The following is a 72,089-nucleotide window of genomic DNA, read 5'->3' on the forward strand; positions in this document are numbered from 1 at the left end:
CAAACAAAGAGGTTTGGACACAATACACACTTGTACATATCATGTGTGTAGAATCAGATAAAAATTGATCTTACAAAGATAATAATTGCATTGTATACAAATAAAAATGTTAACACGCATACAGCGGTACTTCAGCTATACAAGCTTATCATAATGGTTTGCAATCTATATGATTATTTGCAAAAATCTATTCAATTGTTTATACCATGCCACACATTTAAGTCCTTATTCGATTTGTATTCTTCAGCAATTAACCTCCCCTTCGCCAACATCAGTGAATATATTTGGCTGCAAAATGCATCACATTATAATCTTGCATCAGTTTGCACATTACCATTGCGTTTTCAATGCTAGAGGTATTATAACATTTTAAAATTGGTTTAAAATATAGGACCCTGAAATCTCTGTAAAAGGGGCAGAGAAGTACAAAATGTTCTAATGTCTCCTCTCTTGCTCCACAGACTGGGCATACTCTGCTCTTTGTTTGGTTCCATGATCGTGTAAACATTGCTAAATTCAAAGTACCCATTCTGAATTTGGTATACAGTGAGCATGCATGTGCGTGTGAGACAATCCAAGCAGTCCTTGTACCTTATTATTATTATTATTATTATTATTATTATTATTATTACCTGCAATCTATTTACATGGAAATATGAGGATCTAGTTGAAATACTTATACAGGATACCTCCATCTTAGTTCTAGACAAAATGAGGGCTGCATATTTAACAGTGCCCTTGGTTTCAGCATTCATGTTTAGGGGGGCTAGCCAAAGGTGGCCCAAATCAAGCGATCTTAGTGTAGATTTAATATGTTTCAGCCGTGACAGTGCTGAACCGCCCTCCTGGATCAATATATCTTGCAGTGCTTCTTTATGTTTTTAAGGACAGCAGCTCCCCATAGTTGAATCCAATACACCACGGACCGTAATGCTATTTCATCAATAATTGGTCTTCAGTCAGTTTCCAGATGTACTAGACCATTTGGACTGCTCAGAGGGAGCCAAAGTAACCTTTTAAGAAAAAGAATTTCTGTTAAGGCTAGTTCATGGGTTTTGGCATACGCCCACATTTCTGCCCCTTATTTGACTGCAGATTTCACCAGGACTTTGTAAATCTCTATAGCCGTTTCTACTGCCTTGACACTGCCCCGCTGTTTCTCTCCAAAACGATGTTAGCTTTGGCTATATGGGCAAACCATTGGCAATTTTCTGAGAACCTGATACCCTAGTCGTTATAGTGTGGGACTTGTTCTAGTTTCCCCCGTCAATACAAATTCAATATATAACGCTTAGTGGAATTAGGATGGAATAGTCTATGATAGTATATTTATATAGCGCCTATACACACTGTGCTTCAAAGCACTTCAATGCAAGGGAGGGAACAAGGGAAAATACAATGACATTCTTACAGGCCATGAACAGTAAGGATGTGAAATTAACTATCGTACTCGGCCTGATGACATTTCAAATAGTGCAAGAGCTAAGACATAGATATGGAAGGGAGGGGGAGAGTGGGAAGGAAATGGAAACAGACAGACGACTACCATACTAGACCTGATAACATGTCTGGTAGAGTAGGAGAAAAACAAAAGGTGAAGGAGAGTGGTGCAGAAAGGGAGGGGAGGAACAAAACAAGCGGCTATCATACTACGCCTGATGACATTTCAGATAGTGATGGGTGGGAGGGGGGAGACAAGTGAGGGCAGGGGGAAGGAGACAGACAAGGTTGCTAGCATACTAAGTCTGGAGACAATTCTGATAGAGTAAGTGCATAGAAGAAAGTAAGGGGAGGAGGGGAGGAGATATGAAAAGGGGTAAAGGGAGAGGAGGAGAGAACAGAGAGTAAGCAGTCAAAAGAGTGGAGAAGCAAGAGGGGAGAGTGAATACAATTGCAGAAGTCAGTAGTAACACATAATGATGCAAGTCAGGATACAAGATGAAGATGGGAAAAGCATGATTCAGGGCCACCAGGAGTACAAGATGCAAAGAAATACCATGGCCCTAGTTTTACCAATGTTTATCTTCAGACCCATGATCTTACATTTTTCATTAAAAGTGGCTAGGGTTCTCCTCAGCCCTGATGGTGTAGTGGCGAGTAGAATTGCATCATCAGCAAAGAAGGGTGCCGGATTCCTATTGCATCCGAGCCTAAGGCGGTCATGCTGTTTGCTGTTAAAAACCTCATTAATGTAAATGCAGAATGGCGTCAGTGCCAATACGCAGCCACGCCTGACACCCTTTTCAACTTTAAAAGGTTTTGTTGTTTCGCCCGCTAGACCCCATCGGACAACTGCTTGGTTGTTGGTGTAAAGCTGTTGAATTATCCCGAGCAGTTGTACCGGTATTCCCCTATCCAATGAAGTCAATCAAGGAAGACAGCATACAGAAAGGGAGATATATTTCTGGAGAATGAGAAATATCTAAAGCCTTTATCGATTGTGCTCCTATCAACTTCAAAGCCCAGCTTGAAACGCTTATAATCTCTTTTGTAGCAACCCATTTCTTCAGTACGGCTTTAGCAAAGGGTGTCCCAGTTGCATCAAGGAGGGATATTGGGTGGTAATTCGCCGGGTTCTTTCTCCCTGTAAATGGGCACAATTTCAGCCTTATTTCATGACTCTGGAACATTCTTTAATGTAATGAAATCATTTAAAAACCTGTGCAGTATGGGGACCCAGATAATGGGTTTGGCCCTAAATATGTCAATTGGAATCTTATCGGGGTCTGGGGCTTCCCCCGCCGCCTTCTGTGAGCTAAGTGCATTGCAGATTTCCGACAAGGTAAATGTAAGAGACTGTTCCACTTCTGGTTTGATTCCTGCCATCAATGTGGCAGAGCAGTGCCTTTGCTACCATGTATAACTGAATTGCTGCGTTCAAGCCTGTCGGTAACCTGCTTCAAAAATGAGGGTGACTCCCTGGACTTCGCTGCAATCAGCAAGTCATCCCATTTGTCATGCAAAATGCTTTATTTTCCTGGCATAGACGTGTATTTTGCCCTGTGTGAGTTCAAGGAATATTTGTTCACTCTGTCCTCACCCTTTCGGCAACGTGGGAATTTCCCTTTCGCTCCCCTGTATTCTTCGTCACACCCCTTTTCCCGCCTGATGGTATTTTTTTTGCTGCAGCACCTGTTCCAGTTACCTACAGGCTGGACGAATCTGATGAGTATGTCAAATTCTTGGAACGCTGCAGGATCAGAAAACGTTTCATCACATGCTCTTTCCATATGCCCCATTATAGCTTGATATATGGCTGAAATACTATTGTTTGATTCAAGGTGAGCCCACTTGATTACACAGCTAGAGTGTCCAGCTAAATATAAAGTCGTGCTCCTGCCTTTATTTTATGGAGGCATGCGTTGCCAGTCAAAATGATTAAATACCAAGCGAAGTTGCCTATGGTCGCTTTCATGGTGATGGATAACCTCAAAGTTCTCAACATATCCCCAGTCACGAGATAGGATTAATATACTAGCAATCCAACAGGAGCAGTTATTGCCAAAGAAAGTATGTTTTGCTGGCTGATGGATTAAGCATCTGCCATTTCATGCCCTTAGTTCTAGCTAGCGGACTATGCGTGCTACTCCTATAGACTGCCCCTGGGTACAACTAAGCTCCTCTGCAACTAAATCTGATATATCCCATGCTGCCTCGTGTTCTCCCCACAGGCCGTCTAGCTCTCTGATAGGCTCGAATTGAGCCTATCAGTTTACATGTGCAAGTTTGTGGTCTTGTGGTGTCCATTTTCCAATGAATCCTTACATAATGTTGAGCACATTTTGTTTAATTTGACTTTTATGTCTGTTGTATATATTACACAGAAAGCTCTGGTGACCTAAGTCAGTACTTATATGTAAATGTTGCAAGTCAGGCGAGCCAGTGTCCTGGCCTAATACTTCCCAGTATAGGTATGTTTACACTCAAGTTGCCAAACCCCCACTTGGCCTCCCTCTCGAACTCTTGCTGCCGGCACGTGTTAGGTTTGATAACCCTGAAGATCATTTTGCTCAATTGCCCAGGTTTCTTGTAGGCAAATAACCCTCTGCTCCCGTATGAAGTTGCACCATCTTTCATCACCAAGGTGCTTCCCTATTCCATGAGACTATGCTTACGCCAGCATCTGGGTGCAATTGGTAAGGGTGTAGGGGCCTGCGAATCCTATTCCGACTGCCCCGATCTGGTTGTTAATTAATGCTCTCGAGTCCCTCTTCCATTATTGTATTGCCTCCAGTGTTCCTTGCTGTTCCACACTCTGCACACTTCGTTCTTGGCACAGTCTAGTTCACAACAGGTCCTGACTCCCTTGGCGAGACATGTCTTGTCATGGTATATCATTCTGGAGCCCTGTGGCGGATACATGCAGAATTCTATGGCTAGGAGCCCAATGCACAATGTCCTCACTAATCACTGAGTGGCAGCCCTTTAGATGTCTAATCCAATTAATAGATGTATTAACCTGGGCCTCTTGGTTCTCAAAACTACCAGTCGGTCGGCTAGGTGCATTGTACATTCAAATAACATTTCTTCTGATGGGGTTCTCTAGCCTCCCTGCATTAAAACTGGTACCTGCTTTGCCATGATGCAGGTGGTGTGTATTGACGCTTACCCTGTTGCTAACGTTATGTCTAGATGGGGATTAGTATTAGTGTGGTTGTTAAGGGCTTCTGTTATGGCCTGAGTGAAATTGGGGTTTATTAGTCTGTTCTCATGAGCTGCAGTTATGGATTTCCCGCTTGCAGCTGCTCTGTTTGCCGTGTGTTTTATCACCCCTTTCATGGTTACCCGATTAGCTCTTTCCCTGCTGGTATCTTGCCAGACTGGATCCTGCTACCTGGCGTAGTCAAGACCCTGACCTGCGTGTCCATGCCTTAGCTGTGCTGCCAGTTACCAATACATTATTTACTCTTTCCACAAGTTTTGTCAATGAAAATACCGAGTCTGACAGTCTTTTAAATTCCACGCTAACCTCCAAGTGATTTCCACAGTTAGGGCAGTTAGTGTCCTTTGGAATTGCGGCACATGGTCTTTTTGATGTTTTTTGATGCTTTGGCAATTCCTTATTTTTCCCAGGCAGACTATTTGCATCACCTCTATCGCTGTCCTTGTATGGATAGGCTGTGTTGATTGTATGTCTATCATTCTTAGCTTAATTGATAGTACCCAAGATTTCAAATCTTTTAGTAATAGGAATTGATGTGGTGAACACGTGCACTTCATCCGTGTTGTGGGTTGAACTAATCACATTGTCTAATTGCACGCAATGAAGCTCTATGACACTACATTCCCTTTGTCCCTTGTTGCCTGGTAGGTTAGCTGGAATGCTGTGATTTCGCCCACCCTCTTGTCCTGCTGCTTTATTTATTGCATACACTTCTAGATGTTCATTGTGTTTGTTCTTGGTGTTGGTCCTGTTCAAAGATGTTTGGGTGCCGTGGGCTGCTGCGCCCCTTACCTGTCCCCCCTACACAGCCTCTACCTCTATGTTGTCTATATCGATCCCTCCTGTCTTGTCATCAAGCACATAGAAAAAAATGCTTTCCTACTGGGACCATGCTTACATCCATCTATATCGTCGAGAAGATCTTTAATATCAGTTATTAAAACATTAACCTCTCTGATAGGTTTGAAAATGTTATAGGAGTTCTTAGGTGCTTTGTTAGGGGAGATACTCAAACTTGTCTTCCTTTCAGACATTGGGCCTCATTACCAGTGCTACCGACGGGTTGCTGCCAACCTCGTAATACTGTTCCTGCCGCCTGATATCCTGGTGCCACCGCGACATTACAAGTCACGACGGCCCAGGATTTCATGCAGCGTGAACTGTAAGTCCCTATTCCCGAGGACTCAATGGAAATGGGGACACAGAAGCACTGACACCGTTGCTAACAAGGCTACAACAGCCTGGAGTAGTATCAGACCTGGCCTTGCTGTTTCAGTGTTCTAGTGTGTTTCGTTCCAACGTGTCGGTAGTCTGGGTCTCTGCATGACCACTACCTAGGTTCGATCATGGTCCACATTGCTGCAGCTCTTTACCTCAATTTCTTAGATGGTCAATCGAATACAATCAATCATTACCAGCCCGCAACCCTGACTGCCCTGCCTGGGCTTTTGCTGCGTATTGCTGCGGTTTCACTTGTCAGGCTTTTAAAGGGCACAGGTGTTGAAAGACCTTATAGTCGCCACCACCACTTTGGAAAGGCTGACAAAGAGCGATCTCTCTTTGGAGTCCTTCCCTCCATGACCCGACTGAGTATTTGCGGCGGCTTCGTCTGCTCTGGCTTTTTCAGGAAAAAGGCGTTGTAAAACGATATAGGCTCCGCCCCATCATGGACAGGCTGACATGCAGCGATCTTTCTGAAGAGTCCTTCCCTCTGTCCTCTGATTGCGCCCTTGCTACACATCAACAATCAATGTAGAGTGATCCTGCCTATTTTAAATACTATCAAACCTGTCAGAGCAGTCACAACACAAAATACAGTGCAGTCCGTTTCTTGCCGAACCAATGAACACAAAGCTAGAATGAGACATATTTTTCCTATTCCAGCCTGTCCACTAACATGCAGCAACAGAGCAGAGGATAATATTGTACACAAGAGCATTGATTGTTGTAATGCTTCAGCACATGCATGAATCAGGCGTTAATCTCATCCTATATTTGTCTCTGTTTTGTGTTCAGATTACATACCAATGTATCTAGCTGAATAGCTACGTCATTTGCTTGTCTTATTGCATGTTCAGCTTCCTCCATGGCAAGCTCCACAGCTGTTTAAACTAAGCGGTCGCCAAGTGCATTTTGACTACCTTGTAGAGAATCCTGACTTCCCTCAGGAGTATCCATTGTAATTTCTGCGGCCACCAGTTAGTCTTCACACAGTCCATCTTCTAACATCTGTACGTATGTATCAAACTTTGTTTTCTTTTCCTCAAAAACTGCTTCAAAGGTATCACAGCTTCCAAGCAGCAGTGCCTCCTTACACAAAGGTAAGAACAACTGCAAAATGCTAAATTAAAATGATGGGCCTCATTACAAGTTTGGAGGTAGCCGTGAATGGGCAATTACCGGGGTATTCCGGCCCCGCCAGACCTGATAATTGCCCTTTCGCGGATGCCAGAATCAACTGATCCCCATTCCCATTTGAGCCCTATAGGGCTCAATGGGAATCCCTGTAGCACCGGCACCAATCATTACGGTGCCTGTGCTACAGGCATGCTGTGCTCGCGGGTGCCTTTCATTCCGCCAGGTCAGACCTGGCGGAATGCAAGGCACTCGTGAGCACAACTCAGAGTTTGCCGGTCCTGATACACAGGTAGGGACAAGCTTACCGGTACCATTGTATCCGGACCGGCAAACGCGTAATGAGGTCCAAATGTCTTTACTCTGTGTCTGGAAAGCCAGTTTCAAGTGGTTGATGAAAGATGGCGTTTCATGTTTCCACGTACTCTGAAACATCCACTTTTTATGCCACCCGTCCACATAACCTATTCACTACTAGACACTTCACTTCCCTGCAAGCAGTACTTTTATCTTTGTATATGCTTCTTCCTGTCCTTGGTCGGAATTTTGAATACATCTACTCAAACATACAGCAAAAAAAGTAGGCCTGTACAATTATTATTTGAAACATGGAAGTACATAAGGTTTTAGAGGCATGTCAGAAAACAATGGTAATTCTGTCGTCCTTTTTTGATAGTTTGTTTCATCCTTTGCCTGTGCTACTTCATGGGTGTTAAATTCAGTATGGAGGTGAGGGGAATGTAAAACAGGACAAGCATAGCACAAGGGGTGTACAACAACGGAGGAGCTGAAAACAGAGCCTTCTACAAAACAATTCAGACTTCATTCCGAACTCCCCCAATGTGCAGTGTTTCTAGCGTTAATGATAACAGTTTGTAATGTTAGACATTTAAAATATTCACTTTCCTTCAAATCAAACATAATAACCTACCAATAATGTCCAATTGTTTTTCACTGCACTTATTGTGAAGGTATCATTTGTGGCATTCCTTCCTCCACAAAGGTGATGACTGGTATACAAGAACACTTCTTATTTACACATTCACAACCAGATTCTCAAAACCTTGGTTATTGTGCAAGTGATGATATTCAGTACAACATCTCAGCACGTCTGCAACAAAAGAACAATTGAATCCACAAACACCATTTAAACATATGCACCTTACATACTAGCTGTGGGGGAGTCAAAGAATGTGTGGGTAGGGCCGTGCCAGAGCCGAGCAAAGGGCACAGGCTAGGCTCTGAGAGCCAAATGTGAGTCGAGCCAGAAAAATAATAAGGTTTTCTAAATCTTTGAAACCAAGACCTCACACCTGGTCCCCTGTCTCTCCACACATACACTACAAAATGCATTCTTAACCTCTTGCCTCTCATCTCTCATAAATACAAAAATAACATTGGCATGCACATTTTGGCAGATATAGTGCCGTGAGGCAAAGTGGTTTGTCCAGAATCACACACTTTTGTTTAGTAACGTCAGGGGTTGGTCCTAGTTTGCAATTTAGATTGTTAACCAAATATCCTCTGAGCTCTAGCTGATGCAAGTAGCATACATGCCAACATGTGCAATTCCATGTTGGAAATGGTAATCCACTTCTAAATTCTTTCTTTGCATTATTAGAAATGATGTCCTGGAATTAAACCCAGGATAAGTCCCAGAAGGCAAAATAAAAACCAGGACTAGACTATATTCTCTCAAACTAAATATAGCATGCATGCAAGTATGGCTGATGGATGGCTTTGACCAGGTTGAAAATTAAGAGAAAACTACATGACACTATCATGATCTTTAGAAAATGGAAGATCAAATAAAACAAAATCCATGTTCTTGTGCTTGTAAAAGCAATGGAAATATAAACACGATTTAAAAGCGGGATTTATTCGGTAACTTCCTTGAAGGCACATATTCATGGGTGTAGGACATGGGGAGGGTGTGTGGACAAATCCCCCCCAAAATCTTAAGTAGGGGGTATGCAATGGCATTTATCCCCCCCAGTTTGTGTGTCCTGTATCTGCTCATGTGCCATCATGTGCGCCACTGATGCGTGCAAACTTCAGACTCTGTGTGAACTTTGCACGCAGCAGGCGCGAGCCGTGGATTCAATTCCATGCATGATCCATAACAGTGGGGTGGGGGAGAGAGACCACGAGCAAGAGTTGTTGACAGCAACTCTTGTTCGTGCCTTCCCCTCCTCCCCCACCCCAACCCCCGGGTAATACGGCACATGCCAGCAGAGACTGGGCTGGTGTGCGCAGTGCACTGCTGTACAGCTTGCCAGCCTCCTCCTCCTCCCCTTCAGAAGCCAGCAGGCAGCGACGTGTGCTGCTAGGCTTCCGACGACGGTGAGAATAGAAGAAGACTGCAGCTCTGACTCAGGTACGTATATATTCTTCCTTTCTGTCCATGCTCACTGAACCGCTTCACGTTGCAACCACTTGCTTCCCTGCTCCCGGTTTAGACGCCCAGTAATCCTGTCTTATTTCCCTTCCTCTCTGCCTTCTCTCTTCCCACTGCCTTCTTCCTTCATGTCATCACGTTTTGGTAAATAAGTCTGGAAGGTTTCTAACAACAGCATCACATCACAAAAACCTGCTTCCCTGCTCTCTTTTTTAGATGCCCAGTGATCCTGGGTCCTTTCCCTTCCTCTCACCTGCCTTCTAGCTTACCGCTGCCTTCTTCCTTCATGTCATCACATTTTGGTAAATAATTCTGGAAGGTTTCTAACAACTCTACTGCGGCCGCCTTGTGCTGCAACCACTCGCTTCCCTGCTCTCTGGTTTAGACGCCAGTGATCCTGGGTCCTTTTGCTTCCTCTCTGCCTTCTCTCTTCCCGCTGCCTTCTTCCTTCATGTCATCGCGTTTTGGTAAATAATTCTGGAAGGTTTCTAACAACAGCCTCACATCGCAACCACTCGCTTCCCTGCTCTCTGTAGATGCCCAGTGGTCCTGGGTCCTTTCTCTTCCTCTCACCTGCCTTCTCTCTTACTGCTGCCTTCTTCCTTCATGTCATCACGTTTTGGTGAATAATTTCTAACAACAGCCTTGTGTTGCAAGCACTCGCTTCCCTGCTCTCTGGTTCAGAGACCAGTGATCCTGTGTCATTTCCCTTCCTCTCATCTGCCTTCTCTTCCTGCTGCCTTCTTCCTTCATGTCATCACGTTGTGGTAAATAATTATGGAAGGTTTCTAACAATTCTACTGTGGCTGACTCGTGTTGCTACCACTTGCTTCCCTGCTCTCTGGTTTGGACACCAGTGATCCTGGGTCCTTTCCCTTCCTCTCATCTGCCTTCTCTTCCTGCTGCCTTCTTCCTTCATGTCATTGCGTTGTGGTAAATAATTATGGAAGGTTTCTAATAACAGCCTTGTGTTTCAACCACTCGCTTCCCTGCTCTCTGGTTTAGACACCAGTGATCCTGGGTCCTTTCCCTTCCTCTCTGCCTTCTCTCTTCCCGCTGCCTTCTTCCTTCATGTCATCGCGTTTTGGTAAATAATTCTGGAAGGTTTATAACAACACCCTCACATCGCAACCACTCGCTTCCCTGCTCTCTGGTTTGGATGCCCAGTGATCCTGGGTCCTTTCCCTTCCCCTCCCTGCCTTCTCTCTTACCGCTGCCTTCTTCCTTCATGTCATCACGTTTTGGTAAATAATTCTGGAAGGTTTCTAACAACTCTCCTGCGGCCGCCTTGTGTTGCAACCACTCGCTTCCCTGCTCTCTGGTTTAGACTCCAGTAATCCTGTGTCCTTTCCCTTCCTCTCACCTGCTTGATCTTCCCACTGCCTTCTTCCTTCATGTCTTCGCGTTTTGGTAAATAATTCTAAAAGGTTTCTAACAACTCTACTGTGGCCACCTCGTGTTGCAACCACTCACTTCCCTGCTCTCTGGTTTAGACACCAGTGATCCTGTGTCCTTTCCCTTTCTCTCACATGCCTTCTCTCTTCCCGCTGCCTTCTTCCTTCATGTCATCGCGTTTTGGTAAATAATTCTGGAAGGTTTCTAACAACTCTACTGCAGCCGCCTCATGTTGCAACCACTCGCTTCCCTGCTCTCTGGTTTAGAAGCCAGTGATCCTGGTTCCTTTCCCTTCCTCTCACCTGCCTTCTCTCTTCCCGCTGCTTTCTTCCTTCATGTCATCATGTTTTGGTAAATCATTCTGGAAAGTTTCTCACAACTCTACTGCGGCCGCCTCGTGTTGCAACCATTCACTTCCCTGCTCTCTGGTTTAGACACCAGTGATCCTGTGTCCTTTCCCTTCCTCTCACCTGCCTTCCCTCTTCCCTCTGCCTTCTTCCTTCATGTCATCGTGTCCTGGTACATAATTCTGGAAGGTTTCTAACAACAGCCTTGTGTTGCAACCACTCGCTTTCCTGCTCTCTGGTTTAGACGCCAGTGATCGTGGGTCCTTTCCCCCCTCTCACCTGCCTTCTCTCTTCCCGCTGCCTTCTTCCTTCATGTCATTGCGTTTTGGCAAATAATTCTGGAAGATTTTTAACAACAGCCTCGTGTTTCAAACACTTGCTTCTCTGCTCTCTGGTTTAGACGCCCAGTGGTCCTGTGTTATTTCCCTTCCTCTCTGCCTTCTCTCTTCCCTCTGCCTTCTTCCTTCATGTCATCGTGTCCTGGTACATAATTCTGGAAGGTTTCTAACAACAGCCTTGTGTTGCAACCACTCGCTTTCCTGCTCTCTGGTTTCGACGCCAGTGATCGTGGGTCCTTTCCCCCCTCTCACCTGCCTTCTCTCTTCCCGCTGCCTTCTTCCTTCATGTCATTGCGTTTTGGCAAATAATTCTGGAAGATTTTTAACAACAGCCTCGTGTTTCAACCACTTGCTTCTCTGCTCTCTGGTTTAGACACCAGTGATCCTGTGTCCTTTCCCTTCCTCTCATCTGCCTTCTCTTCCTGCTGCCTTCTTCCTTCATGTCATTGCGTTGTGGTAAATAATTATGGTAGGTTTCTAACAATTCTACTGCAGCTGCCTCGTGTTGCGACCACTCGCTTACCTGCTCTCTGGTTTAGACACCAGTGATCCTGGGTCCTTTCCCTTCCTCTCACCTACCTTCTCTCTTCCCGCTACTTTCTTCCTTCATTTCATCGCGTTTTGGTAAATAATTCTGGAAGGTTTCTAACAACAGCCTCGTGTTGCAACTACTCGCTTACCTGCGCTCTGGTTTAGACGCCAGTTATCCTGTGTCATTTCCCTTCCTCTCCTGCTTTCTCTTCCCGCTACTTTCTTCCTTCATGTCATCGCGTTTTGGTAAATAATTCTGGAAAGTTTCTAACAACTCTACTGCGGCCGCCTCGTGTTGCAACCACTCACTTCCCTGCTCTCTGGTTTAGACGCCAGTGATCCTGGCTCCTTCACTTTCCTCTCACCTTCCTTCTCTTTTCCCGCTGCCTTCTTCCTTCATGTCATCGCATTTTGGTAAATAATTCTAGGTTTCTAACAACAGCCTTGTGTTGCAACCACTCGCTTCCCTGCTCTCTGGTTTAGATGCCAGTGATCCTGTGTCCTTTCCCTTCCTCTCTGCCTTCTCTCTTCCCGCTGCATTCATATGATGTCATAGAAAGGAAACGCCAGGTGCTTTTAATAAATGGGGGTGCACCTTGCCCTTTGGGATGCCTTCACAGGTTTGCCGCGGGAGCATGCCACTCACTAGTAATCAGACTGGACTGTAACTTTTAGGAAGGAAATGCTGATTTTTACAGGTTATCACTACCACCCACTTTTCTCACACAACACCACTTCTTGATCCCCTAAACTTAAAAAAAAAATGACAACAGCACAAGTAATTAGCTGCATTTCCTGACTTTAAACATAAATAATGTTTCATTTCTGTCCTGCAATGTATTTGTAGCTCAATTTTCCCTTAATGTTAAAGGTCATTATACTGCCACATCCTGTGTGGTCAATGTAGAACTACAAGTACCAGAATTCACACTGGCATGAGCTTAAAAGCTTGGGTTGACTGAACATCTTACGCCTGACAAAGCACAACATGCAAACTTAGGAAACGCTTCTGTTATTTTATAGATTTAAAGACAGAGTCCACAGGAATGAGGGCCTCTGTTTTAAGTTGTTCTCTGACACAGACATACAACTTGCTATTTTGTACAATGAGACTCAATGGGCAGTTGACGGGAACAAATACGTTCTTTAACGTTTTAAAAAAGCCACCATCATGAAAATGGAATAGACAGTTTGTAACAGATTTTTTTTTAATGTAGGCTGTAGGATTTGTTTGTTGAATAAGCAGACTGGCTTTGTGCGTTTTAATCTTTCAGATGCAGATGTGGCGATAGCAGACCTATATCAAAACCTACAGTGACAGGGGAGTGAGTTATTGCAGGCTACCAGGCAGAGGCGTTGCTAGGGGGGGCTTAGGGGACTATAGCCCCGGGTCTTTTGGTTGTAGCCCCGGATAGAATCTCAGGGGCTTCAACCAAAAGGCTACCTAGCCCCGAATCCTGACAGGCCCAACATTAGCATAGCCCCGGATCTTTACCAGACCTAGCAACACCCCTGCCACCAGGATAACCTGTTACAAGGGCACGACTCCAGAGGCCTACCCGTAAATCGGGCGCTGCAGCCTCCTCACTCCTGGCCTAAGAGGGGCGGCAGCCTCTCGCTAAAAATAGTACTAGGAAGCCCCTGTTGTCTTCCTTCATGTCATCGCATTTTGGTAAATAATTCTGAAAGGTTTCCAACAGCCTCATGTTACAACCAGTCACTTCCCTGCTCTCTGGTTTAGACGCCCAGTGATCCTGTGTCCTTTCCCTTCCTCGCAGCCTTTTCTCTTCCCGCTGCCTTCTTCCTTCATTGCATCACGTTTTGGTAAATGATTCTGGAAGGTTTCTAACAACTCTACAGCCACATTATGCATTAGGTTCTGTGCTTTTTGGAAAATCAAATCCTGATGTATTTCTAACACTTCCTGTTGTTAGAAACAGACAAGGCAGGATCAAAACGTATTGAAACGGAAGGAAAAAACAGGTATAAAACACGCCGAAATGCTCAAAATGCATTCAAAAGTCAAAATCCAACCTGTAAACTAGAAGGAAGTATTACCATCTCTTGATAGGCCAAGAGACGAAAACATTTACTCCAACAGACGCATAAGTGCTCAGAATGCATTGAAAAATCTATTATTCAACATACACCCTGTAAACTACTAGTGAGGAACAAAACGCATTGAAACGTATCAAAGACCAACCAAAACAGCTTCAAAATACACCTTTCCCTCGCGTTTTGGTAAATGCGAACTCTGGTGGATTCCCATTTTGTATTGGGTTTCCATGCTTTGTTACTTCGAATCCTGATATATTTAACAACTCTCTTCCCCAAAACAAGGCAGGATCAAAATGCACTGCTGTTTACAGGCTTTTTCACTGATTAAATCTTCAATGCATTTTAAGTTTTTCTGAGTGTTTTGGAGCTTGTATTTACCATCCTTTGATCCATTCGACACGTGTGCATACTCCCTTGGAGTTTTCAGGCTGGATTTTTAATGATGACATTTTCAATGCATTTTGAGCGTCACGTGTATGTGTTTTTCAGAGCTAGTTTGTCCCTCTCTCCTCCTATGCGTCTAAAGACTAGTTTTTCACTGATGACTCTTTGAATGCATTTTGAGCACTAGGTCTTGATCTGGAGCTGCCCCCCCACAACCTCCTACTTCAATACATTTTGATCCTGCCTTGTGTTTAGAGGCTGGATCTTGAATGATGACATTTTCAAAGCATTTGAGCATTTATGTTTGTTTCGGAGCTAGGTTTTCCTCGTTGAACCTCTCAACACAAACTGGTTTTTACTTCAGTTGAAAATGAATACATTTTTATCCTGCCTTTCAACGAAAGAAACAACCTGGATGGGCTGACAAAACTCTGCTACTCCACTACTGAATGACCCCAGTATGCATGCACACCCCATAGACTTTCAGAAACACCTGCATGCACACAATTTTATGGAACACGTGTGGCATGGTGCGTGGCTGCTGCATGAGTGCAGCACTGCTAACAGAACTGTGTTCACGTCATGGTCTGTGTGGAGGATTTGTGAGTGCAAGCATAGGTGAGTGAGCAGACATGGAAGTGTGAGTTAGGCTATGTTATTGGATTTAGTTGGAGTACTGCTGCTATTTGCATGGTCTCTTGATGTTCTGGGATATGTAAGGGAACATGGTTGGCTTTCGTTAGCACTCACAGCATGAAACAGTGCAAGATTGCTTTGATGCTGCATTGATACATGCAGGCTCTAGTATATTTGTGTTTTGTGTCAAGGATACTTGATGTATTTGTATCAAGAGATGCGCTTCATGCTTCGCTCGAGCGAGGGAGGTGGATTTATGCTGTGTTTTACGAGCAAGTGGAAGTAGTGTCGTGTTCAGATAGTGTGTAACGGGAAGGTAGACCAAGCTGGTACTCAATTTCCATGTGTGATCGGTTTGGTGAGTGAATGTAATGTGCTATTCAGTTATATACTACAGCAGTTGCCTATGTAGTATATAACTGAATACTGTGCTTCCACGTGTCCGAAGTGTGGAATATGTTTTCTGTGGCCTGGTTCTCCAGTCTGCAGATTAGTGGGACAGAGAATAGGAGGAGAGGATGGATGGAGAGGGAACAGATTTTTGATAAGCCTGAGAGATGTTCAGTGTTAGGCAAGTGTCCTCTGTTGGAAAGCTAGCAATGTGCATGTTCCAAAACTTCATAAATAAATATGTTGTGCTGTGCGCATCTAACATTGTGCTTCATATGTCCTTGGTTCAAAAAGGATCTTTGAAGACCTGAAGCAGTGAAGCGCATGTGCCAGAGCTGATTTTCGATTACTTGCAGCAGCCGAACCTCACACAGGAAAGCGGACCACGTACACAGCACAATAAGTGAGTAAAGTTGATTACCAGAATGGGATATATGTTGCAATCCTCTTTGTCCAATCCTGTGTGTACTGATATTTTTGGTTGGAAGTATTACTGTTTTTATTTCCCTCGCTGCCCACACCACCTTCTCATGGGAACTGTTTGTGCTCGCTTTATTCAAACCTTACCATCAAACTTTGCACTCAAGTGCCTGTCAGTGTTTTTTTAAAGCAGCTGCAAACCCGCAACTGGTGTAATAAAAATGATGTACCCAGGTCTACCTTCAGCCACTCAATTTAAAAGCACTATGCATGTCCTTCACTGAAGTTCTGTTAAAAACACGCATCAAACAATTTCAGCTTGTTTATCAATATGAGGCATTTACCAAGCATTGCTATTATATGTCCATAATGCCGAGGTACTCTCACCACCTTGCAGCTGCTAGAATCCAGTTAAGACCACTATGACAGTGCCTGACAAATGCCTTTCCCCTACACAAAAGCCAAAACTGTTGGCATTGCCAATGCCCAATTAAGAATGCCTTTCATCTGTGTGCCTGCTGCCCTTTCCTCCCAACATGGGAATAGGATGAAATGGGTTGGGGATGCATGTTTCCCGGGCACCTTGCTTTGTTCGAGAAACTATTTTTATAGTGGTAAGTAATTTATTATTTTTTTATTTTTTTATTTATTGTGATATAACCTCATTTGGGTTTTTTTTCACATTCAAAAAAAGAGAAAAACAGTACATATATACACATATAAAAAACAAAAACATCATATTCATAAAATATATCTAGATAACATTCACAGATTACTTTGTCACAATTTTATAAAATTAGTATATTAAAATTCATCACATCTATGACTAGTTTACCTATAAAAAAAAAAACAGTTTTCCCCCTATTATAACAATAGATCAACAGTATTCTGACGATATAAAACCTGTCTTTTGCAAGACCCTTAGGATATTTAAGGTCAATTTTATTTCATGACCCGCAATCATTCTTTCCCAAAAAGCATCGGAGGATAGTCTATCCAATGACCCAACTAAATTCCCTAAGTATTCCACCCTAATTTTCCAGGTGCCTTTACAGAATCTTAGCAGATGTTCTAACGTTTGTTTACTTAGATCTGAGCATTCCGTGCATAGACTACAAGCCCCTTCAGTGACTCCCCATTTAGTTAACACTGATCCGGTTTTAATCAAGTTTAACCGTACCCTCATAAAATTTTGTCTTCCTTTTGGGTTAGGGAACTTCATCAAGTATCTTGGTACTACACCCTGTTTTTTCCCGTACTTAAAAAACCCTTCGCGAACAGAGGTTGATCTCACCATGTCCCCTGTTGTGATCCAGTCTCTCAAGGATAAGGACTTCTTAACTTTCAGTGGGTTTAAACTCAGTGTTAATTTATCTGTTTCACAATAAGTTAGCAGATTTTCTGCTATCTTTTGGAGTTCTGTCAAAGTGAGTGAGGAATTTAGGTTCATATTTTCTTGGAGATTTTCGTATAGTGTGTTAGTCATTGGCGTAATAATAGACCTATACAAGGACAAGAGTTTCCAATCAACTGCGTATTTTAGAGATTTTAATCCAAGTTCGTATCTGAGAGTTGTCGTATGTAGTCCTTTAGGTAATCCCAATACCTGTTTCCAAATGTAACCTTCTATTTTCTGCCAATCTATTGACCACAGTAAAGGTTTAGATTCAATCCCATACAATAGTACTGGGATTACCTTGGCCACATAAAAATGTATGATGGGCATGATTGTAAATTTGCCATAGAGGCTGGCAATCTTCTTCATCTGAGCTATTAGTTGTGTTCCTTTAGCCAGGATTTCACCGTACTGTTTCCCAACTGTGGGGGTCGCATACACTGTGATGCCCAGGTACATTACTTCTTTTACAACCGGTATCTGGTTATTGCCAATTGTCCACCGATATTTTATTTCTTTGCGACCTTTCTGCTCAAAGATTACGATCTTAGATTTGTCAGGGTTAACCACCAGGTCGTTTAATTTCATGTACTTATCGAGGGCGTTCAACAATCTTTGTAGGCCGATGGGAGACCTATCAAAAAAGACTATATCGTCCGCATACATAAGCCATCTAACGGCCAAGGACCCCACCTTAGGGCTTATTAGTGATGAGGATTCTAGGGCGGCTCCAAAATCGCTCAAGTAAAACTTAAAGAGAAAAGGAGCAACCATACAACCCTGTCTAACCCCCTATCTATGTTTATGTGTTCTGACAAATAGCCATCCATATTTAATCTTACCCTTGCTGTGTTTTTTTCGTGAAGTTTTACTAGTATGTTAATTAAAGTTTTGGGTGCCCCTTGTTGTTCCAATTTACTCCATAATTTATCTCGATTTACCATGTCAAATGCGCTTGACAGATCGATAAATGCTCCATAAAGTCTTCCTTTGTTATTTTTATCTTTCAGATTTGATAATGAAGCTAATATTATACCATTCAAGGAAGTTGAATTGCCTTTTCTGAATCCAGTCTACTGTTTAGGGATTATGTTGTTTTGTTTCGCCCATGCTTCAAGTTCTTTTAATATCAGACTAGTGAACAACTTGCTTTCTACGTCAAGCAGTGTAATTGGCCTGTAGCTAATTGGGTTTTTACGATCCCCCTTCTTGAAGATCGGGATTATAATTGCAGTCTTCCAAGAAGATGGAATTATTCTATTTGCGATTACTTTATTGTACAAGGTATATAAGATTTCGGCCCACAGTGTCTCATTTCCTTTAAGGACTTGATAAATTAGTCCATTTGGGCCCGCAGATCTCGACGCCGAGGATTTTGTGATCAAGTTTGAAATATCCTCTTTGTCAAAATTTAAACCCCAATTTCCATTGTCACTTCTATATTTTTGTCCTCCCACTGGTTCCTGATATTTTGTACCGAAATAGGTTAACCAACTTGCTTCCGACACATTATTCGTCTGAGCAATGGTTTGATGTGTTTGGGTGGCATTTATTAGTGACCAAAAGTTTCGCGAGGAATTATTTTGTAACGCACGCAGCATCTCTTCCCCATCTTTCTGCCATAGTTTTCCTCTATGTTGTCTAGTCCAACTCTTCAAATCATTTTTAATTTTTTTCGATGCTATTTCTAGTTCTAGTACATTCTTGGCCTGTTTCTTAGCAAGTCTTAATTGTTTTTGCGTCTCACGTTTTTTTTCCCAAACTGCTTCGTCAAAAAAGTGTTTGTGTACTCGCTGCAAACCCTTTTGGGAACTTGACGGGGGATCGACTGACCATAAAAATTCGTGAAATCGTGATGGGTCACAATGCTGGTGCAAAATATTTAGTTCTCCCGAGTTGGCAAATACATTCAGGGCTTTATTTAACCGCTCCCCTTCTCTCTTGTATTTTGTCAACCGATTTTTCTGTGCATTAACTTCTACTTTTTGATCCCAGATTTCTATTTTTTCCTCACTGAACCAATTTAAATGAGCGACTAATCGCTTGTGATCACTTGTTCCACCATCGACCACTGAAAAATGTATACAGGTGTTAAAACATTCGGTTGATAAAAGCATATAATCCAGTGTCGATTCCGAGGAACCCCTCTCCCACGTTGTGACAGATGGAACATCACCTTCTATAGAGCCATTTAGGAATTTTAAGTTCCAGTCCTCAAAGAAGTTCGACCATTTTCTTCCATTATTTGTTGCTTCTTTCATTTTCCCTGTATGGGATTTGGATTTGATGCATTGGGAATTTAAATCTCCTGCTACCAATATATGTGCGCTAGAGTGCATTATATTGATGTCACAAAGGATTGTCGCAATTGATTCTAGAAACTCAGAGAGTTTTTCCCTCACGGGGTTCCAGTATAGATTCACAATTATTATCTCCTTACCCGGAGAACCTTTGGGGGAAGTGGTCACTCTCACCACCAATATTCCTTCCTGTTTGCAAGGTAGCATTGTAATTTCTTTGAATGAAATCTTTCTACAGGCGATCAGCAAACCTCCCGTCGGTCTTCCCTTGGCTTTGCAGTTAGCTGGTTGTGCTATCAATGCAAAGCCTTCAAGTTCCGGGGTGTTTACTAACCATGTTTCCTGTAGCAAGATCAAATCATTTCCCCCAAACAACAACGTACTCATTTTATTATTTTTAAATGAACTGGATCCCCGAGAGTTCCAACTAGTGATTCTCAATTTGTCACTATTAAAGAGACCTCTGTGATACACCCAACTTCTGACAGACTTGCATAATTATCTCTGGTAACATTGACCACGATGATATTTGTGACCCACCATTAATAATATTTTCATTTTTTCCCCGGTTGGTTTCATGCAGTAAGGGGATGTTTCCCTTGGTTGACTCATATTCCTCAGTTTCGATCGTTTCTATTACGTGAGATGGCAATTGCTCATATACTTCCAAACCCACCTCCCTTAATCTTTCTTGTAGATTTAAAAAAGCTTTTGCCCCCAATTTAGAAACAAATCCAACTTCAACTAAACTAATACATTCTGGCTCTGGAAACCGAACATATTCAATGTCTTTTGTTGAGAATAAATATAATTCTGGAAGTTTTTTAACCAGTGATAGAATCGAGCTCCTATTCAATGGTTTACCAGACTTACGATTTTCCTCATTAGTAAACCACAGTCTCGGGATTGCATATGGATTCAGATCTTCTTGGGGATATATTGTTCTTTCAGTTACCGTGTCGGAGGATGAGTTTCCCGCTGGGATATTTATAGTCTCTTCTCTTCTTACCTCTTTGGTTTGATCGTGGTCATCCGTGTTCGATATTGATGATTGAATGCATGTTGTATCCTCTGCAAGCCCCATCCTAGAACTTTGGGTGGTTACCAAATCACTAGTCTTTGTTTTTATTTGGTTGAATATTGGAGCAATTCTTAAGCCAGTCTGGGTCTGCATGGGTGCTTTGAAAGCTTTTTTCTGTCTTGGAAGAAATATTGGAGCTGTTTTTAACAATTTCCCTATAATCTCTGATCTAATCAAGTCATGTCTAGGTTGATTTCTATCCAGATCAGCGGTTTTTCCTTCTGTTTGGGTACTCGTTGATTTCTTTACCGGATGTACTTCTCCCTCTACTTCGGGAATTCTATCAGTCTCAAGTCTTTTCCTTTGTTGTTTTCTGGATTTATTTATCCCGGCAATTTTTTCTTGTTGTGGAAAATCGTTACCTTTACTTCTGCCATCTTTATCCAATATATTTTGGTTCTCATTGATTTTCACAGGATCTGAAATCCCCTTGACAAAACTGTTTATCTTTGATTTTTTTGATCCAATATTCTTCACGTTTTTTGTTTTCTTTTCTTGTCGACCTCGTGACTTTGAGTCTGTATTTTTTTGTTTTTGATTCTTCCGCCTTTCTCTCCTCCTTCTCTTGTAAGATTGTTGCGAGCTCTTCTTCCACATGTAGTTGTTTTCTGCCTCATCTTCAAGATTCTCTATAATTTCCCGTCGATCTTCCACCAGCTGTTCCACCGTTGACTCAGCAATCTGTGCTAATCGGCAGAATTCTTCCATTATTGATTCAGATAATGGAGTGTCATCCCCAAAGGTGCTCGTTTCAGGGACTAAATTTATAGTTTTAATTGCTAGATCTTGGTTTCATGAAGAAGGCGGTACTTTTCTTTCGTTCATTTGCAATAACAATTCCTTTATCTCCTTGTTCTCACTCATAAGAGAAGTCATTTGGTGCTTAATTTCCATTAAATCTCCACTGTGCTTTGTGTAACCATCTTCCATCTTTGTCATTAGGGGCAGGACTGAACAGTTTATTACATTGTTTTGACCTACGACTGAAAATTCTAGTTGTTCAATATCTTTTGTCATTTCCATTAAGATCCCTGTATGGGTCTGCACATCTCTTTTTAGAAGGTCAAAGACCTTCACCAAGGAATTTAAAACAAAATTTAAAGCCGAAAGAGAGGAGACACCATCATTTGGGTCTTGGTTCTTGTTTCCCTGTATCATACTCGGTATTTGCACTGGTAAATCCAGTAGGATTCCATCAAACGCGACCGTATCCCCTCTCGATGCCACTGTTGAGTTTAATCTTTCCTCATGCAATTGTGTATTCTGCACCAAGTTCAACAGTTGATTTGGGGACTTTAAAGGTTCCATAACTAGGATGGATGGTTCAGATCCACTGATCTCCGTTTGTGAGTTAGTGTTTTGGTTAAAAGTTTTTAGAGAATGTGGTATAGGTTCATTTAAATTTTCTTGAACTGGTTTCTGGAAGTAATAATCAATAGTCCCTTTTATATTAGTTGATGTCAAGGTGAAATCTTTCACCTGTCTGAAAGGGGTGTTCCTTATTGAGTCTCTTGTAATTTCTCCCTCCGTTAGTTTATCCGCTTGAAGTTCTTGATGGATTTGTGCCTTTATTATATTGTTACTCCTTGTCGAGGCAATCGGAGTTTGGAGATTAACGGGATTCACATCCTCATGCAGGGATTTTTCGATATAGGAACCATCCCATTCTGGAGCTCTTAAGTCATCAACGTGTTGTCCACTCCTTAAATTATAGCGGGCCATTTCTTATCCCTTTGTTGATTCAAGATTAGGCCAAAGAACAAAGGGGGATCAAAGGAGTAAAATCTCCCACAGTCTCCCCCTTTTTATTTACTTTTATTGCCTAAACCCGGCCCCGGCCACTTCCTTTCTACTATCCACTCCAAGTTGCCTAGGCCCAAGTTGCCTAGGCTCCAAAACTTCTATTGGCGAACTGCGGATTAACTCAGAGTTATCTCTGATTCACTCATTAAGGAGATTAGTAAAGGGACTTGCAGCCCGAGAGCACTGCTGTCTAAAATAAACTTAAATGACAACAGCCCACCCTTTATCAACCCCGATATTTGTGTTTATATACTAGCACAAACCCAGGATTCGCTCACTGTCTCACTGTCTATCCAGTGATGTAATTCCCCATGATTTCATTTCCTGTTATCACCCTACACACATTACATTGGTCCCACTCCCACACTTGAATTGCGGAACTTAGCTCCACAAGTCCTTGGAATGGCCCTGCGTAGAGATCGAGACACAGAAAATATTTCTGGCAAGCCACTAGCACATATAACACACACACACACACACTGACACAATGATGATATATGTGATTTAATACGTACTGCTATTTTAATTTTGCGAAAAGTCGAGTTCTTTGATGAAAAAACAATAAATAAATAAAAAAAGAAAAGTCCCAAGGTGTCCCCTGTCCCCCCTAGATTTTATTTGTCTCCTAAACCCGTGACCCCGGAGCTAAGACATAGTGCACAGCAAATCTAAAATGCCTGTAAGATTCACACTAACCTGTTGTCCATTATATATTATCTGATATGCTTTAAGTGTCTCTTAGGTGTGGCCTGTATCCTCTCTTATATACATGCTCCAACCTACATAGTTAATGTAACATAGCTATGTTTGTATGGCACCACCTGCCTGGTGAGTCACAAGTAGCTCCTAGTAGCACTTGTTATAAAGCTAACCAGGCTCTCCTTGGTTATAACTAGGAGCTCAATATCTCCCAGCTCTTGGCAATTTCGACCCGTTCAACCCACAAAACTTGGAAAATCACAAGCCCATTTTCAATATCCCCTATGTCACTACAATCATTGAAAGTAGTTTTGAAAAAACGGAACAACTACGTGCACGAGTATAACATACATTATTTCCGACAAATGCACAGCGCTGATGCAGTAGATGGAACACTGGCAGGTGCTATGAGAAGCCTAGCAGGCCTGGGCAGTGTTGGCACTCTCTTTCTATTGGAAATGTGCCAGCATTTGATCATGTGGACCATGGTATTCTCTGGAATAGATTTAAATAAGTCAGCTACCTGAAGAGGTCCTGTCTTGGATTGGGTCGCTCCTAGAAGTTGGGGACAGGAGGTTTTGACTTCTCTCTTCTGTACAGAATTTTTAGGAAGTATCATGTGGCGATCAGGCTCATGCAGCTGTGTTTTAATGTATTTCACCTCTAATGAAGGAGGTTGGGAGGATAGCTCAGAGAAACGTGTTTGTCTTGGAAGCCTGAGAACACACAGCAATACAGGTTCACATTCCTGGTACTGTGCTTAGAGACTGGACTACGGTATTAAGCGTGTAATAAAAGATTAATGAATTGATAAAATACTTAGAATACCATGGTACGCGTTATCTAAACCACGCTGATGATACCCAACTGATGCTCATTCATCCTAGCTCCCCTGATTCATCTCAAATTGTTTGATTGAGGCTGATATCTGGCTGGCTGCCGATACATTAAAACTAAACGTGGCAAAAGCAGAAATTAAATTATTTGGAGCCCTAGGGACAGACTGGACATAAGAACTGGCAAATGCAATGATGCCCTAGACCCAAACAAGTTATGCAAATAGAGAACATGGTGGTCCTCTATTACGGCAGACTTATCTGTGCAAATTCAAATAGCTACTGTCCTGAAATTAGGATTTAATTCTATCAGACTACTCAGCAGGATGTTTACTTACCTGGAGCCAAAAAACATACCCAAGCAATATTTGCTCTTGTCCTTTTCTGGATTAATTATGTGGACACTGCTTACTTGGGTCTCCCAGCGGTACTGACTGCCTGTCTGCAAAATTTGCAGTACAAAGGGGCTCAAAAGATCTCTCTTTCTTCTTGTAAAGACTCAACGACCAAGGCTCTGAATTCCCTCCTTTGGGTAGCATTCAGACAGAGGACAGTATTTAAGACTATGCTGCGCATTTAATACTTCTGTGTTAATTGCATGGACTGGACCATATCTGTGTGCACTCTCATGCAAGGAGTCCCCTCGGTGCAATTTTGATTGTTTGCACTATGAAGTGCATACAAGGCACTGCAATCTGACCAAACCATTGTTTGCAATTCTTCTCCTGTTTACCAATGTGATGGGTGCCAGCATGAACGTTGATTATTTTGAATGATTGGCCTGCCAGCTTATCAGGTGACTGATAAGAGTTCTGGCTACCTGATGGGCCGGGACAAAGGGCATGCTCTCCAATAAGAGGGTACAGAACATTCCGGCCTCCTTTCTGGTCACAATAGTTGCATGTCCTATCTGCACCTACTTTGCTGATTGGGCCAATTACATCCATTCTGAGAAGAGGTGACACTTCTGCCCTCAACCCCATATCGTAAAAAGTGGAGGGCATATTATCTGTACAATACTCAATTGGTTCTCTAGTACAACTGACGGTGCGATCACTAGGCCAACTTGGCGCTCGCCTATGGCATACTCAGCAGGGGGTACAAGTGTATGGATGAAGGGGAAGTCCTGCACTTGCCTCGAAATTTGAATTGAGCTGATGAATTCATTGACTTTGTGTATTGTGTTTTCACAAATATCCATGCAGGTATCCTTGCAGTCACATATCCATGAAGCGGCGGTGAGAGGGGTCTGGTTTGAGGACAAGGTGAGGGCCCCTCCACCGCTCAACACAATGATCAGAAAAAGGTCTTCTCATTTCTTTGCTTAGGCTGAGTGGTTGTGAATGTATTGGGCAGCTGCTCTCCTGGAAGCCTAAAAATGGGTTTCGTGGAGAAACACCTAGCAAGAGTTGAAACTGTAGCACGTGTTCCATGCCTGGGCTACAAGGTGCCGGGCAGTCTCCCAGACCCAGGCCACACCCAAGGCTGAGCCCTCAAGGTACACGTACAGTCAACTTAAAGTCACAGAGTGTTCAATAAACCAGCAGGCCGGACAGCTGCAAATCAGGCCAGTTATTGTATTTTATTTCTCACACTGGCCATCTTCACAAATATTAGCTAGTGCAATCTACACGCTGCCCCTAACTCGTTTTGTGTGTGCATATGTTTACATTTGTATATACTTGCTGATGGATAGCCTAACTTCAGCAGTATTCAGAGGCTTGTGTTTGATCTTGGTGGCACAGGTTATCCCCCAACTCCCTTTCCATAACATGTCCCCTGTATAATGTAAGCCTAAACCTACAAGCCAAATTATGAGTGGAAGGAAAGGGGTGCAAGAGAGTAAAGCTGGGGGATTGCACAGGGTTGGGGTGATGAGCTTCACTGCAAGAAGGACAACACAGTTTGAAGCAAAGGAAAGGATGGGGAGCAGAAGGATGGGCAAGGGACGAGGGGTAGAGGACGAGGAGGAGAAAACGGAAGGAGGGAATGTGTGGTGGGGAAAATAGGCTGCACCCAAGTGAAAGTGAACAGAAAGTTTAGGAGTGGATGAGAGTGGAAGGGTTTGCTCATGAGCAGAGAATGTGGAGAGAGAGCAGATCGTCAGAAGAAGGGATAAGGGAGAGTGGAGAGGAAGACCTTGTAGAAGAATGCCACAGAGCAGAAGAACGCCACAGAATGGAGGGGCTCAAGGTAAAAGTATGAGACTAGCTTCCTAACGGACCTATGTTCTTTGTGAGAGCGGCCCTCCAGAGCTTTTGAAAGCCTATATTTCAGAAGGGAAAAACGAAACTACAACTCCCAGAAGGAAAACTGTTATTGGCTGAAAAGCTTTCTCTGACTTAAGGTATCACAGAAAACATAGGGGCACTTAGTTGTATATGGGGGATGAAGGGATGAAGGGAGAAACATGGGGAGGAGAAAGTAAAGGCTAACAGGAGGAAGAGGACAAGAAAAGGGGTGCTGTAGTGAACAAGAGAAAGTGCATGTAGGAACTAAGGAAAAAGACTGTTTTAATGTTGGTGAGAGAGAGAGGAAGTGCTACGTTCTGTTGGATTAGGAAAGGATTATAAAAATGGCGTTCTGGTGTGCAGTGCTGGAGAAGTAGAAAAATGAACAAAGGGAGACTGACAGCTCCAAACCAGATAATGTACTTCCAAGAACTGCACAGCAGAACAAACATAAATGCCATGAATGTTGTAATTAGGAATTTGGAACTGGCTTCCAAGTGCTTCGTTTAGTCTGAATTGCTGATAGGGAAAGATGATAGACTGTTCCACAAACTATTTAGATATTAAATGGAGAAATATGGGACAGTCCACAGAGGCAAAGGAATAGAGGTAGTGTGGTGGAGACTGCCCAAAGGCGTGGTGTGTGCATTACAAACTGATCAATGCAAGGACGGTGCAATAATAGTGATGGATTTTCCACAATGACTCTTGACACTGCATTGAAATACTACGCTCATTTCCGTACCTAATAATCATAATCAAATAGGCTCTACATTTATTGAGAAGCTCTTTTATGTTAAGGGTGGGCTAAAGAGCTGGGAGAGGCACGTGAGGCAGCGTTTCAGCATGCCTACATCCACAAAATGTGATGTTTGATGTTCTCTATATTGGATGTAAGTTGGTCAGCGACACATGAAGCTTGTTCACGAGATATTACCACAGAGACTCCAATGTTGAATGTTAAAGATGACTCAGCTGCACCGAATCGAACTTTAAGTCTGTCGCAGTCTTCAGAATTGGGAAACGAAATGTCCTCTCGGCCTAGGAACTGCAGTGTCAGCACTGGCCTCTCCTGCAATGCTGATTCCATTTCCATGAACTTGACACAAGCCAGGAATGACAAAAAGAAGATGAGATTCCATTTTGCCGATGCAGCAGCAAGAGAGGCTCGCCTGGCTGAATGCCTGAAAGCTGACTTTCTGCAAATTAAGCAGTCCCTAACGAGTCCTAGTGGTCTTCCTCCCCAGTGTAAGGAGCAGGAACACTTAGCAATGGCAGGTCACAGTTCCTTTTTGAAAATCCCTGCGATCGAAAACCTAAGGAACTGTGACTCGCCCTTGATCGGAAGTGGTCTCCATTCCATTGACTTGACCGGCACCCCGATGAATGCTAAAATGGTTGCACCATCCAAAATAACTGAAAAACAACTACAACATTATTTTTCTGCTGGAACTGCATCGTCCACAAATTGCTTGCAGGGACTAAATAAACATGTGACAGAAAACTCAACCACTCATTCAAACTTGCCGCAATCAAAAGGAACTGAGCAGGAGCAAGCGAACAAACATCACCTCTGCAGCGATGGCCCCACATGAGCAGGCCCTCGTTCCAAGTGTCCCATCCATTTGGATGACAAGTCAGATACCTGACACCTCCACTCAATTAGAGAGTGTTGTGGTGGCACTAGTTCCTCAAAAGGAAGTCGAAGTGACGGGAGGGCCTTCTCATTCATCGTCCTCATCACCCGTGTCAACGGCCAGCACAAAGGTGGTATCCTTTAGAATTTTCACGGATGCGAATAATGCCATCCCTGGGAAATCAGGCAGAAATAAGTCTAAGCCTAAACCAAGTGCAAAAAAAGACGTTCAAGCTAAGAAAATTGGTTGTCCATCGAAATCAAACTCATCAAAGAAGTTCATCAGGAACCTATGAACTCCTCCCCTGACCCTAATGTTTAAGGGGACGGAGAAACCAAAACCCATGGCCAATAAGTCTGACAATGATCGTCAAATGCACGAGAACGCTGTGGCCACCCAGCATCCTGAATGCACACGCCCTCGTCGCGACTCAGAGCGTACAAACAAAACTGAGTCATTTACATCCGAATATCTTGCTAATCTCTCTACTTAGTCGGTAGGGGAGGACTCTACAGACAACATCGATGTGGGTTCCTCTGAAGAGGAGATAGAAAATGACAAATGTGAAGAGATTATTGATAACAATAATCAAGGAGGCACGACTGCACGAAAAGTCAAAAGGAAGACTGACGTGACTGAACATCATCGACACCCTTGTTCGCCAGTATCTAAGATCATAGTAAGAAAAGTTAGTGCCCACAAATGCTCACCACTTGGTTCGAAGTTAAACCCCAAATGTACATCCTCTCAAGCCGAAAAACAGTAAAAGAGAAGCTGTTGCCTGAAGATTGGCTGGATAATAAATCTGCAGAGGGAAAAAAATTAGAAATTGAATATATCTTAAAAGATATTAATTTGGTTAACTTGAATCGACGAAACATCATGAAACTGTTGAACTGTATTCCAACCTTAAGCCTAATAAAGTCTATGACAAATAGTCGAGAACAAATAGGAACATCACTCAGACTGGGTTATACTCCATGTGCACTCCCGCTTGGTGGCGAACACCTTGAGAGCAGCTAAGGATGAGCTCATGAGCTCTTAGCATTTGGATATGCATTAAGTAATCTGACAGGCTCTAGGAAACAATTGAAAGTTGCTGCTGCACCTAAACCATCTTTCAGTCCATCTCACCCTTCACGGCATGGTAATAGAAGGCAAACTCTGGACGAGGAAGACCTGAAACAGATCAAAGGTCGTCCAGGGTAGAACGGAACACCTATTCATCTGCCGCAAGTGGCTCCTGTCTAAATCATCATTAGCTCCCTGGTCATAGTGAACTTCAGGGCTGTTCACTTATTTCATGGAAAACCAGGGGTTTTTCACATTTATTTCAGGACAACAAACTGGCTAGTGGGGCCCATGACCTGATCTGTCTGCAGGAAACCTGGATGCAAACTAAACCCATCTGTGAAGGCTATTCTGTGATATTGAACGCGGGCCAGAAAAATGTCACAGGTTGATCTTTCTCAGGCCTTCTAACATTAGTGAAAAACCGACCTTGATGGTGAGTATTTAGATCAATGCATCCAAACATCTTCGTCCAGGGCACCATTATACAAATCACAGATGACGACGATGGGTCAGATGAGTTTCTTCTCCTAGTAAATGTATATTGGAGCCCGGAACATATAGGTGTTAGAACTTTTATTTCATCAGTTGCACAGATGATAGACAGATTCATATTAGATTTCCAAGAATACTCTGTCATTGTATGTGGAGATCTTAACCACTCTTGGATCAATTCTGATGGGCAAGTGATGAACATCAAAGAACAATCCCATACTACACAAAGCACCATTTGGTGGACCGAATTGGCAGAAAGTAATTGTGTAATGTTGAATGGGCAAACCAATGGGGACATCCATGCGAGGGCAACTTGGCATGGGAATTAAATTCATAAAACAATCAATTATATCAGGACTTCATTTGAATTTACTGCCAAGATCAAGTCATTGGAGATCCTCAGAATATGCAATAGAGATCATGATGCAGTTAATCTACAGTGGCTCTAGAAGAAAAGTCCACCAGCTGAAATCTACACGGAGCACATGGAGATAAATCAAGGCCTCAATCGCTTGCGCATAACACCCTTGGATATCTTGAAGCTCACACATTCATTAGGATTGAGTCTTGCACATGGAGTCCATCATGTTGAGTACACACCTCTCTTAACACAATTTATAATCTGGATGTCATCATGACAACTTTAAACACAAACATCAATTTAGCAAATTAATGCTAGATAAGAAAAGAAAATTATGAAACGATCTGAAAAAGCTTAAAAATTCTAATGTGACCATGGATATACAAGAAGCAGCAAAACTACTGCACCAAAAATATTGTAACTGGGTGCGCTCGTTTAAATGGCTCTGTGAGCAGGAACAGGCAGAGAAAATGCTAAAACTGATCTGCCAATGAAAGAGCCGTGAAACGTGGGCCATAATAAATGATGGATCCTATTACCAGATGGGCAGCTTGACAGTGAAAGTCTGTCCCACAGACTGGATAAATAATTTTTTCGGCTGTTTTTAAGTCTCCCAATAAACAGGTGGAGAAACAACGGATCGATCCTCAGATCACCTGAGTGTTTAAATCGAGCAAGGCTGATATTGAAGAAGCAATTGGGAAACTCAAATATTCTGGTGCTGCAGGCCCAGATGGCTTGTCCAATTTAACCCTGAAAAAACATAAAAAGGAATGGGAAAGCTTCATCAAAACACTATTCATGACAACAGTGAAGATGCAGAAGATCCCGTCCTCATGGCAATCGGTGGTAGTTGTGCCCATTTTTAAGAAGGGTGATAGATCTAACCCGGCCAACTACTGTCCGATTGCCCTGTTGGACGTGATTGGGAAAATCTTCATGTCTTTTCTGCAACAAAGATTGGCAAAATTAGCAGCTGAATCCAACCTCATTGATGAAAGACAAACTGGGTTTACAAAGGGGGTTGGCATTGAATTGAGCCTTACTATTCTCAATCTCCTGAAGCTTGAAGCCCTGAAAAGTCATAAAGCAATCTTTTTCTCCTTTGTCGATCTTCGACAGGCCTTTGATAGTGTGGACCGCAAACTTTTGTGGGATAAACTATAAAGAGCACATTGCCCAGCTGATCTGCTACAGATGCTAATAGAGCTGCACACTAAAAAATAATTTCGAGTCGGTTTGAATGCTAACCGCGATCTCTCTGATGAGATCAGGACGGAGAGGGAGGGTCAAGCAAGGTTGCCCGTTGGCTGCCTTCATTTCCAAAATATACCTAGCGGACATGCCAGAAGCCTTGAAAGTCACCAATGCCTTTCCTCCTCGAATCAACGGGCACCCGATTAGTTGGGCCACTTACGCAGATGATGTATTGTTGATTGATTCCGCTCCAATCGGTCTTCAGAGACTTTAAACAAATCTAGGCACGTATTTATCCTGGATTGGCATGGAAATCAATACAGATAAATCAAAGATCATTGCCTTAGGGCCCCCACATAGCACCAAAAGCAAAAATTTCAGGTGGACAGTAGATCGGAAAACCGTCACAAGAACCGATAATATCAGATATCTTGGCATTGTCTTTAATAAATCAATCAGAGAGTGGAATTGGACCAAAGATCTGAAAGTAAGAATGAACACCTTTGCCCTACAAGGTGCGAAACTACACAGAGAATTTGGTAAATTTGCCATGATGCCTGTCATCCTGTTTTATCGACAAAAAGTGGTGGCTGCAATTACATTTGGCGGTGAGGCTGGTTTCAATATTGAGCTTGAGCCTGCAGTTTGAGACAAGCTGGAAGCACAGTTCGGGCGGAAGGTGTTGAGACTGTCAAGATTCATTTTGATTGCTGCAATTCGTTTTGAACTTGGTCTCCAATCCCTCAGTGCTTCGATCCTCTGGAAATCTTTTTCCCTTTATAGGAGGATGATACTGCCTGGATCGATAGCACCTTATAGAATTCTGAAAGAAATCTTGACTGGACCTTACAACAGCTTACTTAAAGATTGGTCCGAAGCCGTGCTAATGAATCTTGATTATGTAGGTGCTTCAACTGACCTTCTGTGCAATAATCCTTGTGTAGTTAAAAACAAAGGTCAATAACTGTGATAGGAGCAAGACCATCAATAAACCTTTGATGTTCAAATCAAGCCTAATCCAAAACCATGACTTTCGCGCAGCAAATCAGGTTCCGAAGTATGTTCAATTTTTTCTTTCCAAATACCATTGAGACAAGTATCTTCAGATGAGACTGCTGCCGACTAAAGAAATGTTGTTTTTAAGACATGATAACAACACTTCTAACAACACCTGTCGGTTTTGTGACAAATGTGTAGAGTTGCTCCATCATTTGGTTACTGAATGTCGGGCGCTAATTGCGGAACGAACTGTTGCGCTGGGGAAGTTTGCTCCATACAGTTATGATACTGAGGAGTGGTGGTCCTCACTAATTGCTGGCCGCAACTACATGCTGATATGTGCATCCATTAATTACCTAAATAAACTAATAGGAATAGAAGGAGAAAGCCAAGAGTGATCAACGATGTGCTGAAATCATGATTGGAAATCTAATTGTCTTTCAAGATTTGAGCTATATTAATGGCACAGATGTGATGTGATACTCTCATTCTTTTGTTGTCTCGACTATGAAACTATGATCAAAAATAAAAAAATTAAAAAAGATGTTTGATGTTCTCTATATTAGCTCCTTTCTCCCATTACTCCAAAGTGATCATGTATTGCTCTCGCTTACAATTTCACAACAAACATTGGAGAAATCCCCAAATGGGAATTTTCGGTTGAGTGCTGCATTGCAGCCTGGACAGGTTTGGACAAGTTTTCGCTGCAATACTGTTCTCCTTGCTGTGCCTATATGTTGGAGGTAATCTTGCTCTGCTGCCCATGCTAAGTTTTTCAAATTGGAGGCCCATGCTACATATTCATCTGTTTGCTTTATGAGGGCGTGTACAGCTACTATTAATTCTGTACCTGCTGCAACATGTTCTACAATACGTATATTGGAAGTTTGCATGGTTGCTGCCTGTACTACACCTATGAAACTATTTAGTGCGTGGGTGATTTTACTGCTGACTGTGCTCTACCTGTTCTGTGAATGCAAGGAAAGCCTGTGATGTAACTCTTCCGTGTGCATTTTCTTTGTAAGTGGGAAACATGTACTGCTACTATATGTGGTGTACCTTTTCTGTGTGTGAGAGAGAAGCATGCGCTGCTCCTGCTTATACCATACCTCTCCTGTATGTGAGTAAGGTTTTAACTGATAATGCATATGCTGCATTTTGAGTGAGCTAAACGTGCACTGCTAGTGCTGTATCCATTTACTGTGTTAAGGAGGGGTACATTGAAGGCCAGATTTTGAGCATTCTCCCAGTTACACCATAGCTCTTCAAATGAGGAAGGGCCCCTTAATATACGGTGGTGGAGTCAGTAGCGTGGCGAGGAGATATCTCCAGGTACATAGTGTCCCTTGTACTCATTTATATCCAAAGATGATGTGAAAACTTAACTTACAAACAGCATGGAATAACGCAACACTTGCATTTTTAATTTTTGAATCCAATTAAATATTTAAGATTCCTTAAATAGGGGACGTCGGTGTATAATAATGGCAGGGAATTGTCTGAAACCAGGTGTTCAATGCAATTGTTGCAGCTAGAACTTTACACATGAATTAGCTAGATGTTTTAGCATACAGAATTCAAGAACTCTTCACCAGAAGTATATTGCTTTGCATGAGAGATGCATTAGCGGCACTATGTGCCAAAACGTCCCTGCCGCATCACAATAGAAATGCTGTAGCCCTTCAAAGGAGTTTCCAACACATTTGTGATGGTAAGCAACCACATCAATGACTTAAAGTGAGGCATGATAAGCAAAACACCATTGTGATGGTTGCTACAATGCTTTGTCCATAGCTACCATACGTATGATCATCAGAGAAGACAGTCAGAAGACCACACTGTTACTAGGGGTAAAAGGTGAAAAATACTCTGTAGTTGCTGAGGGTCCCACTTCGCACCGCCAGACTCAAAATTGGAACTTAAGGTGTCTGTGTGTGACCTTGTGGTGATAGCGTGCCTGGTGTTAATTAATATCCTTTCTGGTATGTTCATTGTCTTGAATTCTGATCAGTTATTTCAGAACCGGCCTGGCTGTAAGCAACACTGCATATACGAATGTGTGTAATAACAAGATCATTAAGAAAATGTGGCATGTGGGTGTCATTCACATGGTACGTGTGGCCAAGCATGTCAAGTGGTGGTGTGCTTTTTGAGGATGATGTTCAACCTATGGATGGGGGGGCGGCAAAATGTCCTTTTGCCCAGGGCAGCAAAAATGCTTTCAGCAGCCTGGTATAGTACATATTTTGACGATCCCTGATTATAAGAACGTGCCAAGGATCCAGCCTAATAACCATGTTACTGTCAGTAACGTTTCACATGTAGATTATGCGGTATGAACTGACTGTGTGGGGAAATATACATTAAGTGGACACCAGTTCTCTGTCTTTTTCTGTCTATAATGTCACACAACAGTTTTGCCGTGGTCCACCAGCAGCAACTCAAACGACCCCTGTGTATGTGTGTTTTAAGTTGGAGGCACTGTTCTCAAGCTAGGAAATGGCTTGCAGTCAAAATAGCACAGTGATAATCCTCCCCCCTGAGCTCAAGCCAAGGATAGAAAAGATCAAATGTTAAGCATCCCTCCTGCATGTCTATTAGTATTTCACTATAATACCTCACAAAACCTTCTGTTCACCCTGTCAGTGAAGTTACCTTTCAAGGACCGTGTTATTTACATGCCATGATAAACAAGCTGAGAAAAAAGTATTTAAGGGCCAATGATTGCAAGTAAGGCAGAGAGCCTTCGTGAAACAACTGTTTTTGCCTCTCTCTGCTCAAGTGTATTGTTGTTGCTAAATAAATGTATCTATGTGACTGTCTTATTCTATGAAGGTGTCTCATTCTTTGTTTATCTTCCAGGCGGGAGAACCTTTAGGGAGAGGGATCACAGCCTTACTCCAATGTCCACCTTTTGACATTTGCCCAAGGAACCTCAATTGAAAGTATTGCCGTAATGGATGACAGAGTCAGTGGAACAGCCTAGGGCATCGAGGCAACAATTGGCAGTTCAGAAGATGCCTCTATTAAATCCAAAATGTATTTTAAGGGGAACTGCATCAGTGTTCTGCATATTGATGACGGGTCACTTTTAGTCATGTATTGTGCTGTGGGCTACGGATAGCCTTTGACTCAAGCATTTGCTTCCATTTTCTAACCTGACACCAATGCAGCTCCTTAATTTAAACCAGGTATTTATTTACAATTCCCTAGTTAGTATTTGTTTTACTTTTGCTGAATTGGTTACCCTGCATACAGCTTTTATCATTAAAATAGATAAACATTTTGGGCTGTACCCTTTTTTTTTTTTTACAATACAATGATAATCTGCAAACAAAACAACAAAATCAGTATGTCCCGAATATAGAAACTAAATCCTAGATGCTTTGAAAATTAGTAACCAACCCATATTATGATTATAAGATTATATTGTGTACCCCTAACGTAATGTTAGTTCCACCCTGATTTAGATCGGCCCATAACGCTATTCCATCAATAATACTTTTCCTTGCTTCTTGAAAAACTCTGATGTTTTCAACCTCTCTATATGGGACCGTTTACTGAGTGATTCTTTAAAGTGCTCGTTCTGGTGCGTCCCTTGTGGCACTTTGGACTTCTCATTGTTGAACCAATTTATTAATTTCTTTAAAATTATTACAATTCTCCAAGTTCAATTAATTTTAGCTCCTAGTATGCTGTGTAATAATACTTTATAAATAACTGTCCATTTGAAAAGATGTATTAAATAGTTTTGTTGAAAACGTATGCATTTTGAAGATCCTGAATCATTCCCTTGGTTTCAATATTTGTCCCTGTCTTCACCTCTGAAGGAATTTGGTATTCCTTCCAGCACTTGTAATCAATTCCCTTTTGCCAAAATAAGTACATATCATGTTGATACATAAAACACACTTATACAGACAGACATCTTGCAGTTTGCTAGTTAGATGTTCTCAAATCCCTCCCTAGCACAACCTGTGTTCCGTGATCTGGTATCAACTGGACTGCACATACTATTTATGTTGTTTTATTTACGGCAACACATGTCCAATATTCGTCTGTAAAGTGCTCCACTGAATCCCTGGAACTAAGTTTGTACTATATCAAATATCAACAATAAAATAAGATGCATGTGCATCAACAAAGTTTACTAAATTGCCCGCCTGACAAAAAATACATCTATGGCTCTTTGGGGGCACGTCAAATGTTTGGCAAGTTCTACATGCACGTTCCAATATGGCCTACATCTTAACGATATTGCACAATACAAATTCTCTGCCAGCTCCAAGTTACACTCCTTCCACACAGAAAGCATTATTTAAGTTTGCAGTGACGGCAATTCAGCTTCTGGAATTGGGTGGGCCAGACTTTCAAAACAGTAAAGAAGCTGTAGAAATATCTGACTTTAGACAGATATAATCCGCTGTAAGGCCCGCGCCTTGTCTCTCGTGAGTCGTGCACTCATACCTGCAGTCAGACCGCACTTTGCAGGCCTGTTGTCAGATGCATCCAGTACCACTTGTCATCTAAAAAGCATGCCCCCTTTCTATCGTTGTGTTCCATCCCTCAAGATTTGTCTGGCCTTGGGGCGGGCCATGCTAGGTCTCAGGTACCTTCGGTTCCCAGGCATCCTGCAAAGGTGGCCTGAGCTGTTATCTTCTGGGCCCACCTGATCTGGCCCAAGGCGGGCTGACATGCCCTCAGGCCATGTGGGTGCCCATGCTGCACCAGGCACACAGCCCAGGGCTCACACTACACACTGGTCTACCTCTGCCATATGATATGTGGCCCAGCTCGCAGGAGTCTCCATGGCCTGTGGGGCTGCTACAGGTCACAGGCCGACACAAGCATTTTAGCTGTTCCTCTTGCTCTCTGCGCACTCTCTTTTTTGTAAATACTTTGCAAAAATAAATTCAACTTTATTGCATAACCCAAAACAACGCATGTCCACACACATATTGTGAATATCTTTAACCATCACAAACAATGTCAACCTCCACCCCCCTGCCTCCACCCGCTCCATCTTCCCCCATCAGATAGGTCATTACCACTGTTGAAACCTGTGTTACGACAGCCCCTGCTGACTTCTCAAGTGCAAATATTCTCTGGGGGACATGAGTTATCATTGCGTACACTCACTATGATTAGGGACTACTATGTGGCCTCTACTCATCGTCTCCCATCCTGGCTAAACCTCCCTCCCCATTGTACTTCCTCAGAAAAGCTAGCCATTCCCTTTCCCTGGACGGTTGAAGGTTGTGAAGGGCACCCGTACATTTTTCCATTGCATATATCTCCCTCGCATTCACTGCCCATAATCTCTCACTGGGAAGGGACTACCGTTTCCATACAACCGTGACACAGGCCCTAGCTGCAAGGAGGACAAAATGGACCATATTGGGGAGGCACCTCTCCTCTAGGCTAAACAACAACAAAAAAGGGTCTAGATACCTTTCTATGCCATTTAGGGGCTTGATCCGTCCCAGAACCTCCTTCCAAAAACATTGTATATTTGGGCATGTCCACCACATGTGCCAGTACTACACTCTTCCCCTGCATCCGTGCCAGCAACCAGGGCTCACCGTTGGGAACATTTTCGAGAGGCGCACCAGGTCATATTGCCTTCTATATAACATTATAATTCCATTTAGCTTATACTGGCACGAGATCGAGGTCTTGTGTGCGTAAAGATGGAAAGGTGTAACTGCTCCCAACAAACCTCCAAAGTCATCTCTGGGCCATTCAAGCCCTCACCACAGGGCTTCCAAGAGATGGGCATCGCTACAAAGGCTCCCACTACCGTCTGGTCGACGATCCAACTTTGGTACTGTTTTCCCTTCCTCTGCACATGGGTACTTTGGGTTTCCCTCTCCTCTCTGCCACTGCGGCTCCTGGGTCCGGCGCACGGGCCGCAGCCTCGCTGCCCCTCAGTGGTTGCGTCCTTGCCTAAGAGCTGGGACGCTCCTATTGCATGGTGCTCCTGCATCCTTCGGGTCCTCTTCTCTAGTGGGCCTCGATCCTACAATTACCTTCCCAAGACTCATCTTTGATCTGGCTCCACTGCGCGTTAGCCGGTGATCGTCTTCAAACCCTCACCCACTTCAATCACCTCGTAGGTGCCACCGTGTAGCTCTGGCCCATCATGTTTTAATGAAGGGAGTGGAAGCCCTGAGCCTATGCAGCCCTATTTGTTAGCACCCCCTAGCGGTCTCCCCAACCGTTATTTTTATTGGTTTCCTTTCTGTGTTCTCTCCCCTCTAAAGTTCTCTTCATGCACCATCCAATACTTGGATGTCCATTGTTGTTCTGCCAACATTCCGCATTGCCATACAAAGTGCTTTATTGAGCAGTGCAGGCCATGGATGGATTGAAAAGTTAAGCAGTTACTTATATTAAAAAAACATACACATACTAAATAAATACATACTTTCCCCTCCACCCCACTGCCAGCGTCTTTATATCCCGATATTCCCTAAAGGGGTGAATAATATAACCCTAACTAGTCGTGTCCTAATTTGGGGCTGCACTTACTCTCTCTCAGACAAAAGATATGTATTCTCTTAACTACTGTCTTGTCACTTCTGTTTTAATGCAATCCCTTGTTGTCTGGTCTTCAAGCCTCTTTTCTACACAAACTCCATGTTGTCCAAAACCCGACAGTCAGATTATTTAGGCAATATGACCTGGGGAGGGGGGCCATTACCGGTTGGGTAATCCCCTGGGAGCATAGTTAGAAGCCTGAGCAAAGCGAGGACTTTAGCGGAGCCCAGGGGGTATTACCAGACTGGTAATGGCCCCCTTCCGAGGTTCATATCGCCATTAGTACCCCGGCACATCGTACCAGGGTACTAATTGCACTTTTTCTAGAGTCGCGAAATGGCACTGCAACCGTTTCTGGACTCGAGAAAATAAATGCAAAAATAAATGCCCGCTGGTGATCAGCAGAAGGGACTACAAGTAGTTCCTTCTCCCATTCCATGGCGGCCAGTCATGGAAGGAACCCCGGAGCCACAGCGGTGAAGCAGAGGCTTCAGAGCCTTCTCAGCAAGGTAAGGCCTGTGTGAGCTTGCTTGTAACAAGCTCATTGACCCTCGCTGGGTACTAATCCTCAATTTGCCCAAAAGAGACAACATGAAACCCACTCTGAAGTCTCATCATTGGTTGCCCATCGAAGAACAATTGCAATTCAAACTCCTATGCCATGTTCACAAAGCAATTCATGGCAAAAGCAGAGTCTATCTGAATAACAAATGGGCTGCCTACCACTACTCTCGCAACCTTCAATCTTCTACACTGAACGGAGTCTTCTGTCAGACCTTTCCACCTTAGAGCTTGCACCTCATCAGAATTGGGTGCTTCCATTTGGAACCAACTACCTGCCATTATATGCTGCACCTCCAACCTCTGAATTCCGAAAACTCCTGAAAACACTTCTTTTCTCCACTACCTACGAACGCTTTCACTGGTTTATGACGCTATACAAAAAAACATATCTAATATGAAAAGAAATGTATGTGCTTTAAGCATTCAGTTTTTAGATTGCTACCCTACTCTCAATTGACCTGCCATTGTAGTATGCATTCTTCTGCCCTCAACGGTTTCGGTCTTTTTTCATGATTCATAATTTGAGTTTGCTGTGAAGTAGGGACATGTTTTACAGAGCAGTGATCATCAATATTCATCCTGAGCAAATTAACTCATTCTGGAACTAAACTAAGATAGCTCTACCTCTGGAGAGATAAAGTATGTTAAATTAAAATACCACTGTAGTCACATCCACTCCAAATCGTACTTCATGAGGATTTCTACAATAAATTCTTCTTGGTGCTGATTCAGGGTATACAAGTAAACATGTGTTGGCATGCATGGGACGATGAGTCCATTGAATACTGTGCGCTTGTCCTCCTTGCCTTTCAGTTGTTATCCATGGAAGGTTCCTGTGGAACAGGATTCCCACTCCAGCTCCCTCGCATATTTTGGTAGCTTGGTTTTACATTTCGCACTCCTTATTTGTCAACCTGTGGTATAGATTCCTCTGAGGTGGTTTTCTAGCAGACATGCCACTGCTTGTTTGAACTCCTTTAAGAATCTTAAGAGACTTACAGCCTTAGAATTTTGTTCATTTACTTTTGTGGTACTTTTATAACAAATCTCCATATTTGAACCATCTAAAGGTTTTGGGAGGGAACACAGTGCGACATGTGAGTAAAACATTTACAATTTTAAAATGTCTCAACTCTTTCCTTGTACATTGTCTGAAAGAATGCTCTCCTCTTCTTCTCTCTGTATGAAGGGGGGCCCAGATGAGCATGTAGTGTGTGCTGCTCCCCAGGGAGGTTTGGGTGCTGCACCACAGCCAGTGAGCCGCGCTAGGAGGCTGACCGCCCCCTTTTCTCTATTTATAGGGGTGCAGCTGAAGATTCAGGAGCAGTGGGCGGTTGATGCCGTTTCATGTTGCCTGGACCTTCGCTGGCCCCTCTACTGTGGTGGTTTGGGGGTCGGCACGTGGGCACAATGAGTGGGCTTGAGGGTCCCACAGAGATTGGTAACAAGAGGAGTGGGTGGCCGGCACATCGGTGCGACTCCATTCTCTGAGTTGTTCCGTGTCGGTCTGGTCTGTTGTGATTTGCAGTAGTGGGAACTTAGCCCAGAGGCCAGGTGCAGGGCTGCATGCATCCACGCATGCTGGCCTGGGTTATGCAGCGTTCCCAATGGGGAGGAGGGATAGGGGAGTGAGCGGGAGCAGGGCATGGATATTTCGTCCTTTGGAGCTTCGCGGTGCACCCATTTTGGTGCGGTGCCGGTTCTCACCAGTAAATGGCGGGTTTTTTAACACCGCATTTGGGTTAGGTAAGGGCCAAAATATAGAAAGTAGGGGTGAGTGCATTAAGTGAGGAAATACAAATAACAATAATAATAAAACAAATAAATAAATAATAAAACATAAAATAAACATTCTCTGGGTGCATGGAGCATCGGCAGCTGCCACTGGGCTGGAGGGAGGTCAGTGGGAGGGACACTTCATAGGGTGTTGGTGTGAGAGGAAGGTGGTCCGTGGGGCACCCCTTAGCTTGGTGCCAGCATTTTGTCTGGTAGGGGGCGGTGGCCCAAGTGGCAGGGTTTTGCAGGCCTCCCTGCTGAGCAGGGGAAAAGTGCATGAGGTGGAATGGGAAAGGTGGAGGGTACATAAATAAATAGAATATGAGGTAAAATGCATAAGAACAGTAGATATTAGGTATTTGTCCGTGGTCCTGACCTCAGCCAACGCAAACAGAATATTGTGAGGTACTAAGGCGGACCACCAAGAGAGCGGCGGCAGAAGGGGAACTGGACATTCCTGAGGTCGGAAGGAAAGGTGGCAGAAGTTGGTTGGGGCACATTCACCCGCAGAAAATTTGGGAGGCAGTTTGGATGACTCCTCTCTAGCAGTGATTCACCAGCAAAGGGGGGGTGCGCCCCATGCTGCGGCGCAGTGAAGAGAACAGGCTTTTTCTTTCTTTCACTGGAACGAGGTGGTGTGATCAGGAAGAGGGTGTGAGGAGGTGTCGGTTCGGTTGGAATGGTGCTCCAGTGGGCAACAAGGTGAACACGGAAAGGAAGGGAAGGTGCATTGGCTGACATGGAAAGGGACACTTGAGTTTTAGTGTTTAATGAGGGATTTAGCCAGAGGAGTACTCTGCCGTTTAAGGAACACTAAAAAAATAGAAATGGTTGGAAAGGGGGAGGATTTGGCTAAAAGGGGAGAGGAAGACCAGTATGGGGTCAGGTTGATTATACAAGTAATGGTTGGCAGCAGGAAATAATGGAAGGAAAGAGCAGTTGGATGTGCTCGGGAGTGCCAAGGATGTGGATAAAATGGATAAAGGAGAGGAGATAGAGTTGGGGGCTGGAAAGGGGGAGACTGTACAGTTTTGGGCCTTGTTTAGGTTATGGGTACATGTCACCATGAGTAATATCAGGAAAGTACGAGATATATATTTAAAAACACGGTCATTGGCAAAGGATAGTTGGGGAATGACAGAGGTAGGCTATGGGGTGAGGTACAAGGAAGACAAGGGAGAAGAAATATATGAGGGGAAATAGGTGGGGATGGTGGCGTATAGTGTCGGGGCATATGCATTAAGCCATAGCCCGGCATGGGGGGTGTAGCGTTGGCCTGGCCACTATGGCCTTTATGGTGAAAGGGCTCGGCAAATAATGCATATGGCATTTGGCTGACATTGCCTTTCCGACTCAGTTAATGGTCACCCCACCCTGGACGGTTTTTGGGAGGACGGGTGGCAGAGGGCAGCCATCAACGGCTTGCTGGGGAATTTTGTGTGCAGCAGGAGGAGCAATTGGAGGGGCGGCAGTGAATTTGACGAGATAACACAAAATGCAGCAGGTATACTAGAGGGCAGGTCTATATTGTGTCACAAAGTGGAGTCATTTTCACCAACAGCCCCAAAGTAATACTTTCTGCGCATCAAATGTGACAAGTGTAAGGTTTTGCGGTTGAGAGGAGACTTCCACTACCGTTGGAGCTGCTGCCTCGTAACTTAATTGGATCCATTTCTGTCATCTATGGACTTGTGTATGGACAAGAGGAAGCACCAGCTTTAAGAAGTGGCGAAACGCCGCAAGGAGGACTGCATTTACCAAAGTAATTATTTCGTGTGTTACTATTTACTCGAGAATATTTTACGAGTATCTTTTCCTCCCGTGAGCTGTGGGCTGTGGGCTAGCTCCTTGCAGTGGGCTGGGCTGAGCTGTGGGCTGGATAACTGAATGGGCGTGTTGTTATGTCACCTGAAACTTGTAAATCACACTAGCCAAACAGAACGTAACATCAGTGTCTTTTTTTCTTTTTTTCCTTTAGTAGCATTGCGACTGCATGCCCCTCCCTTTTTGCTCCCAGAAAGCCTAATCAACCCCTGTGCATGGGCATCAGCGCGCGCATCAAGTGTGACAAGTGTAAGGTGTTGAGGTGTTTGGGTGTGCAGGCGTTCGGTGTGTGAGGCATTAGCATTAATCACTGTAAAACTGTCTGGTGTTGAAATCTCTGCTTTATTATATTTAGAAGCTTGTATTTGTGTGCTTGTGTTTTCGTTCCGACACGCGATAATTGTTTGGCTTCTGCTTTCTGTTGTGCCTGCTTAACATATTGTTATATGCGGTACAACTGTGTGTTAAGTCCCAGTTGTTTCTTTTTTGTTGCTGACTGACCTTCTCAACGCCACTGTTTATCAGAGATTAAGTGGCTGCCCTTCTCTTGTAGTTGCTGCATTTGTAGTCTACTTCTAAATGACTGGGTTAGCTGAGACCTATCTGATATAGTTTGCAGGGTTGCCAGTCAATTCGTCGAAAAAAATTGGTCGACCAGACAAATGGTCGAAGCAAATTGGTCGAAAACCATTTCGTCGAAATTTTTTTTTTCTATTTTAACCCTTTATTTATTTATTTTTTTTGGGGGGTCCCCCCCAACCCCCCTTTTTTGCCTTAAAAAACCTTTTTTTGCCTAAACGAACACCCAAAAAATATATATATAATTTAAAAAAAAATCGACGAAATGGTTTTCGACGAAATTGCGTCGACCAAATGTCATTCGACCAATTTGAGGTCGACGAATTGACTGGACACCAGTTTGCAGCGCTTATAATTTATGCTCATCATGGTTATATACACAGTCTAATTTATTTATGAACGGGTGGAATTATAGAGAGGAGGAGAGGTAAACAGGAGGTAAGAGAAAAGAAAGGGGAAAAAAAAAAAATCTTCATTATCTAAAATGATGAGGCTTACTGCTGGCATGCCTTCATGCCATCCGTACCGTATGCCCGTTACTGTAAGACCAGGCCTTCACATTGCCGGTGCCATGGAATTTTTATCCTGTGGGCTGGCGCCAGGTTTGCCTTCTATGTTGATTCAACGGTTTCCTAATACTCTCTCTTCAGCTACCCCTAATGATGTTTCGCAAGCTCAATTTCTCTCTGATTTTACTATGCACCAGTATGCTTCTAGTGCTATGACAGATTCTGGAGTCAGGGCCCTAGAGGTTGCACCCCTTCATACTTCTGAATCTGAGTCTGGGCTTTCTTAATCAATGATGCCATCAAATTCGGAACCTCTATATTTGCAGGTTTTGTCTGGGCAGCGGATGGCAACCACTTTGGGGATTGTGTCCGCCGCGCCTGTTTCTCACCAACAAAGAGATTCTCTAAATTCAAATTTTCCGTTAGCTCACTCGACTCAAAAGCCAAGCACGCCACCAGTTCTTATGGTTGAGGACTCTTGTCTGCCTCTTAATGACACCAGACTCTCTATCTCACCTGAGCTGTATCCTACTGATGGTCCCAACGATATAATATCACCTACCGCTTCAAATGGCTCCTCTATTTCCTCATTTGCCAAACCTGTGACTCGTCCTTCTTTTAGCTTCCCGGCAGTTAACAATCTTGCGCTGGATTCGGCTTTCTCTGCTATTAATACTTCTATTTTCACTCTCACAAAATTATTTGAAATAAATGAAAATAGAGCTTCTGCCCACGAAAAAGAAACTGCTCTATTGACGAATAAAATGGATTGGTTAGCACTGAATCTTCCTCATATGTTGGACAATATAAATCTTTGTGCAAGTCACGCTGTTGCAGTAAATATGTCCCCAGTGGTCTCTCCTCAAGCATGTCACGCTGTTGCAGTAAATATGTCCCCAGTGGTCTCTCCTCAAGCTGAGCAGGTTATTGTGATCTCACCTTCCATTACGGCTAAAGTGTTGAATATAGTTGAGATTAATGATACTAAACATACTGAGATGGTTTCTAACAATCCCCTTATCGAAGACATCTCCCCCGATTTGTCTGGCCCTGAAATTCAACTTTATGATGTCTTCTGTCGTCCCTCTCAAAAAAATCGGAGAAGAAGAAAAAGAAACAGGAATAGAACTTCCGACAGAGGTTTGGATTATAATTCCTCCCCTGAGCATTTTAAAAAGAAAAAAACAAAAAACCTCCTGATCCCTAAAAAAAATAAAAAAATAAATCAAAAACCGAAGCATTTGTAGCTAATCTCTCTGATCTAAACGCTACGCTTGAATCGTGTCAAAATTCAGATAAGAATTTGCCCACTAGTAGTCATGAGGAGATTTATTTGCCTCCAAAACCACCTCAGTCAGAAGAGAGACCACTGGATAAGGAGTGTCACTCCCCGGCAAATGTAAATATTGCAAGTATTGTACTAGATCCAGTAGATGCTTCTATCTCTAAAGAGGAGTTGTTGAACCTATCAGTTTATTCTCTCAATAATTCCAATTCGCAAGATGCTATCCACCAAAGTTTACACGAGAACAAGAACAACCTCCAACCTTCAAGTCCTAAATTCTGTGTCAACTTGGATTATGATGGGCTGGCCTTCAGAACACTTGAACAAAAACGAAATGACCTAATCACTATATTACCGTTCATAAAATCCCCTGTTGTTAAGTCTGTTGGTAGCAGTTCGACGGAGCCTTTGCAGCCTACTGCTGCTGTTCTAGCCTCGGATGCGACCATGTCTGAACCCCTTGCTTGTCCAGATAAGGTTGGCACCTTTGGTCCGGAAAATTTGCAGGAGGAAGTAATAAGAATTACTATGATAGACTGAGCCTATTCCGAGCCATTCCCATGTAGATATACCCTTTTAGCAGTTTTCCATCTTATTCCAGCTTTACAACACATTCATTCTAAAGATATATTTATTGTATCCTACCCTAAGCCTGCTTATCAAGACATTGTCGACATAACTATACCATTGGTAATAATTAAGAATTATGTTTGGCCGCAGAGACAGCTTCTTTTAGAGAAAGGTTTAGGCTTAGACATTGTCGAACCTCAATTTACTCCTTCTACAAACCCTCAGATGGTGATGCCGGACTGTAATATTCCCTTTGACTCTAGTAGAGATGAGTCACAAAAATGTTGTACTTGTAACTTTGGCCCACCCATACCTTTTCAAGTGGTCCCCTCAAAATGGGATTGGCTAACCAAGAGGGTGGTGGGTGCTGCTAGAAATCATTAGCTCATTGCGCCTCCATTATCTCGTGAATGCTCTATGGTCTCTTGGAATACTCGTGGATTTTCTCATCTACTGTCATCTAAATATAAGCTACTTAATAAATATGATTTGGTACTGTTACAAGAGACCTGGATGCTACAAACTCCAGTTTGGCCTGACCACTTGGTTACCCTTGTTCCAGCCTCAAAGGCGGCCAGAGGTAGACCGGCAGCGGGTCTTCTAATGGCAGTCCATATAGATTCCCAGCTATCCATGGAACCATTGTTGTCTCCTGATCACGGGATTCAACCTGTCATCATTCGCACCCTAAATAGAAACCATCCTTTTTTCCCAATGGTGACGGTTCTGAATATATATTGGAATCCGCTGTCTCCAACGGAACCATTGTTCATAAGTAAAATTGAATCTCTTCTGGACCAAACTCTTTTAGACCCCAACAACGCATTTACCATTATTGCTGGGGACTTCAATATGAATTTGTTAAATACTGCCCTTAAATCAGGTACTAGAGCTGACAAGTGGTCTCAATCTACATATTTGAATGGATCTTACACAAAAGATATCCCACCCCATACAACTTGGTTTAGAGACAATTCTCAATCAGTTTTAGACTCTGTGTCACAGGTTTCCCCCCTTCTCACCTGTCTTTGTTGTTTGTGGGGGTTCTTTGACGGAGTTTTCTTTTGTAGAGTTCGAGTCTTGTATAACCCTGAGTGCAGGTCCTCGGGTTCCAGCGTGCGTTCAGCGTTCTGAGTCCTGGGAACGTTCAGATGTCCGGGAAGTCTGAGGAAATCCATGAAAACAGTAAAGAGTGCAAACGGAAAACGAGTGCACGGAGATCAAGGATGCAAAGAGGACAAAAGGAGTGGGAATGAAGGAGGAGGAAATTAGGGGAACTGGGAACCAGGAATCAAAGGAGAAACACAAGCGAACTACGGCGCCACACGTCTAGCCACGGCAAGCGGTAGCGTTGAGACACGCAGGGCCGCGGGGCGTGTCCGCTTTATAATACGTAATGCGTACGGCGCAGGAACTGGTAAATAGTATTCCGCGTTTGGCAGCCATGTTGGCAGTACTGTTGAGTGTAAGCCCTTATGAGTCAGGGACCAGGAAGTCCAGAAAGGACGCGTCCGATGGTTCATGACACTACGTCTACATTTCAAAACATGCTGATAGCCTTGTTTCTGTTTTTGAAGTGATTCCTACTCAAGTTAGTGATCACAAGTTGCTTGAAGTACTTTGGTTCCCTCATTTGCTCGATTCGGTTTCAAACTGTATTGGTGACTTTGAAATAAATAATGCTCAAAATCGAATTAGATGGAATATGAATAAAATCTCTTGCTTATAACAAAAAGTGGAACATCTGGCGGGTGAATATCTAATGAATTCTCATACTTTTTACAATGACTGCATTCAGATCATTGCTCAGTCAAGCAAAGGTATTAAACCAACCCTTACTCATAAATACAAATATAATTCAATTATTTTTGATCTAAAAAAAGATTTACGTAGGGCACTTCGAAAGCTGCCTAAAAATGCAAGCAGTATACAAAAAATATCCCTGAAAACGGGCTATCGTAATAAAATGAAACAGATAATTCATATTGTGGAACAGAGAGAAGCTGAAGCCTTGCTTCAAAAAATCTGCCTCTGAGATCTGGAAGATTATTAACTCTGCAACTGGGAATGCTTTTAAATCTACACAGTTAGATGGTATTGATGAAAGGACTTGGAAAGCCCACTATCAAACACTCTAGTTTAAACAAGATACAAAACCCTTATTTATTGATTGTGAGCTTGCTGAACTTGCTCAATTCAAATTTGAGCCCAACGATATCTTACTAATAATCAAAAAGCTCAGTTCGTCAAGGGCTCCGGGACCTGATATACTCACAAATTACATTTTTAAAGCGCATCCGGAGGCCTGGGCGGAGGTTTTAAATAAACATTTTAAAATTATAATTAAGACCAAGACAATCCCTCCTTCCTGGCAGATGGCCATAGTTTTACCAATTTTTAAATAGAGGGACAGAACTAATCCCGGTAATTACCGCCCCATTGCGCTTTTAGATGCTCCTGGCAAAATCTTAGCAAGACTCTTAATCATTGATTTTACTAAATGGCTTTGTAAGGAAAATCTTATGGACCCCCATCAATCGGGATTTGTCGCGGTATTGGCACAGCATTAAACTTACTACTATTTTCAGCAATCAAAGCGCAAGCAAATAAAACCAGACAACCGGTTTATGTTGTGTTTGTGGATTTTAAACAAGCCTTTGACTCAGTACAGAGAAATATTTTATGGCATAAACTTTTATCTGCCAATTGTCGTCACACATTATATTTTTAATTCATCAATTCTATTCAAATACCTCGATTAAAATTAAACTCTCAAAATTAAACTCTCAACTAAAGGTCTTTTATCAGAATCTATTGAGACAAACGTAGGTCTGAAACAAAGGTGCCCGTTAGCTGCGATTTTATTTAACTTTTATATTAATGACTTTTATAATGCTCTTAAGAAAATCCGGACCTTCTCTCCTAGACTAGGCTCCTATCACATTCAGTATTTACTTTACGAGGATGATTTAGTTCTTTTTGACTTAAGTCCAATAGGGCTGCAAAGAAAGTTAACAGCCCTCTCTACATTTGCTGAACAAAATAACTTAGAAATAAATGGTAAAAAGTCAAATGTCTTAATTTTTAACCATGTTAACCAAAGATCCAAAAATAAATTTACTTGGTTCCTTGCTAATCACCCACTGGTACATGTAAGTTCGTATAAATACCTGGGAGTGAATGTCAACTCCCATTCGTTTGAGAAACCATACAAAGAGGAACTGGCCCTTAGAATGCAAATGGTGGCTATCCAAGCTAAGGCACTTCAGAGAAAGTACAGAAAATTCTCCTTGCTCCCTGCCCGAACTTAGTATCTACAAAAAGCTGTCCCATTATCACCTACGCTGCCCAGACTAAAGTAATAGATAATGCTATACAGTGGGATGTTTTAGAAGGAATCTACTGGAAAATGATTTTACCTGTTCCCGCAAGTACGCCAATTTCTCTTATTCGTTACGAAATGGGCCTGATTTCCCTAGAGGCAGCTGTGCAGTGGGCAATGTTAGCCCTCTATAGGAAACTTCAGCTATCCTCGGATCTCTCCAAAAATCTGTTCCCAGTTTTAAAAAACTTGTTAAAAAACACTGTGAACACTCCATTGACAAAATGGGAACTACACTGCGAGGCTCTTCTAATAGCGGCTGATATTAAACTAGAATTCTTAATTCAATTTCCTGACAAAGCAAAACAAAAACTCTATAGGACTCACTTGATTACTACTGGAAATATATGCTTAAATTACAAGGCGTACAAGGCCAGTTCCTTTCTATGCAAAGCACTGAACGTAATCCCTTTGTATATTCAAGAATTACCTGATAGATCTTACGCAGATACATTCCTACGTTTTTGTTTTAATCTTCTAGCAAGTAAATCCCAAAAGGCACTTTATGCTAAAGATCAGGTTTTGTCAACTGAATGCAGATTCTGTAAACTTGATAATCAACCTGAGACTACTGCCCACTTAATCTCGGAATGTATTGGTTTGGTGGACTAAGAAAGGACTATTTTTCTAAAATATTTTAAGGAAAGACCTCTGTTAACGAAAGAACAGCTGTGGCATGAGATTTTTAATGCTTCTGCAGTCTCATTGGTAATTGCAACTGTACATTTTATTTTAAAACTGAACTTATGAGTAATTAGTGATTTTTGGTGATATAGTAACTGAACATAAATATGATTGATGTAATTGATGTTTTATATTTCTTAGTGTTTTTACACTATTAATCTGTTTTATAAATTTCATTATATTGCTGAGGAATTGTTTTTTGATGCTGAAATGTTTTTGCTAATGTAAGATAATATTGAAAAAGTTGATTTATCAACTAATACAATGTTTTAATAAAAAAAAACTTTCTTTGGCATCTAGGTATTGGATGCATGTATGGTCTTTAATAAAACTGTTGGTTGGGAGACAGTTAATTACTACAGGCCTCATTACAAGTGTGGCGGTTCGGAAACAAGGGTGCCGGTAAGCTTACCAGCACCCTTGTTTCTGGACTGCCACACTACGAGTCTACCTGCCGGGGCCACTGTGCCCAACAGGTCTGACCCTGATGGGCACAGCGACCCGGCAGGCAAAGTTGCCATGGTTGCCATGGTCAGCGACGGTGCCTGTGCTTTAGAGTCCCCATTCCCATGGAGTCCTATAGGACTCCATGGGAATTTGGAATAAAAAAAATTGCCGTCTGACTTCCCACTCCGCCGGGACTTGTAATGTCCCAATGTCCCAGTGGCACCGAGAAGGCAGGCGGCAGACCCAATGTTACGGGGTCAGCTGCGACATGCTGGTCTCACCAGCGGGTTACCGCAATCTTGTAATCATGCCCTATATGTCAATGAAAATGCTCAAATTAATGGGGAAAGGTTACTTTGGGGGAGTAAAACATTTCCTTTGACCAGGACAACCAGAGTTAAAGGGACGTTTAGGTGAATGGAAGTGGACAAGCAGTGAAGAGGAGTATCCAAGGGATGAGACAGTTGGGACAATGGAACGATCGGGTAGAGGGGCACTAAGTGCGTCATGAGGGAATGTTATGGAGTCGTGGGGAAGAATGGTGCATGGGAGAGGTTCAGTATGGGTGCAAAATGAAAATAAAAGAGGGGATTAAAAGGGTGTCCAATTGGACATGGTTTGATAAGAGGAGGGGCTGGCACGGGTCAAAGAGGCCATGCCGCAAGGATGTGTGTCCAGAAAGGGTGCGAGGGATGACACCTGGGAGGGAGAAAGAACATTTCGGGGATTTGGGTGGTTTTTAAGAGGGGATGTGGAGTGCGCCAACAGGGGCTTGGAGCCAGGATGTGCGCAGAATGGCACCTACGGTGGGATAAGAGGAAGGATTGGTGGGATCATAGTTATGTAATGAAAGGTACTTGGGGTGAAAGGGAAGTTCATGCACAGAAGAAATGGGACGGATGCTGGTGCACTTCGAGGGTGAGGTGCGTCAGGCTTTTTGGGGTATTGCAGGTCAGGGCATGGGGTGGCAATTGGAATTAGGTGAAGGGGTGCGTTAGACACAAAAAGGAGTGGAGTTGTAACTAAAGAGAGGAAGTGGGGGTGGGCTGGTGGTTGGGGGCCCAAGGCGCATACGGCGCAGGGTGACATTCCATGTGGTTGAGGAATGCAGAGGTGCTACATAAGCTAGCAGGGTTGCGGATTTAAGTGAATGGACAGAGGATACACAGACGGCCCTTTGGTGCATTGGGAGAGCAGTGGGCGGCTGAAGCATCGCAAGAGTGAGCATGGGCCACATTGGCAAAGGAGGAGGGATGTGGAGGTACTACACAAGCTGTGGGGAAGGCATTAAACTGCATGGACAGAGGGCGCGAGTATTGCCCATCAGGCTGGAAGTGCATGGCAAGGCACAGGGCAGCAATTGGTATTGATGGGTTTTGAAGGAAGACAAGAGAGTACCCGTGCTGGATCACATTGAGTTGTAAATTGTGCTGAGACTCTGTTGAATGTAGTGGCCCCTAAACAAAGGAAACTGGAAAGGCTGTGGGTGAAACTAATGACAGTGCATTGGCAAGGAAGAAGAGTGGGGCTATGTTATGATTGAGGTGAGGAATATGGCGAAAGTATAGAGGTGGTCACCATACCATCTGTTGGTCATCGTAGGGAGAGCATACCGTCTGTGATGGTAGCCATTGGAGGCTGACTTTTTCAATATTACCTATTACCTTGTCACCACATTAATTTTAGTGCTCTTACCTTTCTATGATGGGCTATACCTATGGGAAGAATAGATGGGGCACTCAGGGTCGGAGTGGAATTGGGTTAGCGAAAGTGGGGGACTGGTGGGCAGCCTGGCCTGGGGAAAAGGGAGTAAGTGAGCAAGTGGAGGTTTAGGACAGGAGGATATCTGTGTCAGGGGGTTGGGAATGATAAGGGTGATTAGATTACGGGTTGCAGGCTCAGGTGGTCTAGGACAGTGTTTCCAAGGTGCCGGTAAAAGTGCACATTGTGTTTTGCTGCTATGGTACTGAGTCAGAGGTTGGGCGGGGGACCAAGTGGGCAAGAGGTGTGGAAAAGAGGAGAGCGGATGGTAGAGGGGAGAGGGAGCGCAGGTTGAGGGGGGGTTCGAGAAGAAGTGGGCGACATGAGGTTTAGGGCCACAGGGCCTTGGTGATTCGGGCATTATAAGGTGCATTGGTTTCAAGTTTATGATTGACTAATTTTGGGAGGATTTGTCGAGATAGTGGTTTTTAACATGGGCATAGGGCATGGGGGGACAAATCACCCCACAATCTTAAGTGGGGGGGTGCAATGGCATTTATCCCCCCCAGTTTGTGTGTCCTGTGTCTGCTCATCTGCCATCATGTGCGCCACTTCAGACTCTGTCTGAAGTTTGCACGCAGCAGGCGCGGGTCGTGGATTTGATTCCATGGCATGATTCATAACAGTGGTGTGGGGGAGGGGGACCACGAGCAAGAGTTGTGGACAACAACTCTTGCTCGTGTGTGCCCCTCCTACCCCACCCCCACCCTCAGGGAATACGGCACATGCCAGCTCAGGCTGAGCTGCAGTGCGCAGTGCACTGCTGCGCAGCTTGCCAGCCTCCTCCTCCTCCCCTTCAGAAGCCAGCAGGCAGCGATGCATGCTGCTAGGCTTCCGACGACAGTGAGACTAGAAGAAAACTGCTGCTCTGACTCAGGTACGTATATATTTTTCCTTTCTGTCCCTGCTCACTGAACCGCCTCACGTTGCAACCACTCGCTGCCCTGCTCTCTGGTTTAGACACCTGGTGATCCTGTATTATTTCCCTTTGTCTCTGCCTTCTCTCTTCCCGCTGCCTTCTTCCTTCATGTCATTGCGTTTTGGTAAATAATTCTGGAAGGTTTCTAACAACAGCCTCACGTTGCAACCACTCGCTTCCCTGCCCTCTGGTTTAGACGCCCAGTGATCCTGGGTCCTTTCCCTTCCTCTCACCTGCCTTCTCTCTTCCCGCTGCCTTCTTCCTTCATGTCATTGCATTTTGGTAAATAATTCTGGAAGGTTTCTAGCAACTCTACTGCGCCCACCTCGTGTTGCATCCACTCGCTTCCCTGCTCTCTGGTTTAGACACCAGTTATCCTGTGTCCTTTCCCTTCCTCTCTGCCTTCTCTCTTCCAGCTGCCTTCTTCCTTCATGTCATCGCGGTTTGGTAAATAATTCTGGAAGGTTTCTAAAAAGTCTACTGTGGCCGCCTGGTGTTGCAACCACTCGTTTCCCTGCTCTCTGGTTTAGACACCAGAGATCCTGTGCCCTTTCCCTTCCTCTCACCTGCCTTCTCTTCCCGCTGCCTTCTTCCTTCATGTCATCTCATTTTGGTTAATCATTCTGGAAGGTTTCTAACAACTCTACTGCAGCCATCTCATGTTGCACCCACTCGCTTCCTTGCTCTCTGGTTTAGACGCCAATGATCCTGGGTCCTTTCCCTTCCTCTCACATGCCTTCTCTCTTCCCGCTGCCTACTTTCTTCATGTCATCGCGTTTTGGTAAATAATTCTGGATGGTTTTTAACAACAGCCTCATGTTGCAACCACTCGCTTCCCTGCTCTCTGGTTTAGACGCCAGTGATCCTGTGTCCTTTCGCTTCCTCTCTGCCTTCTCTCTTCCCGCTGCCTTCGTATGATGTGATAGAAAGTCAACTCCAGCTGCTTTAATAAATGGTGGTGCACCTTGCCCTTTGGGATACCTTCACTGGTTTGCCGTGGGAGCATGCCACTCACTAGTAATCTGACTGGAGTGTAACTTCTAGGAAGGAAATGCTGATTTTTACAGGTTATCACTACCACCCACTTTTCTCACACAATGCCACTTCTTGATCCCCTACACTTAAAAAAACATGACAACAGCACAAGTGATTAGCTGCACTTCCTGCCTTTAAACTTAAGTAATGTTTCATTCCTGTCCTGCAATCTATTTGTTGCTTTATTTTCCCTTAATGTTAAAGGTCATTATACTGTCACCTCCTGGGTGGCCAACATAGAACTACAAGTACCAGAATGCACACTGTCATGAGATTAAAAGCTTGGGTTGACTGAACAGCTTACGCCTGACAAAGCACAACATGAGAATTTAGGAAACGCTTCTGTTATTTTATAGATTTAAAGACAGACTCCACGGGAGCCTGTGAGAGGGCCTCTGTTTTAAGTTATTCTCTGACACAGGCATACAACTTTCTATTTTGTACAATGAGACTCAATGGGAGGTGACGGGAACAAATACGTTTTATAACGTTTTAAAACAGCTGCCATCATGAAAATGGAATAGACAGTTTTTAACAGCTTATTTTTTTAATGTAGGCTTTTTTTTCTTGAATGTAGGTAACTATTGAGTCAAGCAGACTGGCTTTGTGAGTGGATTGGGAATCTTCCGCCTTCATATTGAGTGGATACATAAATGGGGAAATTATTGTTAGCTAATGCTACACACTACCGCAAGGCCGAGAGATAAATACGTAAACTTGACTCACCAGGGGAGGGATGTGGACGAATAGAGTGGGAATAGCGGTTGAGAGCAATTTTCTCCTCGCTCGCGGTGTGTTCTTCTTTATTAGCAATGATGTGGAGTACATGTCAGAGGTAAAGTGCCTGCTGCAGATGCGGTATCGATCACCCCTCTTGTCCGCAAAGACTTCTAGGACTCTACTTTCAAGCTCAGAGGGTGGATATCCGCAATATCGGACCCATTCTCTTATCTGATCTATTGTCTTAGGGAAAACATGCATTATACTACCTTCAGATTTATTATGGGTCTTCGAAGGACAACCGCCAATGGAACAGGCAGGCATTGTGGAAAGTTCTGAAAAGTAAAGATCAACAATTCTCTATGAATACCAATGTGTTAAAAAATTAAATACATAAAAGGTTCAATGCAAGGTATGTTTTGGTTCTTGGAACTATACACGTTATTCACATGCGGATAAGTATTTGAATAACTTTAAAAAAATACAAAAATAATTTGACTAAACTCAGAACATGTGACTAGTTCCTTGCATGTACTGTCTTGAACGAAAAGAAATTGGACGCAAAATGAGTATGGTACATGGCCTTACCTTGACGAGCAAACAGTTAGATGCAGGGATCAGAGTAGTTTCTTGTCGTAGAACAGGGAGCAGTTCACAGGTTGCAAACTGATGAGTTTGCTCAAAGTGGTCACGGAAGTTCACAGAGACGAAGAGCAGATAACCAGCACCTTCACGGGTTGACTAGCAAAGCGCAAAGAAGTTCTCATTAGAAATATGAAGTGGGTTATAAAGAATTCGAAACAGGGGTGTGTTTGTGAATGAATGACGTGTATATGTCGTGGCATTATGCGGTTTGCAGGGGGGCGTCCCGCGTGAGGGGAGATGCTTGGCAGGAGACACGGGGTCTGGCGGTAGACATGGGAACAACAACCCATGCTCTATAGACCACTTTGAAGTGTACATGGTCTTTGGCACCTCTTGGCCTTTATCGCTCCCTGACAGCTCCACTTGCCGGCACAAGTACCCCGGTGCGAACTGCCTTTGATAGGGCGGGGGGTGGATTGGGGCGGTGGTCGTGCAGACAAGACACAGGAAGACTCGTGAATGGAGACACACTTATGTGGATTGCAGGGGGCCGTCCAGCGTGAGGGGAGATGCTTGGCAGGAGACACGGGGTCTGGCGGTAGACATGGGAACAACAACCCATGCTCTATAGACCACTTTGAAGTGTACATGGTCTTTGGCACCTCTTGGCCTTTATCGCTCCCTGACAGCTCCACTTGCCGGCACAAGTACCCCGGTGCGAACTGCCTTTGATAGGGCGGGGGGTGGATTGGGGCGGTGGTCGTGCAGACAAGACACAGGAAGACTCGTGAATGGAGACACACTTATGTGGATTGCAGGGGGCCTTCCAGCGTGAGGGGAGATGCTTGGCAGGAGACACGGGGTCTGGCGGTAGACATGGGAACAACAACCCATGCTCTATAGACCACTTTGAAGTGTACATGGTCTTTGGCACCTCTTGGCCTTTATCGCTCCCTGACAGCTCCTTTTGCCGGCACAAGTACCCCGGTGCGAACTGCCTTTGATAGGGCGGGGGGTGGATTGGGGCGGTGGTCGTGCAGACAAGACACAGGAAGACTCGTGAATGGAGACACACTTATGTGGATTTCAGGGGGCCGTCCAGCGTGAGGGGAGATGCTTGGCAGGAGACACGGGGTCTGGCGGTAGACATGGGAACAACAACCCATGCTCTATAGACCACTTTGAAGTGTACATGGTCTTTGGCACCTCTTGGCCTTTATCGCTCCCTGACAGCTCCACCTGCCGGCACAAGTACCCCGGTGCGAACTGCCTTTGATAGGGCGGGGGGTGGATTGGGGCGGTGGTCGTGCAGACAAGACACAGGAAGACTCGTGAATGGAGACACACTTATGTGGATTGCAGGGGGCCGTCCAGCGTGAGGGGAGATGCTTGGCAGGAGACACGGGGTCTGGCGGTAGACATGGGAACAACAACCCATGCTCTATAGACCACTTTGAAGTGTACATGGTCTTTGGCACCTCTTGGCCTTTATCGCTCCCTGACAGCTCCACTTGCCAGCACAAGTACCCCGGTGCGAACTGCCTTTGATAGGGCGGGGGGTGGATTGGGGCGGTGGTCGTGCAGACAAGACTCGTTTGCCGTAGGGCCTCACCAAGGAGAGGCCATCTAACTGCATGTAAGAGGCAGGCTGCAGGATCTAGTACATGGAAGGCAGGGGGGTGAGTTTATAAATACCTCAGCCTCCCAGGAAAATATATGGGTGCAGTTCACCCTGGAGACCCTGAACAAAGTGGTGTGGTAAGTATTTTGGGGTGAGGAGGCAAGGCCGGGAGGCTTGATGCCAACCCGCAAAATAACATATGTATGTCTGCTGCATATGGGTTCAACGGTTATGTGGATTGAAGGTGGGCGGCCAGCGTGAGGGAGGATGCTGGCCGGAGACATGTTGTGTGACAAGACAAGGCACAGGAAGACTCGTGAATGGAGACACACTTATGTGGATTGCAGGGGGCCGTCCAGCGTGAGGGGAGATGCTTGGCAGGAGACACGGGGTCTGGCGGTAGACATGGGAACAACAACCCATGCTCTATAGACCACTTTGAAGTGTACATGGTCTTTGGCACCTCTTGGCCTTTATCGCTCCCTGACAGCTCCACTTGCCGGCACAAGTACCCCGGTGCGAACTGCCTTTGATAGGGCGGGGGGTGGATTGGGGCGGTGGTCGTGCAGACAAGACACAGGAAGACTCGTGAATGGAGACACACTTATGTGGATTGCAGGGGGCCTTCCAGCGTGAGGGGAGATGCTTGGCAGGAGACACGGGGTCTGGCGGTAGACATGGGAACAACAACCCATGCTCTATAGACCACTTTGAAGTGTACATGGTCTTTGGCACCTCTTGGCCTTTATCGCTCCCTGACAGCTCCTTTTGCCGGCACAAGTACCCCGGTGCGAACTGCCTTTGATAGGGCGGGGGGTGGATTGGGGCGGTGGTCGTGCAGACAAGACACAGGAAGACTCGTGAATGGAGACACACTTATGTGGATTGCAGGGGGCCGTCCAGCGTGAGGGGAGATGCTTGGCAGGAGACACGGGGTCTGGCGGTAGACATGGGAACAACAACCCATGCTCTATAGACCACTTTGAAGTGTACATGGTCTTTGGCACCTCTTGGCCTTTATCGCTCCCTGACAGCTCCACCTGCCGGCACAAGTACCCCGGTGCGAACTGCCTTTGATAGGGCGGGGGGTGGATTGGGGCGGTGGTCGTGCAGACAAGACACAGGAAGACTCGTGAATGGAGACACACTTATGTGGATTGCAGGGGGCCGTCCAGCGTGAGGGGAGATGCTTGGCAGGAGACACGGGGTCTGGCGGTAGACATGGGAACAACAACCCATGCTCTATAGACCACTTTGAAGTGTACATGGTCTTTGGCACCTCTTGGCCTTTATCGCTCCCTGACAGCTCCACTTGCCAGCACAAGTACCCCGGTGCGAACTGCCTTTGATAGGGCGGGGGGTGGATTGGGGCGGTGGTCGTGCAGACAAGACTCGTTTGCCGTAGGGCCTCACCAAGGAGAGGCCATCTAACTGCATGTAAGAGGCAGGCTGCAGGATCTAGTACATGGAAGGCAGGGGGGTGAGTTTATAAATACCTCAGCCTCCCAGGAAAATATATGGGTGCAGTTCACCCTGGAGACCCTGAACAAAGTGGTGTGGTAAGTATTTTGGGGTGAGGAGGCAAGGCCGGGAGGCTTGATGCCAACCCGCAAAATAACATATGTATGTCTGCTGCATATGGGTTCAACGGTTATGTGGATTGAAGGTGGGCGGCCAGCGTGAGGGAGGATGCTGGCCGGAGACATGTTGTGTGACAAGACAAGGCACAGGAAGACTATTCAATGGAGACACACTAGATTCATTTAAAAAATCAAAACAACCATTGTTAAAATATATGTTGGGTTTTATTTTAGATCTTAATTTCAATTGAACATAAATAATAAACATTACACATTGTAAAGTTGCGGTTGCAGCACATCCCGGGAAAAGCCGCGGTATTGTCCACTGTCGCTGGGGAAATGTTGTCTAATGGCAAGTACCGCACAGGCAGGTATTACTCTCCGAACGCGTTGTCCGAGCCTCCCGTGAAGCCACCAAGTGAAGCAACGATAGGCCACCAGCCTGTACCACCTGTGAAAATGAAAGATGCAAACTGTATTAAAATGACAACTTTCTTATCACTGTCGATTCAGGTACAAAAATGTCATTCTGCTTTGAAAAAAATTCTATCTAGAAAATGCACAACATGGAACCAATTTACATGCATTCGAATGATATGTAGATGTAGTTTTATATGTGGGAGACGACCATGAAATAGTAGTGGCATCACTGACATCACAACCAGAGTATACTTACTCGTTACTCGGATTACGCGGACGAACAGTGCCGCAAAGTTCGTGCATAAGCACCATCATCATCCTCAACACTGTCCGTGAGAGGCAGGCTTCCCTGAACTCTGGCAGCTCGGTGATGCTTTGCGGACTTGGCTCGCCTTCCGAAATGTAGGCCAAGCACCCGGAATTTTCACGGCAGCAGCAGTTCTCCTCCTCAGTTGGCATTAGCTCGCACCGATTGCACGTGCACCAGGTGGAGACGCCGTCCATGCGACATGGTCCAGGCTCTTCATCCGTTGACTGGTCCTCCCAACTGCCGTCCGAATCCCCATCGTTTTCGCGTGCTTGCCTTTCCAGTAGTTCTTCCTCGGTGTACTCGGGCTCGTACATATACGGCATTATTGTAGCCATTGTGTGGTAAAGAAAGTAAAATAATTTACAGAGATGGTACAGGTGTTCACAAGGCCGAGAAGCGGCGAAGGTAGCTGACCAGAGCACAGAAACGAGTCACAGAATACTCAAAGTAGCACAGAGAGAAGAATGGAATCGAAAATCTGCTGCTGTGTGTTGTGAAACGGTGTGTTTATACTTATTGAGGAAAGAGGCGTCCTGCCATTTCCATGGCGACACGTCATTAGCTGAGGCGCAGCGATTGTTGACACGAAACGTGCTTTGGCGTTGGGAAATGGGCGGTACGCGTCTGCTGATGTCAGGCTCAGGGGCGGGGGATTTGATTTAGTGCCGCAAAAGCAGGTGAGCCAGGGCGATGCGGCAAGTGATAGGATTATCATAAAATGGCGGCTGATTTCGAGTGCGTTAATGGACGAAAAGTCGGGTAAGGTCCATAGGAAAGTTTTCCACGATCTACCGAGTTATGCTTAAAAACACATGGCCGAACCGTAGGGACAATAAAAAAAAAGTCCCGGAACTCTCCTTTAATCTTTCAGATGCAGATGTGGCGATAGCAGACCTGTATCAAAACCTACAGTGGCCCTCATTAGGACCCTGGCGGAGTGGGTTTCCGCCAGCGCTAATCGCGGCGGACCCGTCCGCCGTACTACGAGTTCCCTTAGCGCCATGGAGGTTTTCTCCGCCTGGTTTTACCGGGCGGAGAAAACCATGGCGCTAAGGGACCTCGTTGTTAATTACGCCGCCGTACTTTACGGCGGCGTAATTAACTCCTTCCCCACTCCCATTATACCCTATGGGGCAAGAATGGGAATGGGGAAGGGTAAAATGGGGATTGGGGATTTACCGCTCCGCCAAGGTCGGCATGGGGTGGTAAATCCGCCAACCCCCATGGCGCTATCGGCGGCTTTCCGCCATGCTCCGCGGTGCATTTAGCACCGCGGATTCCGCCAGGGTCGTAATGAGGGCCAGTGACAGGGGAGTGATTTATTGCAGGCCACCAGGATAACCTGTTACAGGTGCACGACTCCAGAGGCCTACACTTAAATCGGGCGATGCAACCTCCTCACCCCTGGCCTAAGAGGGGCGGGATCCTCTCGGTAAAAATAGTACTAGGAAGCCCCTGTTGTCTTCCTTCATGTGATCGCGTTTTGAAATAATTCTGAAAGGTTTCTAACAGCCTTGTGTTGCAACCACTTGCTTCCCTGCTCTCTGGTTTAGACGCCCAGTGATCATGTGTCCTTTCCCTTCCTCTCAGCCTTTTCTCTTCCCGCTGCCTTCTTCCTTCATGTCATTGCCTTTTGGTAAATAATTTTGGACGGTTTCTAACAACTCTAGAGCCACATTACGTATTTAGTTTCTGTGCTTTTTGGAAATTCGAATCCTGATGTATTTCTAACACTTCCTGTTGTTAGAAACACACAAGGCAGGATAAAAAAAAAACAGGTACAAAACACGCCGAAATGCTCAAAATGCATTTGAAAATCAAAATCTAGCCTGTAAACTAGAAGGATGGATTCCCACCTCTTGATAGGCCAAGAGACGAAAAAATGAGCTCCAACAGACGCATATGTGCTCAGAATGCATTGAAAAATCCATTATTCCACATACAGCCTGTAAACTACTAGTGAGGAACAAAACGCATTGAAGCGTATCAAAGACCAACAAAAACAGCTTCAAAATACACCCTTCCCTCTCGTTTTGGTAAATGCGAATTCTGGTGGATTCCCATTTTGTATTTGGTTTCCATGCTTTGTTACTTCGAATCCTGATATATTTAACAACTCTCTTCTCCCACACAAGGCAGGATCAAAATGTACTGCTGTTTACAGACTTTTTCACTGATTAAATCTTCAATGCATTTCAAGCTTTTCTGAGTGTTTTGGAGCTTGTATTTACTATCCTTTGATCCATTCAACACATGTGCATACTCTAGTTTTCTGGCTGGATATTGAATGATGACATTTTCAGTGCATTTAGAGCATCACGTGTATGTGTTTTTCGGAGCTAGTTTGTCCCTCTCTCCGCCTATTCGTCTGAAGACTAGTTTTTCACTGATGATTCTTTGAATGCATTTTGAGCACTAGGTCTTGCTCTGGAGCTGTTTTTTCCCCCACTGAATCTTTCAATACATTTTGATCATGCCTTGTGTTTAGAGGCTGGATCTTGAACGATGACATTTCAAAGCATTTTGAGCATTTATGTTTGTTTCGGAGCTAGGTTTTCCTCGTTGAACCTCTCAACACTAACTGGTTTTTACTTCCATTGAAAGTGAATACATTTTGATCCTGCCTTTCAACAAAAGAAACAACCCGGATGGGCTGACAAAACGCTGCCACTTAACTACTGAACAGCCCAAGTATGCATGCACACCCCTAGACTTTCAGAAACACCAGTATGCACACAATTTCATGGAACACGGGCGTCATGGTGCATGCCAGCAGAAGTGTTTGGCTGCTGCATGAGTGCAGCACTGCTAACAGAACTGTGTTCACCTCATGGTCTGTGTGGAGAAGTTGTGAGTGCAGGCATAGGTGAGTGAGCACACATGGAAGTGTGAGTTAGGATATTTTATTGGATTTATTAGGAGCACTGCTGCTATTTGCATGGTCTCTCGATGTTCTGGGATATGTAAGGGAACATGGTTGGTTTTCGTTAGTACTCCTAGCATGAAACAGTGCAAGATTGCTTTGATGCTGTATTGATGTGTTGACGAGGAGAGGAAATTACTGACGGGCCCATTGGTCAGTACTCACCCTCGAAAACTAGTAATGCATGATAACTGCACCATGTGAGGACAGAGTGCAGGATTCACATACTCCAGCAAGCTTCAATAATCAGGACTCAGTAAATTGGCAAAGGGAAGTCTGTTTAATGATACATACATCAGGAGATGGAAATCAGCAGCATCACGAACACCTGCCTCACCCCGACTTCCCCGAACTTTAGTCAAACAGCCTCTTTTATGGGCAAAATCTGTCATCATTGACGTCTAATTCTACAAAAAAACATTATACAACATAATTGGTTGAGAAAGGTAACAAGTATAGGTGCTATATCTGTATATGGAAATAACGCAAGTGGATTGGATAACTCTTATCGGGTGGGCGTCTATGCCCATCCCTCTACAACACACGTGATTGACGTCACTACAAGTACGACGTCTCATTGATTTCAGTGTCTATAGGACCCTAGATTACATGGTCCCTTGTGATTGGGCAAGTTAAACCCCTAAACATAAATCTCCATTTTAATTAGAAGCATGCAGAGTAGGCACCCAGGTGCCTAGTGTCCCAAGATTCACCCTTCCTCCCTTCCATCAATCAGTGTTTTAGGGCTATGTGTCAATTAGTTGGCTGGGTATGGCCTCGGATCTGTCGTCTCTTATCAGGAAAAGTTATGGCACCCTCAGTTTTTCTGGATGACATCAGGTGGTGGTACATCTTCGCGCCTGTCTGGTCACGTGAATCTGCTTCAGTTTCCAACCTTATGTGCGTTTAATTCTGTGTGCGCTTGGCCACCTGCATGGGCCTCCCTTATCTTGACCTTCACGGGTGGGCTGGTATTCTCTGTAGTTGGAGTCTCGCGAGCTCATGCTCACCTCCCCTTCTCTGGTTGACCTTGATCTCCCCGGCATAAGCCTCTCTTTGTTGAGTTTCGATTCCGCTCCTTCTCTGGTCTTTGCTGGGTTTCGAAACTCGGCCTGTCAGGCCTTTGGCCGCCTGGGTACATTTCTGCTTACACAAAATGGAGTCGCACGTGTACATTGTGCAGTATTGAGGTAGATATATGGTTGGCGCTTGCCGCTCTATTCTTCTACTAAGCATTGTAGCCAGTATCGATTTCTTAGCATCTTGCGTTTCAAGCTTATTTACACACATTGAACAGGGCGGTTGCTTCCATCTTGTTTAATGGCACCATTCTCTTACGTTTTAACAGTGTCTCTCCCCTGCATCCATTATAATTATCTTTGCAGTTACTAGTACTGGCATACGTGCTTTCAGTAGCCAATTCCGTTTGTTTTCGGGGTTGCTCGGGTCCTTGGCTTATTTCCATTGGCCTTCCATTTAGGCTTTAGGGGTCTCCTCGTGGACCGTGTGCAGGTATTCCTCACTTCGCATCAGCGGCTGGTACGGCCGTCTGATATGGTACCGTGCTTCTCAGGGTTGTCGTGTTATGGCTACTTCAACTGGTACTGATCTCCTTATGTACATGGGGCAGAGTCCCAGTGCGGCTCTCTGTTGGTACCTTGGCGAGTACCTTACTGGCAACTCGCAATGGGGGGGCAGGGGTGCAGGTCATATCTGGGACCTCCTCTACAGATGCATGCAGGCTCTAGTATATTTGTGTTTTGTGTCAAGGATACTTGATGTATTTGTATCGAGATATGCGCTTTATGCTTCGCAGAGCGATGGTGGTGGACTTATGCTGTGTTTTACAAGCAAGTGGAAGTAGTGTCGTGTTCAGATAGTGTGTAACGGGAAGGTAGACCAAGCTGGTACTCAATTTCCATGTGTGATCGGTTTGGTGAGTCAATGTAACTTGTTATTCATTTATATACTACAGCAGTTGACTCTATAATATATAACTGAATACTGTGCTTCCACGTGTCCGAAGTGTGGAATATGTTTTCTGTGGCCTGGTTCTCCAGTCTGCAGATTAGTGGGACAGAGAATAGGAGGAGAGGATGGATGGAGAGGGAACAGATTTTTGATAAGCCTGAGAGATGTGCAGTGTTAGGCAAGTGTCCTCTGTTGGAAAGCTAGCAATGTGCATGTTCCAAAACCTCATAAATAAATATGTTGTGCTGTGCGCATCTAAAATTGTGCTTCATATGAACCTCACACAGGAAAGCGGACAACGTACACGGCCTAATAAGTGAGTAAAGTTGATTAACAGAATGGCATGTATGTTGCAATCCTCTTTTGTCCGATCCTGTGTGTACTGATGTTTTTGCTTGGAAGTATTACTGTTTTTATTTCCCTCGCTGCCCACACCACCTTCTCATGGGAACTGTTTGTGCTCGCTTTATTCAAACCTTACCATCAAACTTTGCACTCGAGTGCCTGTCAGTGTTTTTTGAAAGCAGCTGCAAACCCGCAAATGGTGTAATAAAAATGATGTACCCAGGTCTACCTTCAGCCACTCGATTTAAAAGCACTATGCATGTCCTTCACTGAAGTTCTGTTAAAAACATGCATCAAACAATTTCAGCTTGTTTATCAATATGAGGCATTTACCAAGCAGTGCTATTATATGTCCATGATGCCCAGGTACTCTCACCAGCTTGCAGTTGCTAGAATCCAGTTAAGACCACTATGACAGTGCCTGGCAAATGCCTTTCCCATACCTACACAAAAGCCAAAACTGTTGGCATTGCCAATGCCCAATTAAGAATGCCTTTCATCTGTGTGCCCTACTGCCCTTCCCTCCAACATGGGAATAGGATGACATGGGTTGGGGATGCATGTTGCACCTTGCTTTGTTCGAGAAACTATGTTTATAGAGGTAAGTAATTTATTTTTCTAGTGATGTAATTCCCCTTGATTTCATTTCCTGTTGTCACCCTACACACATTACATTGGTCCCACTCCCACACCTGAATTGCAGAACTTTGCTCCACAAGTGCTTGGAATGGCCCTGCGTGGAGAGCGGTACACAGAAAAATACATACTGCTATTTTAATTTTGCGAACAGTCGAGTTCTTTGACTAAAAAACAATAAATAAATAAAAATGAAAAGTCCCAAAGTGTCCCCTGGCCTCCCCAGATTTTATCGGTCTCCTACGCCCCTGCACAGATTGTATGTTGGTAAAGAGGGATGATGACACTTTAAGCTAAGGGTGGGTTGGTGAACGTTAGTCTTTCATGTTCAAATGACCTTTTGAGTTGGAAGAAGAAGGGGCTTTCAGAGGCAAATGAATGCATGTTAGAAGACAATGATTAAGTGTTTAGCATATTTGATGGATCAGATGCAACGAGGTGTTAAAAGGGTATTGCCTCAGCCCTATCAGGCCAGTCAGCTCTGCACCATAAAGGAAGCACAGCAACACATATTTCACCCACATGAAGTGCTTGTCAATTTGAATACCTAACTTCCAATACTTCACCCCTCCATGTAGCTATCCCAGAGTCTGCACCAATGTACTTGTTTTCCTCCTGAAAATGTCATCCAATCTTTACTATCAATATCATTTATGAATGAACAGCCAAGAGCTGCAGAACTGTGAACAGAGCACTGAAACAGAGTATCCTCTAGAACTAGCACCACGTCTCACACCTAATAAGAAAACACGGCATCCCACTAGCACGGCTGAGCAGGACGGTAATATTGGGCGGTAGCCGTTAAATGCAGCGGTAACGCTAGAACCGCTGCATTAAAGGGTTGGCCCAATCATGAGTTGGTTGGAAAGTTTTCCCTCCAGTAGATCTCCACTTTCCACTCGCTTACGGCGCTATCAGCATGGCGCTAATTGTGTCAGCGCTAATAGCACTGAAAAACCGTCCAATGGACCCAATGGAGAATGGGGCTCCGGTGCTAGAAGCAGTAGTGCTATTTGTGTTGGAAATATCCCAGCGGTATTACTGCCGGGATACCATCAACCTCGTGATGAATGCTAGCCACCCGCAATGCTATCAAGATTTTGTGTGAGGGTTTATGAGCAGATGAAGTAGGTGGGTCTCAGGGGTTCTCAACTCAAACAAGGCCCACTGGCTCAAATTTAGAGGCAACATGGAAAAGGTCACTTAACCCAAGCTGTTTCAAACCTTGGATGCTTTCTCACATCTATTTGATAAGAACATTTACATGTCCGTTTGCACCCTTTTGTGCAACTATACACACCACATAATGTATATGAACATTTAAAAGTGCATACAGAACTCGCAATGCAGAAGCGCTTTTAAATGCACACTAATAGGTAACATTTGCCTGCGCCTTGTATGGCCAGGTGTAGGAGAATATGCAAATGAGAAGGCATCCATTTCTCACCCGGTCATGCTTTTCTTTTACGTGACACAGTCACTCGAGCAGCTAGCCTACATAAAAACTCTTGCACTACAATAAATAATAATAATATATAGGCATCTGAGCGCTGAGATAACAGTTGATATTATTATACTATGGCGTGGTATTGCGTAGTACTCAATGAATCGACGTCGGAAGGATGAAAGGTTGAGTTGGCCCTGCCGGGATTCGAACCTGCATCGGCAGGCTGCGCACAGATGTCAGAAACGACTGCACATTTCTTAGTCCCTGAAAAAACACTTTCCATAATTAGGGGAAAAGCATCACTTTCCCATATGCACGGGCATATTTATGTCATATTTCCTTACTAATCTAGCACTTATTTAGAAAGCATTGTCACAGTTTTCGCAGCAAGATTACGGACCAGTCCTTTTCCCCACAGACCTGGTTTTGTAAGAGATGACCCATTTGATTTCAACTCCATATGTTTGTGCATAAAATGTGCATAAAATGTATCAGAAATTAAAACAGCATTGTTTGACCTATTGAAATGCAGGTGAAAAATAGCAGTTAACAGCAGTCGCCTCCCAGTTGGAAAACAAAGCTTGAAAGGTTTAGAAATGGGCTGCTCTTGCACTGTACAATCCCCTAGCCCTAGTTCAAACAAGCACAGAAAAAAGTCATTTTATTTTTACACATTTCAAAACAGATTCCATTTATCAATTTGTGATGCACATTAGTGCAAAGAAAGATCCTTTATGTGCGCAAAAGTAGCAAAAAAAGGCCTCGGAATACGTGCAACAAAGATATGATCATTCAGATGTCCTTAGTGAATTTATGTCCACCTTATTGGCACTTTGAAGCCATAGCAATGGGATAAAGGCGCTATACAAATGACAAATGACATTACAAGTGATAAAATGCACAAGCACGCCTCATCACTTCCATTCAAAAAATCTTTGGGAATCAGGTTTAATCCTCGGCTCAACTCCTTGACATTACTCCAGCTACCTGTGCTCCCTCTCGTTTGCACTCCCCCCCTCTACCTGCTCCCCTTCTCTGGAATATTCTTCCTCCCCTTTTCTGTGCTACTCCAACTCTACCACTATTTAAATCGAACCTCAATGCCCTTCTCCTTTCTGAAGAACCTGTTTCCTAGTACTCTAAGTTACGCCTTCGCCCTACTTCCCTCATGCACAACCCTACATCACTTTTCCAACACCCCTCCATCCTTTATTCAGACCGCTCTCCACCATCCTGTTCCTATGCCATTCTGCCCTGACCCAATTCCTGATTTATGTTTCCACCTTCCCCTGCAACATCTGGTCTTCAAGTCACATTCTCTCACCCCATTGTCAAGGACCCATGTCCTCTGCTCTGTTATCAGTGTTACATTTTGTAAGCGTTTTTGTGCCGAAAAGGCATTGTTTCCTATGATGTCCATTAATAAATAAATAAATAATGATAATAATAATAAGATGACGTGCATATTTTCAGAAATAAAACATTTAAACGCAACACATCCTCTGTGATACTTTAACAAGACCCATTCATAAAAAAATTTAACCTTCCAAACTTCAACCTGTTTGAAATTCAAAAGCAGGCATTGCATGTATTGTATATTTTATAACATTGTATTGTATTTTATTTATATAGCGTGCCAAGCCCTGGGGCAACTGGCCACTTTCTTGGTTACAGAGGACATCATTATAATTACAAATACAGGCATAGTAAGTCACATCGTTTACAAATGCAGTCAGGGTAAAAAACACAACAATAACACGCCTGGATAGGCATATACAGGCATAGAAAATACATAGCAGTAGGTATATACAGTAATGATAGATAACTAGATACAAGACTCTTTAAAGCAAAGGAATGTTTGTATGTTGGCGAAGAGGCAGCTTAGCTTTTGTTCAGACAAAGCCAGGATTTGGCCATATGTCGGACTTTATGGAAGGAGTGTTCAAGCCTGATGTTGAAGGGTAGTGCATTCCAAGATTTGGCTGCTAGGACTGAGAAGCTTTAGCCCCCTTCCTTTTGCAGTTTAATCTTTGGTATGATGAGGAGGTTGGAATTGGAGGATCTCGTTTGTCTTAATGAAGGCTGGAATTTGAATTTGTTGCAGAGATAATTCGGTGCGTGATTGGGTGTACATTTGTGTAGAAGGGAGAGAGTTTTGAGTTTGATTCTTTGGTTGATAGATAGAGAGCCAGTGAACACTATGTCTCAACTCTGAGATATGTTGTTTTCTGGGGAAGTTGGTAGCTGCTCTTAAGGCGTTGTTTTGAAAGATTTGTAGTTTGTTTAGATTGTGCTGACTGGTGCCTAGGTACAGCGCATTGCAGTAGTCTAGTTTGGTTAGTACTAGCGCCCTAGCCAGGGTGATGCAGTTTGCAGTCATCAAGAAAGGTCTACATGCGTTGATGAGCTTACATGTGTAAGTAGTAGTAGATGCGGTAGTGTTAATTTGTTTACCGAGCGAGATGGAGAAGTCAATGTACATTCCAAGAGTTTTGACATCTTTAGACACTTTGATATTGTTGCCATCAATGGTGAAGGTGTTGAATTTGTTGTCAAGTTTGTTGAGTCTAGATTGGGTACCCACAAGGAGGAGCTCAGTCTTATCATTGTTGAGGCAGAGTCTGTGTTGTGCCATCCAGGCTTGGATGATAAGATAAATGTCATTGAGTTGTTGAGTGTCTGTGCCATAGTTGCCCGTTAGGTGTATGAGGATTTGTGTGTCATCAGCATAGTTGGTGTACGAAATGCCCAATTGGTCAATTTTGTCAAAAAGAGGTTTTGTGAATATGTTGTAGAGTGTGGGGGAGACACAGGAGCCTTATCGAACTCCGCATTTGACATGAGGGTGGTGCAGAGGCAGAAGGTGTGAACACTCCGGTTGTTCTGTTGTCTAGGAATGACTGGATCCAGGTGATTGCTTTGATGGAGAAGTGGGCTGCTGAAGAGAGATGATTACAGAGGGTTTTGTGGTCGACCAAGTCAAACGCCGCTGATAGATCTAGTAAAAGGAGGATGGCAAGGTTGCCTGAGTCCTTGATGTTTTCGATTTGGGTTACTAGATCTATTAGGGGTGTTTCTGTTCCATGTCTAGGTCAGAATCCAGATTGGCGTAGCCCTAACAGATTGTTGCTTTCCAGTTGGTGTTGGATCTGCAAATAGGCTGCTCTGTCTATGAAAGGAAGGTACAGTGGTGATAGGCCTGTATCAATGTGATCAATGTTCTTTCTTCTCATAACATATGTAAGTACTATCTCATAATATATATACGTATCATAAACTGAACATATTCTGCTTAACTGATCACTACCCAAAGACATGTGTATAAACACACTGGCATTTGACTGAAGCATTATATATTGCATGACAGAAAACAATTGTACTAGCCGTAAAAAGACTTCCTACCATTAGAACTTTCAAATTGTCTCTTTCTCGCAAGCACCAACATATCTCATCATTATAACTTCAAAATCTTACAACTATTTGAAAAGCACTCTCGCAGTATTGGTAAGAAATGGGTCATTGTTCCACAAATCTAATTATATAATAATTATTGTACACTAACCATTTAACATTGAAACCCTCTAGGCCAGATGCAAAAAATCTCACACACATGAAAACAACAGAAAGAATGCCCTCATTTTTTGTGCTACGTTTACAAATTTGCATGGCACTTTATTTTCAAAGATAACCTGTGCATTCCATGCACAGCTGAACATTAGCGCACACATGCACTGTCCATCCCCATCCGATACATTATTGTTGGGTGCGTGAAGCCCGCTCAAATTTAGCACAAGCTCCCAGGACCCAGATCGGTTCTAAGTATATTTCATGGTGAAAGGCCTTTAAAGCACTTGTCACTGTGATAGGCCGTTAAAGCACTTATCACTGTGATAGGCCTTTAAGGCACTTGTCATTGTGATAGGCCTTTCAGGCACTTGTCACTGTGATAGGCCGTTAAAGCACTTATCACTGTGATAGGCCTTTAAGGCACTTGTCATTGTGATAGGCCTTTAAGGCACTTGTCACTGTGATAGGCCGTTAAGGCACTTATCACTGTGATATGCCTTTAAGGCACTTGTCACTGTGATAGGCCTTTAAGGCACTTCACTGTGATAGACCGTTAAAGCACTTATCACTGTGATAGGCCTTTAAGGCACTTGTCACTGTGATAAGCCTTTCAGGCACTTGTCACTGTGATAGGCCGTTAAAGCACTTATCACTGCGATAGGCCTTTAAGGCACTTGTCATTTTGATAGGCCTTTAAGGCACTTGTCACTGTGATAGGCCGTTAAGGCACTTATCACTGCGATAGGCCTTTAAGGCACTTCACTGTGATATGCCGTTAAAGCACTTATCGCTGTGATAGGCCTTTAAGGCACTTGTCACTGTGATAGGACGTTAAGGCACTTATCACTGCGATAGGCCTTTAAGGCACTTGTCACTGTGATAGGCCTTTAAGGCACTTCACTGTGATAGGCCGTTAAAGCACTTATCACTGTGATAGGCCTTTAAGGCACTTGTCATTGTGATAGGCCTTTCAGGCACTTGTCACTGTGATAGGCTGTTAAAGCACTTATCACTGCGATAGGCCTTTAAGGCACTTGTCACTGTGATAGGCCTTTAAGGCACTTCACTGTGATAGGCCGTTAAAGCACTTATCACTGCGATAGGCCTTTAAGGCACTTGTCACTGTGATAGGCCGTTAAAGCACTTATCACTGCCATAGGCCTTTAAGGCACTTGTCATTGTGATAGGCCTTTCAGGCACTTGTCACTGTGATAGGCCGTTAAAGCACTTATCACTGCGATAGGCCTTTAAGGCACTTGTCATTGTGATAGGCCTTTAAGGCACTTGTGACTGTGATAGGCCGTTAAGGCACTTATCACTGTGATAGGCCTTTAAGGCACTTCACTGTGATAGGCCATTAAAGCACTTATCACTGTGATAGGCCTTTAAGGCACTTGTCACTGTGATAGGCCTTTCAGGCACTTGTCACTGTGATAGGCCGTTAAAGCACTTATCACTGTGATAGGCCTTTAAGGCACTTGTCATTGTGATAGGCCTTTAAGGCACTTGTCACTGTGATAGGCCGTTAAGGCACTTATCACTGTGATAGGCCTTTAAGGCACTTGTCACTGTGATAGGCCTTTAAGGCACTTCACTGTGATAGACCGTTAAAGCACTTATCACTGTGATAGTGTAACGCTCACCTGATTCTCGCAGAGGCGCCGGTCTTGACTGGGCGACTACCGTATCTTCAAAGGTGATGTGTAGCACCCGGTTGGCTCTTTGGGCTGGACCTCTGTGCACTGTATGCCTGACGTGTAGAGTAAGATGTCTGCAGATAGAAAATATGGAGTTAATGAACTGGGGTTATTGGGGTGTCCCTATCTCTTTCCTCTTCTCCTCTCCTGTAGACCCCCAAAGGTTAACGCTCTCACCTTAGGTAAGTGAATGCCGAGCTCTCCATCTGCCTCGGGGCAGGGTGCTGTAACCAGTTTCTTCCCTGGATAGGTAGCGCAGGCCTCTTGACTTCAGAGGACTGCTGTCCGTCGTTTACTGCACGAACGGTAAGTTTCGAGTCATTCAAATGTCTTTAAAGTCTTTAGTAATGATGTCTCTTGTTTTGCAGGGT

The 72,089-nt window shown here is 44.0% G+C and overlaps 1 long non-coding RNA gene across 1 annotated transcript; it reads left to right on the forward strand.

Moving 5' to 3' along the window:
- The first annotated feature begins 9,275 nt into the window (after window positions 1-9,275).
- Window positions 9,276-36,169, forward strand: LOC138481731 (uncharacterized). The gene is made up of 3 exons (XR_011274362.1): window positions 9,276-9,395; window positions 15,790-15,898; window positions 34,884-36,169. It is a non-coding gene; the product is annotated as an uncharacterized lncRNA (long non-coding RNA).
- Window positions 36,170-72,089: the final 35,920 nt, after the last annotated feature.

The sequence above is a fragment of the Ambystoma mexicanum genome, chromosome 5p (genome assembly GCF_040938575.1).
Source record: "Ambystoma mexicanum isolate Mex_15411 chromosome 5p, UKY_AmexF1_1, whole genome shotgun sequence".
Classification (NCBI taxonomy): Eukaryota; Metazoa; Chordata; class Amphibia; order Caudata; family Ambystomatidae; genus Ambystoma; species Ambystoma mexicanum.